At 40.9% G+C, this 72,089-nt stretch overlaps 1 protein-coding gene and 1 pseudogene across 2 annotated transcripts; one reads left to right on the top strand and one right to left on the bottom strand.

Annotated features, from left to right (window-relative positions):
• Nucleotides 1–19,939: 19,939 nt before the first annotated feature.
• On the top strand, nucleotides 19,940–20,583 carry LOC143639182 (ras-related protein Rab-5A pseudogene; annotated as a pseudogene).
• A 5,024-nt stretch (nucleotides 20,584–25,607) lies between these two features.
• Nucleotides 25,608–65,001, bottom strand: Lonrf3 (LON peptidase N-terminal domain and ring finger 3). 2 transcript variants are annotated; one of them, XM_077106323.1, is made up of 12 exons: nucleotides 64,038–65,001; nucleotides 61,186–61,304; nucleotides 57,555–57,677; nucleotides 53,109–53,252; nucleotides 50,815–51,079; nucleotides 49,972–50,062; nucleotides 41,188–41,302; nucleotides 38,715–38,836; nucleotides 36,988–37,146; nucleotides 35,588–35,750; nucleotides 34,287–34,436; nucleotides 25,608–31,396 (listed from the first exon to the last, which is right to left on the bottom strand). In XM_077106323.1, the coding sequence occupies exons 1-12, from the start codon at nucleotides 64,852–64,854 to the stop codon at nucleotides 31,241–31,243; spliced, it is 2,424 nt and encodes an 807-aa protein (XP_076962438.1). In that variant the 5' UTR covers nucleotides 64,855–65,001; the 3' UTR covers nucleotides 25,608–31,240. The 2 variants fall into 2 exon arrangements, with proteins under 2 accessions (XP_076962438.1, XP_076962437.1); XM_077106322.1 differs by lacking the exon at nucleotides 53,109–53,252.
• Between the last annotated feature and the right edge of the window lie 7,088 nt (nucleotides 65,002–72,089).

Here is a 72,089-nt window from a genome sequence, read left to right as displayed (position 1 = left end):
AATAGACAAGCAAAATGAAGTCTAGTAGAGGAAGGAGAATGGGAGAGGGGAGGGAGGACAGAAGGGAAAAGTGAGAGGGAAAACTGAAATCTAATTCCATGCATGTATGAATATTTCAGGATGAATCCAATTACTATGTATAACTATAAAGCTCTAATAAAAAAAGAAAGAAACATATAGGCATTAACCATAAAAACCCATTCTCTGGTATCTGCCCTCCCCTACCATCCTCCAATTCTAGCCCTAGGAAATTACTCATCTACTTTCTAGTCTAAGGATTTGTCTATTCTGGACATTTCATGTAATTGAAATCATACAGTATGTGGCATTTTGTTACTGAATTCTTTCTCTCTGGCATAATATTATTAAGGTTCATCATGTTGTAACATGTTTCAGTACTTCATTTCTTCTTATTGCCAAATAATATTCTATTGTACAGATATATTACACTTTATCCATTTATCAGTTGATGGATATATGAGTTGTTTTTATTTTGGAGTATTGTGAATAATGCTGCTACAAACATTTGTACACACGTTTTTGTTTGTTCTTGTATGTTCTTTATATGTTCTTGATTTATTTTGGGTATATACCTAGACATGGAATTGCTGGGTCATATGGTAACTCTTTTTTTGACTTTTTTGAGGAATTGTCAAACTGTTTTCCAAAGAATATTCACCATTTTATATTTTCATCAGCAATGTATGGGAGTTCCAATTTCTCCGCATCCTTGTTAGTACTTTAATCTGTCTTTTTTTTAAAATAATTTTTTAGAGAGATAGAGAGAGAGGGGGGGAGAGAGAGAGAGAGAGAGAGAGAGAGAGAGAGAGAGTTTTTTAATATTTATTTTTTAGTTTTCAGTGGACACAACATCTTTATTTTTTTAAATTTTTATGTGGTGCTGAGGATCAAACCCAGCACCCCACGCGTGCCAGGTGAGCACGCTACCACTTGAGCCACATCCCCAGCCCCATGTCTTTTTTATTATAAGCATCTAGTGGGTGTGAAGTGTCATCTCATGGTGATTTTGATTTCTCTTATATGATTTCTCTTATATGTGGAAACTAGAGTAAAATAAAGGAAACGGGAGAGAAGGATACAATATGGATACAACTAGTGTGATTTTTCAATGATAGCTTATGATATCAAGTATCTTTTTTTGAGAGAGAGAGAGAGAGGATTTTTTAATATTTATTTTTTAGTTTTCGGCAGACAGAACATCTTTGTATGTGATGCTGAGGATCGAACCCGGGCTGCACGCATGCCAGGTGAGTGCGCTTACTGCTTGAGCCACATCCCCAGCCCTGTCAAATATCTTTTAATGTTTGTTGTTCATTTATATATTTTCCTTTTGAAAACTGTTTATGCAAATCCTTTTCCCATTTTAAAATATTGGGTTGTCTTTTTAATTTATGAGTTCTAAGAGCATTTCATATATTCTAAACACAAGTGCCTTATCAGATATATGATTTGCGAAGTATTTTCTTTAATTCTATGGATGGTCTTTCACTTTCTTGATGGTGTCTCTTGAAGCACAAAATGCATTAATCATGATAGTGTTTGGTTAATCACTTCTTTGGTTGCTTGTGCATTTGATGCCAAATCCTTGTATACATTTTTTAAAAATATCTTTATTTTATTTATTTTTATGTGGTACTGAGGATTGAACCCAATGCCTCACATGGTCTAGGCGAGCGCTCTACTGCTGAGCCATAACCCTAGTTCCAAGATCACAAAATTTAATCCTATGTTTTTTGTAAAAGTTTTATAGTTCTAGGCCTTACATTTAGGTCTTGAATTCATTTGGAATTAGTGCTTATACATGGTGTGAGAGAAGTGAGGTTTCAATTTCATTCTTTTCCATGTGGATACAGTTGTCACAGCACCATTTCTTAAAGATAATACTCTTTTTTCCATTGAGTTTTCATAGTATCTTTGTCAAAAACTGATGAACCATATTATTTCTGGACTCAAAATTGTTCCAGTGGCCTGTTCCATTGGCCTATGCTTAAATTTATGCTAGTGCCACATTGTTCAGATGACTGCAGTCTTGTAGTAAGCTTTGAAATCAGGGAATATAATTTTCTAACTATGTTCTCTTTTTAAGGATAGTTTTGGCTATTCAGCATCTCTTGCAATTATGTACATTTTACAATTATATTGTGTACTTCTACAAAAAATCTAGCTTGGATTTTTTATAGGAATTGTATCAAATCTGTAGGTCAATCTGAGGAGTCCACTATTGAACAATAGTAAGTCTTCCAATCTATGAACATGGGATTCTTCTATTTATTAGATCTTCTTTAATTTCTTATAGCCAAATTTTGTACTTTACATTGTATACATCTTGCATTTCTTTAGTTAAATTTACTCCAGTGTTTTATTATTTTCATACTATTGTAAATAGAGTGGTTTATTCATTATACTTTTGAAATGTTCATTTTTTTAGTTTAGATAAACAGAACTGATTTTTATAAAATTTTATTTCTTTCATGGAAGGCTTTTCAATATGGATACAACTGGTGTGATTTTTAATTCAGAAATCATTGTAACAGAGCTTAGTCTGGGTAATATCTAGTTTTTTTTTTTTTTTTTTTTTTTTTTTTTTTTTTTTTAACAAGCCCTGTGCTTTTTGGAGATAATGAGGTCCTGAAATAAGATCAGTTGACATGGAAAAGAAGAAGTGTTTATGAGAGCACTTTGGTCTTTTTTTAAAAGGAATTCCATGTGCATCTTCTTTTCTCTCCTGCAATATATCTGCTTCAGTTCAGACCCATGAGATCTTTCTCTTGAAGTTGTAGTAACAATACAATACAGTTAGAGGATGTCTTCTAACTGGCATCCTCCATCTCCAGTCTAACAACCTCTTGCCTCTCCAAATCCTCTGTTCATTCTGACATTACAGTGATATTTTGGAACACAAATATGGTATATTGAAAAATCTAGTGGCTATTTATCTTTTTCTCTTTTACCTTTTAGCAACATCCACCAGGTTTTATGAAACACTCTCCCCTTTTGACTCCTGGGAAACCAGTCTATTGATTCTCTTCCTATTTCACCAACTTATTTTTCTAAATTTCTTTTGCTAGATCCTACTTCTCTTCTCAATCTTTGAATATTGGAGTGCCTAGGGTTCTGTCCTAGGACTCTTATTCTACATTTACTCCAAGTACATATACACTTTAACAATTTCATCCGGTCCCATGGCATTAAACACAGTCAGTGCTGATGACATCCACATTTTTTAACTTCAGGTTTGGCTTTCTTTCATCAACTTCTATATTCAGCTTTACATTTGTATGACATCTCAATCTTAATATGTCCCAAACAATACTTTTGACTTTCTTCTATCTTCAATTATGGCATTTCTCATTTTAGCAACTAGTTGTTCAAGCCAAAATCCTAAAAGTGACCTTAGTTCTTTCTATTATTTTATCTCCTGACTGAAATCTCTAGCAAATCACATTTTCTCTAGCTCCAAAACATCCGAAATCCATCCTCTTAACCTCCATCTCAACGCCCACCACCTTAGACCAAGCCTAAATTTATCCTATAATTCAAATTTTTTCTATTATTTATTCCCAGATGACTACAATGGCCTCCAAACTAGTTTCTTTGTTTTAATTCTCTATCTCTCCATTCTACTATCTACACTGTGGCCAGAGTAATCATTTAAAAACATAAATAGGGTCTGGTGCAGTGTCATACACCTATAATCTTGACTACTCAGGAGGCTGAGGCAGGAGCATCACAGTTTGAGGCCAGCTTCAGAAACTTAGCAAGACACTGCCTCAAATAAAATAAAATAGATAGATAGATAGATAGATAGATAGATAAGAGCTGATGGTATCTTTCAGTGGTAGAGTACCTCTGGTTCAATTCCTAGTACTGGAAAAAAAAAACATAAATCAGATCATGGTACTTCTTTTTTTTTAAAGAGAGAGAGAGAGAGAATTTTTTAATATTTATTTATTTATTTTGATTTTCGGTGGACACTACATCTTTGTTTGTATGTGGTGCTGAGGATCGAACCCAGGCCGCACTCATGCCAGGCGAGCGCGCTACCGCTTGAGCCACATCCCCAGCCCCCCTCATGGTACTTCTTTACTTAAAACTTGTTAATGGCCTTCTCTGGCACATAAAAGAAACCTAAATCTACCATGCCCCACATACTTTATACATTATGGCTTCTGCTTGTCTCTGTGACCTTATGTTGTACCAATTCCTCTCATTAATTCTGTTACAACCACTGTAATTTATTGCCATTTCTTAAACTCACTAAGCTCATTACAGTCATAGGGTTTTGCTTTAGCTTTTCCTTCTTCCTATTGTTGGCTCTTTCTTCTTATTCAATTATTACTTTAAAAGTCATCTCAGGAAAGCCTAGCCTTCTAATCTAAATTAGCCTCTTCACTCAATCTCATTGCTATCACATTGCTGTTTCATTTTCATCATAGAACTTATCATTATTTAATACAGTCTTGTTTACTTTTTGCTTTGCTTATTTTGTCTCTACATTAGAATGTAAGCTCTCTGTGAGCAGAGGCCTTGTATATCTTATTCAGCACTTAGGACAAGCCTTTAGCAAATATTTATTGAGTGATAACTCAATCTGGAGCACAGTGACAGGTCAGGGCTAAAAGAGCAAGGAAAAAGAGATAGAGGTTAGGAATATCCCAGTTGTGGATGATGGCTACTCACAGCAGGAGTATTACAGAGGTGGAAGACCTAGTATAGGCTGACTCACACCTTCACAGGACCAATTGTGTATGCATATGTGTGTGTGTGTGTGTGTGTGTGTGTGTGTGTAAGAGAGTGGTTATGAATAATTTGCTCATATGATTATGTACAATTTGTACTTGTAACTTTTCAAAGAATCACCACACATTTTCTCACACTGTCTTTCTAGTCACTCTTTATGTTGGAAAGGTAGGTATTAACCCAGGGGAAACAATTTCTGGGGGGATAACTGAGACTAAAATCCTAGCTGGCTAGATTACCAACTCTATCCATTGTTTCACACTGTACCTTCAGGAAACAGTGGAATGGGGGCCAGAGTTGTGGCTCAGTGGTACATCACTTGCCTAGCATGCACAAGGCACTGGGTTTGATCCCCAGCACCACATTAAAAAAATAAATAAATAAAATAAAGGTACTGTGTTCATCTACAACTAAAAAAAATTTAAAAAAGAAACAGTGAAATGTCTAGACAATCTCATAAAAATAACATGAAATGTGAAGTATATTGTTATCTATAGTCATCCTACTGCACAATAACATACCAAAGCTTCTTGCTCTTATCTAATTATAATTGAGTACCCTTTGATCAACATTTTCCCAACCCACTCTATACCCTCCTTAGACTATGGTAACCACTATTCTACTCTCAGAAAAAGATGTAGACATTGGACTAGATAATTTCTAAGGGCCCTTCCAATTTTAAGTATCATTCCACAACAATTCCATAACTCTTTTATTATAGATAAATCCACTCTGCCTCCTACTGTTATGTAGATGAGAAAACAGAAATGTCTTCTGTTACCAGATTATAAAAGAAGTCCCTGAGCTCTGAGATTAGCAGAGGAGACAAAGTGTGCCCCCTAGGGCTGCAGTACACTTCTCCCTATGGCTGTAGTCTGCTGTGAGAGGTAGAGTATAGCAGGAGATCTGCAGTAACCTGTTGGAGATGGTGGCACAGCCAATGGGTAAGTCGTTAGTATGCCCAATGAGGTCACTCAGCTCACACCTTGTCATCAATATTTATATATGTTTACTCTTTGCAATTGCAGCATAGCACACAAGTGTGCTTCAAAGGTGCCAACACAATAGTTCTTGGATGACTGTGTCTGAAACAATTAAAACATCCACACTGATCTTGCCTTTGGCTTTGTGTATATGAACCATTACTGAAACTTTGTTCTGCTTATGGTGCCTAGAAGCCTGGTGATTTCCTATGACTGCAATCTAGAATTGAAAGGCTATGTGATAAATCGGTCCTTACTGACTTCAAGGGATATTAACAGCACACTCTACCTTGAAATTGGCTCTCTGAATCTGTTGTAGAAAAGACTTAGTAACACTTCATAGAAGCTCCCTTACAGACAGACTTTCTTTTCTCTGAAAGATAAAAATAATTAATTATACATAAAGAAATAAAGAAACCTTACTGTGCTGTTTCCAGAGAAAGAAACAAACAAAATAGCCTTTAATTAGAGATCTATAAGGTCAAGTGTGCAGGGAACCAGGTGGCATTTAGGTAGCCAAAGGATAGGTTCTACTGACTGTGAGAAACAATTTTGTCTTTCTATACTAGTAGGACAAACCATTCTATTAGGACTGAAAGACAGAACCCTGAGATACCTTCAGCTCTTAGCAGAAGCCTAATAAGAATAAAGTAGTTAATTCATTCATCTACTCCTTCCCAAGTGCTAGAGAAACTCAGAGAGATGCCCATATGCTGTTTCACCCATGGATTTGAGGATATGTGCCCTTTGATATTCACATATGCTTAGGATTGATTCTTAGCTTTTAGAATGCAGAAATTAGACTGGGTCATTGCCTCCTCTTCCAGGATAATGAGGTTCTTGGGAAAAGATCCTCATTAATCAAATTCAAATAAATGGATTTTAAAACCAAAAGACCAATTTAGTAATTTACAGTGAGGCATAACCTTCTACTGACCCCTATACACAATGATTTCCAGATGTTGGGATTTTATCAAGCAATTACATTTACAGAATAATTTAGGAATGATTCACACTTTTTGAGCCCCTACTATGTAACAGAGACTCTAAGATATTCTTTATATGATTTATCTTATTCAAATATCATATCAATCCTATGATATACTATGAAGTACAATTTGACCCTCCCCGCCCCTGCCACCATTGTAGATGAGGAAATTAATCCTCAGACAGAAGAAATAATCTACAGATGGTAAATGACAAACTGTAGAACTCCAAAGCCATAGAATGTCATAATAGAAGGTACAGCTCCTTCCTCAATTAACTAAGAAGAATGGGAGGGGAGGGAAGGAGGAAGGAGTCCTATAAACAGAAAACTCAGACACTTCGCCTGTGACTCAGCTGAAGCTGTGACTCAGAGCAGACTGAAGGTCACTCAGCTAGCTGGAAATGACCCTGGACTTTATATTAGAGCCAATACATGAGCACTGTAGCTCTGGTTGTTATCCCCACCTGATCTTTCACACTGCCACTCCCCCAACATTATACATTCCTCAGTCCTCCACTCCCAGTTTCTCTCTCACAAATGTGATCAAAGGTGACAGATAAACTGCCTGGGTGTGCTGTTTAGGGAATGGGGAGGGCAGGGATGGGTTCTGAAGCACCAGGGAGGGAGTCAGAGAAGTAATTTCCAGGGTCCAGGAATTGGGCAGCATCCCAAACCAGTCTTTTGGAACCTGCACAATTAGTAAGGATGGGAATTCTGACCCCTTGATGGGGCTGATGTTGATCAGACAGTAGAGGTTCCTCCCCCAGGATGCTGAGAAAACAGAATCCTCCTCCTCCTCCTCCTCCTCCTTCTTCCTCTCTCTCTCTCTCTCTCTCTCTCTCTCTCTCTCTCTCTCTTATGGTATGACCCAGGCAGGATACCGTTTTTTTTTTTTCTAAATCTAACCCCATTCTTGCAAAATAAAATAGTTGCTTAGTTGCTTTATATAATGTTCTGTAATTCCCACATTGGATGAAACTGGGTTGATGAGTCTACTTACCTCTGGTTTGCAGAGGTGTCATTGAGATAAAAGAACCTAATGGTGGGTATTCATTTCCAGCAGTTCTTGTATTAATCAACAATTTTTTGCCTGCCCCTTGTAGGCACAGTGAGAATTTATGGTTACTGTAATAGGCTGTGGGATGAAGGAGAATAAGGACTAGAAAGGATGGGTCTCCTAAGGGTTCAGCCTTTTAACCTTGGTAAACCTTCAAATACCTCAGCCGAGGATTTCTGTACATGCCAGCCTGCCCATCCTGGTCTTCCTGACTTTTTTTCTTTCTCACATCACTTTACTCCCTAATGTCTTCCTCCTTTCCCCTCCCTGCAAAATAGGCTGCCCACTTTTACCAGGGTAGCAGGAAAGCAGGAATCAACTAATCTGGGTAGCACCAGAATTTTCTAACTCGAGCCTTGGGCTTTCTGTTTTCTTACGTTCTGTCCTCCCATTCCATGTGCATCATGCCACCTACCATCCCCAAAACACAGATACAACATATATATCTGTACCCTACACCCAAGGTGCAGGCCTCCCTAACAGTAGGGCAGTATGATGCAGCCTCAGGCCTTTGTCAATACCTTCTACCTCCTGGATTAATGGGCTGTGACTTTCACTTATCCCAATTATGTAACCCTTGGTCAACCAATCCCCATAAAGCTTTTCTTTGACCTAGTTGTACTTCTCCATTTAATGATTTCATAAGTTACAAGAGGTGTGGCTGTCAGGTTGCTATATAAACTTTTGCTCTACTGACCTTTTCCCCCCTAATAAAAAGTTAAATAAAAAAGTAAAAGTAATGAGGGCTGGGGTCATAGTGCAGTGGTCGAGTGCTTGCCTAGCATGTATGAGGCACTGGGTTTGATTCTCTGCACTTCATATAAATAAATAAAAATAAAGATTCATTGACAGATAAAAAAATTAAAGTAAAAGTAACTATTCAACAAGGAATTGGGTATATTTTATGTTTAATATGCTTTTGCACACCTGGGAATGCTTGAAAGCCTTCTACCTCAGAAAAATTCAATTTGTCTTCTAGGATTTTTGTTTTGCTTTGTATTTTTACATTTACAACCAAATGTCCTACTGAGTTTTCTCAAAAAAAGAAATAGAAACCTGGTAATTATTCCTCAGTTATATATACTATTGCTAAAAGATATTTGTCATGCCTGAATTCTAAAGGCTGAAATAGAATGGACAAGAAGAATTGACAACACACAGCACAGGAAAATTGGAAGTACTAGAAGACTGGCAAGCCTGAAGTCACTTTAAAAAAAGATCAGCTCTAGGCCCAAGAGATGAGGACACAAAAGCCCCAAATCCTGTGCTTGAGAGAATAGAGACCAAAGAGTTAGGTCTCTGGGCAACTGAAAGTCAGGCCCCAGGCAGGTGGCTGAGGAACAGCATGAATCCCTAACAGCAAAAATTGAACTGGAGGCTCAACAATTGCCTTCTGAAGTAAGGCTGGGAACCCTAGATGCCCCCTGTCCAGGAGTAGGAGCAACAGAAAGTTGTTTGGGAAAGCTGTAGACACCCTTTTATGTCTACCAATCTTCCAAATTCACCCTGAAATAAATGTAAAAATAATTCCTTGATGAGGATAATATATATTTTTAAACATTAGGTAAAAGGTGAGAAAAAAGAGAATCATTAGAGAAACTTTTTAAATTTCTGTTCCTTTACTACATACTGTCTAAATAGAAGTACTATGTAAACTCAGGTTCCAGACAGTCCCCTGGCCACCCTGGTGCCTCCCTCTCCTTGGCACACTTCCCCACCTCCCACTTGGAACCATTTGAGGCTCATATAGATGTTCTAGAGCTGCCAGTGTGCTCCATCCTGACCCTTCATTTTCAAGTAAGAGACTCACAGTTTACACACACACACAAAATGTGGTATTATTATTGTTGAGTCTTCATGGCTGAGTGTAAGAAGAGCCAGGTTAAGAGGGGACCCACTCCAAGGCAACTTTCATTCCCAAAGGAGCTCAGACAGAGCACGGCTCATTTTTTTATTCTCAAGGCCCCCATGTAAGGGTGAACATTGTTTGTGGCACATACTTGCCTAGCCAAACAGGAAAAGCAAAAGAAGAGAACAAAAGGAAAATAGGGAAGGAAAAACAAAACAAAACAAATCCCACCTCAGATTGGGTCAGGTATCCCCCTTGCTAGCATTTCCAATGGGTGGGGTACTGCTCAAATTTCTTGACTACTGAGAACCCTGAGGCCATTACCTATCCAATTCCAAATTCCTTGACACCCAATAATAGGGAATTCCTTGAAATTGCCTTTGCTCCCCCTTCCCTTCTGCCCTTCCACCCCTCCCTAATCCTTTGGCTGTAGAGAAGCCTCTCACCCCCAGATGTTAGATGCTAAAACTGTCTTTAGATTCTCAGGACCCAGATAGGCCTTTTAAACACCTTTCCTTACTAAGTACTCTGTAGGAGGTTGGAACCTACTAAGATGTCCTTGAAAAGACACACCCACTCCACACTTGTAGACCAAGACCCTGCCCAGCCTGCAGCTCACTGCCTCCTCCCCTCCTCATAAAAATCCTTCACACCTCTGAGCCTGAGAATAAGAGACCTTTGAGGAGCTAGCCCCTGTATCCTCTTCCAGGCTGGCCTTGAATAAACCTGATTCCTTCTTACCAACATTTGTCTTTCTAATATTAGTACTTGAGTCAGGACAGCCCAAACAATTGACTTTGGTAATAATGTTTGGAGATGAGTTATTCCCAAGATGTAGATGAAGATCTGCAGCATAGCATTCAGGATTTTTTACCTTAATCCCCAGAAATCATCACTGATGGATTGAGAAGAAAAATGAATTTATTGAAAGCTTCTTGGTAGCTCAGAGTCTTTGGGAGAGCTCGGGAGCCAAGACCAGGTCTATACAAGAGCAATGACCATCACACTGCAAAACTAACCCACTCAGGACACTACTGCAGTCTTTGCCAATGGCATTAAACATAGTAGCCTGGCCCATTAGGATTCTTAGCACTGAACCAGGAACTCCATCTTGATCCAACTATTGTTGCTGCTAGAGAGGCTCTGCCTCCCACCAACACTTATCAGTGAGGACTTCCCCCAATATTGGAAGAGATTTTAGAGTACGGGAAGTCAAAAGAGAGAATGTATTAGTGTGCTAGTTCATCTTAATAAAATGCCACAGACTGGATAGCTTAAACAACAAAAGTTTATTTTCTCATAATTCTAGAAGTACAAGATCAAGGTGTTGACATTTCTGGTTTCTTCTAAGGCCTCTCTCTTTGGCTTGTAGAGGGCTGCCTTCTTGCTGTGCCCTCACATGGCCCTTTCTCTTCTTCTAAGGACACCAGTCAGATTGGATTAAGGCCCACTCTGATGACTTTGTTTAATTTGATAACATCTTTAAAGAATTTACCTTCAAATACACTCACATTAAAAGGTACTGTGGTTAAGGTTTCAATTTTATAAATTTAGGGAGGGGCATTCAATTCAGCCTAGAACAAGGACAAATGTTTCTTTCCCTGAGTTTACCATCCTGCCTTGGGCACTGCTGGCCCACTACTCTATTGTTTCCACTCCTTCAAAAGGCAAACCAGGTTATTCCCTCTCCCACAATCTCATCTAATACCAAATACTTTTTTGTTCTCTATTAATGTCTCAGCATACTTTGTGGCTGCACTTACCTAAATTAAAACATCTGGAGTCCTTAAACCTCCTGATCCGATATTCTTCTTGATGATCTATTGGACTTCAAATTGTTCCACCTAATGGCAGCTAATTGCTGTATGAGTATCAACTCATGACATGAGAGCCAGATGGATGGCAATACCCAGGAACATTTGACTATCATGTTCCTAAAGACAAACTCTGGAGAAAATGATTCAGAGTGTGACCTCATTGTCCTTATATATGTACCACTGTTAATCTAAAAAGGCTAGGTACAGATGTCATGTATTCATTATCAGAAATACATTCTTTTCTTTTTTTCTTTTTCAATGTACTTCTAGGTTACTGAGGAGTATTAATTCAAATATTTCTCTATCTGGCTGTCATTTTGCAAATTTTCATAATCCTGTTTTGTAAATTGATAGTTGTTAATACCCCCCAATAGATATGGCTGTTAGTAGAAGTGACCTAGCTAAAAAATCTGTTTGAATAGAGGGAAATGAGTTTGTTTTGTTTATGAGCCCATATACATATACATCTTCCATGCTCAATCTGATGACCTCTTTTCTTTAGCCAAATAGACAGAATGTTCTATTCTTTAACCCAACAACTAAGGGATGGGAGAGGTGGGGGGAGGTGTAATGCTACTCCTGACAAGGAAGGGGTTGTAACTGAGTGTAGCAAATGCAGGATAGAATAATAATCAAAACTAGACTTCTAAGAAAATTACCAATGTTGCTTCCTGAATTATGTTTTTTTTTGCAAAACAGAAATCTATGGGAATCATAATCAAAATGCAGATGCATATTGTGAAGCTATATGAAACTCTTGGGGAAAAGCCAAAGCTCATTTGAGGGAGATGCTAGCAGCCATTAGCTGGACCAAGCAGGTAATGACTGGGCATGCAATGCTCAGGGATTATTGTGAGGAAAAGGGAACTGAAACCAAAAGGACAGACAGTATAATACAAGTTTCAAGAAAATAAGAGTTTAAGGAGTAAGGGAGAGAAACCACGTAGAAATATGATTATGAATCCAAGATGGGAGAGCCCAAGCGTGGAGAAACAAGAACAGAAACAAACAAAAAGGGAAAAGATAAGAAATGAATGTCTAAACAACTTCGGTCTCTAGAAAGACTATTCCCCAAAAGTCCCCAGATTCCCAGATCAGAAGTTAGAGAGGAAATGGAGAAGAATAATCCATGGATATATGTTAGAGGATCTAAAAGATATATATTAGCAGTTTCTCAAAGTTAGAACAACTTACATATTTTTTTTTGTTTACACAGAATTTCCCCAGAAAGATTTGATGACATTTGTTTGTTGGGTCAATTCAAATAGTCAGCAATGCCTGGGAAACTATGTCAGAATATTTTGCAGGGACAGTCCTCAAACTCGACAAACAGAGAAATTTGGAATTTGAGACAAGTCCAAACATAACATGTTGCCCTGATATGCTGAACTACCAACAAATCACTGTAATATCATGGGGCTCTCATGTTAATACAAGCCAAATAGTCTCCAACAGTTATGTCTTAGAACCTCTTATTAAGGATTATGGACTTCAATGTGTAGAAAGCCTTATATAGGGAGCATATATATGGACTTAGTAATTCAGAGGAACTCTGTAAGCTGCATGCAAAATTGTGAATGCATGTATGACATTTTTCTGGAGAGCAGATGTTGTCACTTAAATACAACAACATAAAAAATGATGAATGAAGGTTAAACTGTCTGCTCAGATAACCAAAAAAGACTAGAAGGAGACTAAAAGGGTGATGACTATCTCTGCCTGGAAGGACTTTTTCTAAATTTTTTTTTTCAGTGCTAGGAACCCAGGGCCTCACACATTGCTAAGTAAGTGCTCTTCCACCAAGCTCCATTCCCAGCCCGCTTCCACTTTTGTGGAAGGTCTCTGAAGCTCGTGCCCCTCTGCAAGCCATAGTGACAGTAAGAACTTTAATGTGAGGGGAGAGACAGTACTCTTGAGAGTCCCTCTATTTCATGAAACCCTGTCAGGGTGAAACATGAAAGTGATGACTAGAAGAGTCATTTGAACAAGGCCTCACATTCATGAAGGGCCTTAATGTTTGAGGTTATTTCCAGAAAGGTTATTTTTCATACATTCACAAAGATTCATGGATGAAACTACAGAAAGACAACATTCATCATACAACTTTAAGCTAGTGTTCCTTTTCCAGACCACACTGCATAGATTGCATTACAAATTAATTTCATATAAACCCTGGATTTATCTTACAAGTAGCAAAATTATAATGTATTACACCATAATTATAGGTGAAAATGTGTCACCACAAATTTTGCAAAGTTATCTTTGGCATTTTCTAATGTGTTTTTTCCCCACATATTCAAAATGCCATTTTAAAAATTGTGGTTAAAAAACACATCACACAAAATTTGCTATCTTAGCCATCTTTAAGTGTACATTTGAGTAGCATTAATTATCTTTACATTGGTATAGAAGAAATCTCTAGAACCTTTTCATGTTGTAAAACTGAAATTTTTCCCATTGAACAACTCCCCACTTTGTCTTGTGAATAGAAAAATCATATTAAATGTGTGAATGTGTGTTACCACAGATTTTGTAACCTTATCTTCGACATTTCCTTGGTTTTTGTTTGTTTCAATACATTGGAAGGATCATAAACTAAAATGATCGGAAACTTTATTAGCTTTTGCAATTTCCTCATTCATCGGGCAAGTTCAACCATTCATATAAACTGCCAGGTATGCTGGCCCAAAATGGACAGGAAGAGGGAATGGGCTGGTCAGAGAGAGCAGTGGTTGAGCTTGGCTGAGCTATGGGGAGACCAGGAGGATGCTTTGATGGAAGAAAGCTATAATGGTGAACACTCTGGAAGAAGACTGCCTATGTCCAGATCCTCTTCCACTATTTGATTGCTCTGTGCCATTGAGCAAATTCCTTGACCTCTTTGAGCCTCAATTTCCTCTTCTATAAACTGGGGTTGACATTTGTATTAACCTTAAAGGACTATTGTGTTAAAGAGCATTTCACCAGGTATATAGTGACCCTCAATATATATTAGCAGCTTCTCAGAACCATTATTTTAATTATTAGTATTTGTCTCTGTGTAATGGTGACCGAAGAAATCCTCTCTAACTGGATGTTCCTGGACCGGGAACCTGAATCTCCATTTTGTTATGACCTTAATGGGAAGAGTAATGAGGGACTCAGACACTTAAATCCATTGAAGTCCTAGGCAGGGAGAATAGTTTCAGTCCTATGGTTAGAAGTGGGAGGGTTGGAGACTGGCTTTAAGCAAAAGCATAGGAGAACATTGTCCCTTATGCATGTTCCTGTAGCCTCTGAAATGGCTGTTCTGGAAATATCTCTCAATTACCCCATCATAATGTCCCCAAAAGATCTCTGTTAAAATGCAAAAACATTATATAAGAACTCAAACCAGAAATCTGGACTTGTAGCACTTCACATGTCCATGTGAATTAGTTTTCAGGATTGCTTTCTCCTGAAAAATGGGCATTAGAGGAAAGTTAAACGCAGAGAAAGGAAAAAGGCCCAGAGCCAATGGTGCTGGTAACCGGCTCTCTGTTGGGGGTGCCCTAATTTCTAATGTGGCCTAGAATCACCTCAGCTACTAACCTAACCTCACTGAACATGGACTTGGGAAGAGATGCTCCATAGCACACCATTCATAGTGTTCCTATCACAGAGATTCAATGGACCTAAATAACTTCAAGAGAATAGATAACATTAAAAGTAGTACAATCAGGGGTTGGGGTTGTGGCTCAGCAGTAGAGTGCTTGCCTAGCACATGCCAGGCACTGGGTTTGATCCTCAGTACCACATAAAAATAAAATAAAGGTAGTGTGTCCAACTACAACTAAAACAAAATATTTTTTAAAAAGTAGTACAATCATTAGAAAGTGATAAGTTTACAGTATTTTTTACTATTTTGAATGTAATTTATTTAGCTATAAGTTTTTCTCACTTGTTTTTTTAAAAATAATGGCTGTTTTTAATAGCAGGCTTGCAAAATTTCTGAAATCTTAAAAACTGGCTGTCATAAGCCACTATGAGCCAGCTGTAGCACACTGCAGCCAGACCTCTGTTCTGTTTGGTTGATCAAGATGGGGAGATTCGGGCTGGGGATGTGGCTCAAGTGGTAGCGCGCTCACCTAGCATGTGTGGGGCACTGGGTTCGATTCTCAGCACCACATAAAAACAAAATGAAGCTGTTGTGTCCACCTAAAACTAAAAAATAAATATCTTTTTAAAAAAGATGGGGAGATTCATCTGGGTTTATGGTCCCAAAGCTTCCAGACTGACACCATTATACAAAGTACATGTATGAAAACTTGAATTGGGTGTCAACATACTTTATATACAAACAGAGATTCAAAAATTGTGGTATATAGGTGTATTAAGAATTGTAATGCAAAAAAAAAAAAAAAAGAATAGCGTTACCTTAGATTAGGTAGAGGGAAGTGAAAGGAGGGGAAGGCAGGGGATGTGGGGATAAGAAAGACAGTAGAATGAAACAGATATTATTACTTTATGTAGGTATGTGACTGACCCATGTGATTCTACAATATGTATAATCAGAAAAATGAGAAACTATATCCCATCTATGTATGATATATCAAAGTATATAAGTGTATAAATTTTTTTTAAAATATTTATTTTTTAGTTTTAGGTGGACTCAATATCTTCATTTTGTTTTTATGTGGTGCTGAGAATCGAACCCAATGCCCCACGCATGCTACTGTCATGTATAACTAATTTGCTGTGCCCCTCCCCTGACTCAGGCAATGGCAAGGCTCTACTGAGGTGGATGGCGTAAGGCGTCCATCCTCCGGAGGAGCGCAGTATGTTTCTGGGAATGGGCTGGTTTGTTTTTGTATTCCTTTAATAAGTATAGTTGTGACTTCTCATATGACCATTAAGTATGAAGGAAAAAACATGACTTTCCCAATTAATGCAACTACTTCTAAAGAATAGATCTGTTTGCTCTAAATGCAATGATTCAGCTGTGGAGCATAAGTTGTTAATGTCTAATGAAAAACTCCCTGTATTCCTGTCAAGGAAGTTTTTGAGAAATTAAATTAAAATCTAGAGAAGAAGAATTAATGTTAAGAAGACAGATTAGCACTTGGTACTGGGCAACTTGTTCTTGTTCCTGTGCACAATGGTTTGTGCTCTTACTCTTGTTTGATTAAAATTAATAGCAAGTTAACCATGGCACCGGTTCCAGTCAGTAAATCAAGAAAGAATAGTCAAGGTATAGGCCAATAGTTTGGGACATTTCTAACTATTATTAAAAGTTAACTAAGCAGGAGCTGGGGATGTGGCTCAAGCGGTAGCGCTCTCGCCTGGCATGCGTGCGGCCCGGGTTCGATCCTCAGCACCACATACAAACAAAGATGTTGTGTCTGCCGAAAACTAAAAAATAAATATTAAAATTCTCTCTTTCTCTCTTAAAAAAAAAGTTAACTAAGCAGAAACAACTCAAAGCAAAACGTGAACTGAAAGGAAAAACGCTTGCTTATGCATAAGCCAAGATACATTCTTCTATTCTAATTGTAGCTACGTAATATTTTGTTTCTTTGAATAATGATTCCTGTTTTGTAACCACAAAGTACTGTGAGCCTGCCAAAATGAAAAGTATATATAATCAACTTCACAAGTAAAGATTGGGATTCAGCACCTTCACTTTGGTGTCTGTGTTGTTTCTCCACCCTCTTTCGTCGATTCCTCACCATCCGTTCGTCTCCTGAGACCCCCTGTTGGAGCTGGTCTCTGACACTAATTAAAACAAATAAAAATTTTTAAAAATCACAGATCTCTATTCCATTCATGCCAACTCCTTTCCCCCCCTCTCCACAACCAGTCTCCCCATTCTGAACAATTCTCAGAAAATGTCCATTTCCCCAATACTGCAAAAAAATATGTACACACCACCAACCCACCAACCCCATTTCTCTTCCTCTGGTCCAAAGCCTTGGGTCCAGCTATAGGCATCCAGATATGCTGAGAGGAATCCCATAGTGATTACCCAGTGAATCTTGACTTGACCAGCAAGCTGGGTTCTCACAAACTGGCCCTTTACCCCTCACCCAGAGTTCTGTTGCCCAAACCCCTCTAGAGACAAGCTGCTGGTTTCAACTGGAAAAAGACAAAAGCCTAAGAAACCGGGCCCTGCTTTTCTGTCAGGAACTGCCATGTCTTTAACCCAGTGTTCTACCAGGTTAACTGTGTACAGTGTTCCACACAACTGGTGAATACTCTTTCTATGGAACAGTAGACTCTCTTCATGTGTTGCTTCTTCTATCTAGAATGTTCCTCAAACCTTCTCGACTTCTTCATCTGGAAAATGTCTCATTCATTTGGATTCAGCTCCTGCAATGCTTCCTCCTTGAAACCTTCCTTGAACACCTCCCCATGCAGGATGAGGTGGCTTTCAGCTCAGGGCCGCCATGTTCTCTGTGGTGGATGGATCTGTGTTTTCTTCCCGAGGTTGTGAGCCTCTTAAGGTCAGGCACAGTGTTAATTCCTCTCTGTGGCCCAATGCCTGATTTATGATGTGTGTCTTGTGAACACCTGTTCCATTATTAAGGGAATGCATCAGAGGGAGGCATTAATGCCTTTGGAGAGCCTGGACTAAGAATTACCACTGTGTCTGAGCCTGTATTTTCCTAGCAGTTCCTATAGGTGGAAATACCTCTGGTGAGCATCTTCACATTTATACCTTGAGGTAGACATGAACACTAGAATTCCTCTTTCCCACCTTAAAAATGCTTTCATCTAGCCAGGTGCGGTGGTGCATGCCTGTAATCCTAGCAGCTCAGGAGGCTGAGACAGAAGTATCATGAGTTCAAAGTCAGCCTCAGCACTTAGCAATATCCTAAGCAACTCAGTGAGACCTTGTTTCTATAAAAAAAAAAAAAGTTGGGGATATGGCTCAGTATTTAAGCACCCCTGAGTTCAATTCCTGGTAACTTCCCCTCCCCACAAGATGCCTTCATCTTCAACAGCTCTGTAGATCTGTTGACCCACAAAACTTCTTCCTTTCAGACATCTGGCATCCTGAAGGGAAGACTGGGTTACCAGCCTTTTCTTCATGATCCTATTTCCTTATGGGACTTTAAACACATTCAGGAAAGATAGAAACAGACCATCCCCTTGATGGGTTTATGGACAAGCCTTGATATTTCTTGCTTCTTGGCTTCTATTTAAAAAATCATGCATGTCTATTTGGGGGAGGGGATTATAGTTAAAATCTGTATAATCTCACATTTGAAAACCAAATCCCAATATATTTTTGTTAAACTGCCAAGAGTCATGTTTGCTCAAATCAAAATGATGAGAGAAAAATTGGGATATACTGGGTAGTTAATGACTATATGTAGGCTAGTGCTTTGTTGAGTTCTGTGAGCTGGAATTCACTAAGCACCACCGCATTTCATCCTCACAACAACCTTATGAGATAGATGCTATTACTACCATCATTTTATAGATGTGAAAACTGAAACACAGAGATGTTAAGTGACTTAAGATCACATGGGTAGCAAGCAATGGAGGCAAGATTCTATCCTATACAATCTAATTCTAGAGTCTGTTTTCTATACTGCTACACTTTACTTATTGATATTAGATGCATTTATGAATGAATTCATATAGTAGAAAAGCATTGTGGGTCACAGGACCATCTGTTTTGAATAAGGGCCCCCAAATCTAATTTTGTTCCTAGCTGGGATGGTGATTCCAATTCCTTCCATGATTAGAAGAAGGACTGGGAGTGGAAGGGTGTCTCAATTGACAGAGATAGTGATTAAGGGCTTCTCTTTCCCAGCTAAAACAGCCTGCCTCAGATCTGTCAACCTGGATTTCCATGCATAGTGGTAGAGATTTTCCCCAAGCAGCAGGTTTTGAGGAAGAAAACTCCCAGAATAAAAAAAGTGATGTAAAGAAAAGTGGGTGGGGAGATGTCAGAAGGAACAGTCCCTGATACATGCTTTCTAGATAAGCTATAGCTGCTTTAAAACAATTATGTGGGAGAAGGGGGCCACCAGACTACAAATCCCTTGTTCTTCCCAATTGCTATGGTTTAGATATCAGGTGTCTCCCTAAAGCATATGTGAAATGATGCAAGAAAGTTTAGAGGTGGAATGATTGAGTTATGAGAATCTTAACCTTATCAGTGCATTAATCCTCTTATAGGGATTAACTGGGTGGTAGCTGTAGACAGGTAGGCTAGGGTGTGGATAGAGAAGGTGAGTGGCTGGCAGTGTGCTTTTGGGTTTTATACTTTGTCTGGGTCAAAGGAAATATCTTGCAGTGTGAGGGGAGTAGCATGAGGAGGAGATGCCACTGTAGCTACAACTGCATTTGTCCTTTAGGCCTCACCTAGGCCTTACTACCAGGGAGCTGTGGCCCCGAGACTCTGCATAGCACAATCTCAGATTTCTTTACCTCCAGGAAGAAAAAAATTTGCATCCTGGAAGTACATTTAGAAATCTGAAATTAGAAACTTTTTTTTTTTTTTCAAATTTGGACATGGCTAATCAAGGAGTAACTAGCTGGAATGGGCCAAACACTGGAAATAAAATATGCCAGTTCAAACTAGTACTTCTGGGAGAATATGTGGTTGGCAAATCAAGCCTAGTGCTTCATTTCGTGAAAGGCCAATGTCATGAATTTCAAGAGAGTAGTATTTGGGTTGCTTTTCTGATCCAAACTGTGTATCTTGATGACACAACAGTAATATGGGATACAGTTGATCAAGAATGATACCACAACCTAGCACCAGTGTACTACAGAGGAACACAAGCAGCCATAGTTGTATAAGATATCACTGAAGAGGAATCCTTTGCAAGAGCCAAAAACTGGGTTAAAGAACTTCAGAGGCAAGCAAGTCCTAACACTGTAATAATTTTATCAGGAAACAAGGCTGATCTAGCAAATAAAAGAACTGTAGATTTCCAGGAAGCACAGTCCTATGCAAATGACAACAGTTTATTATTCATGGAGACATCAGCTAAAATGTCAATGAATGTAAATGAAATATTCATGGCAATAGCTAAAAAGTTGCCAAAAAAATGAACCACAGAATACCGGAGCGAGCAAATTCTGCTAGAGGAGGAGGAGTAGACTTTGCTGAACCTACACAACCAACAAGGAGTCAGTGTTGTACTAACTAAACCTCCAGTTTGAACTAGCTGGAATATTCTGCTTCCTAAATGTTGTTAACTTCAGAATTGGAGCATTTAACCAGCTCAGTATAACTTCCAAAAAGAAGAAACTTATTATAGAGGCAAGTTTCTAATACAGAATTATATGTTTTGAACTTAATTTTTAATAACATGCATGTATCCCTCCAACTAATGTTACAGCAATAGAAAGGGAAGATGAGAACTATGTGTATACTTGTTTCATTGGAAAGTTATGAGGGAGTCATCTCTCATCATTAGGGATTAAAGACAAATGACTGGATCCATAACTAGTCATCTAGTTTCTCCAAACTGGAACAGTAGTCATCTATGGAAAAGATTTAGACATGATTAATGTGGGCTTTTGAAAAACATTTTTAGGATTCTCCAGATGTTTATACTTAGCTGAAATATTCAGGCAAAAAAGAATTTCTTTTATATAAAGTCTACATTCCACATTTTGATAATAAATTAAACACAGGAAAACTATCCCATGTCTCCAGGAAGAGAAAAGAAATTAGTGGCATAAAAATTATAGCCAGTCCCATTTTTTTCATATTTTATTGTTTTTAGTTGTAGTTGAACACAATATCTTTATTTATTTATTTATTTTTATGTGGTGCTGGGAATGGAACCCAGGGCCTTGCCAGTGCAAGAGGAGCACTCTATAATCCCACCCCATTATTTTTTAAAATAGAGTAAAAAATCAAATAAAACTCCATCTTGTTTTAAGAGTATAAAAACTGATAAATGCAGGGGGAACTGGGGATATAGCTCAGTTGGTACAGTGCTTGCCTCTGCATGCACAAGGCCCTGGGTTCAATCCCCAGCACCAAAAAAAAAATAATAATAATAAATGAAATTTAATAATGTTCCCTTCATGTGAGCTCTTCGACAAAAATGAAACAAACCAGGTGTCTGTGACTTCTACTTAGTTACTGCTGATCCGTATATAGGTCTTGTTTGGGGGTAGCAAGGGGGCTTTTGTTCTCTTTGGACATAAATATATTCAGTGCACTAACAATTCTGTACATTCAAACTTGATTACTTTAAATTTGATTTCCAGTTGTACTGTAAATAGGGTCTTTCATTGTCCATATGTTTATTATTTTTCTCTAATATTTAAGAATTTCTTGAAAAGTATTCAAAACATACAGTTGCTAAAACAGATAATTATTTCTTCCTCCTTTGAAAGGAAGGTGCTTCAGTTGTTCCTCAGAGCTAGATCCATAATAAACAATGTACTTGCAATTTGTAACATAAACATTGCAATGTTAGTAACAATCTTGCAACCTTGTTTTTCAACGTCCATTTTATTTTGATCAGTTCAGAATATTGCACTAATTATTTTAGATCTTTTCATTATATAAAATCTACCATGTGTCAGAGATGATTTAATCTATTTAAGTGCTGACCTGCTAGCAGAACTTGTACATTTTATAGAAATTCAGAATTAGTAAGGAAAACAGTTCACCAGTGTTTAGTTTTATATTGAAGTGCTCAGATTGGAATAGAGTGATATAAAAAGGGAAAAAAAGAAAAGAAAAAAAGAAAATCTCTGTTTCCTGGTGGCTTTCCTCCACCACACACACACCTTTGCTATCATGTCCTGCCTTACTTCCTGGCCAGAGGAATGGAGTCAGCCATCTATAAACTAAGACCTCTGAAACTGTGAGCCCCAAATAAACTTTTCCTCCTCTAAAAATTGTTCTTGTCAGGTCTTGTGGTCACAGCAGCAAAAAAGCTGACTAAAACACCAATGAAATTTCCATCTCCAAGAAGGCCCATGAGACCTCTGATGGAGTGAAGAGAGACATCTGAGATCTTCCTCTAGTGTGTTGAAGATTTGAAGCTCTTGTCTCATTTTAGCTACTAACTCATGAAATGACCATGAACACTGTGTTGTGTAATCATAGTTCTCTTATATACAGAATGGGCAAAACTAGTGGTTGTAAGCAGGAAGCCAGGCTAAATGACTTCTTATGGCCCCTTCCAGCTCTGGGATGTATGACTCTGGAAAAAATGAAGTTGTAGTATTTGACTTTTGTCCTTTATTTTGCCTTTTTAAAGTTTCACTTTACTTTTAATTGACACATAATAGTTGTATATATTTACAGGGTACAGCATGATGTTTCAATACATGTATATATTGTATAATTTAAATCAGGGTAACTAGCACATCTATCACCTCAAACATTTCTTTCAAATGTCCAAAACTAGGGCTGGGGCTGTGGTTCAATGGAGAGTGCTTGCCTAGCATGTGTGGGGCACTGGGTTCGATTTTCAGCACCACATATAAACAAATAAATTAATAAAAGTTCATCAATAACTAATAAAAATTTTAAAACAAAAAAATGTCTAAAACTACACGTACATTTTTTTTTTCTGTAACAAAAGAATCAAAGCAGCCACAGAGGTGTATAGGGTGAAGAATAAGCTGGGAAAACTCTATTGACTATCATGGGGCCCTGAATTTGTAGTCATTAGGGAGAGAGGCCCTCATAAAGAAAGGCCCTAAAGACACAAGAAGGGACAAGTATTTGGAGAACCAGAATTAGAAATAATATGGTAGGAGTCAGTCTGAGAAGTGAGGAGAATAGCCTTCATGGGAGGAAACCTAACTTGTAGTCAAAACAATGGCTGTGAGGTCAGACAATCTGAATTCCAAGCCAACCTCCCTGCTTCCTAGCTACAACCTTGAAAAGGATACTTTATTTTTCTGAGCCACAATGTCCTTTTTTGTCAAGCATGGGTAACACTAGCACCTTCCTCAGGACTAAATAAAATAATGTGTAGCACAGTGGCCAACACGTACTTAGCATTCAGTACATGGTTGCTACCATTTTGCTGTCATCAAGACTTGAAGTTCTCCACAGGTATCCATGAGCTGATTTGTCCTCCTGGGTCTGTGGCACTGCGATGTGTAGCTCTTCTTTTGAAATTAAAATGTCTTCATTTCTGGACTGTGAGTGTGACTAAGTGGTAGAGCACTTTCCAAGCATGTGCAAAGCCCTGGGTTCAATCCCCAGCACAGGAAGGAAGGAAGAAGAAAGAAAGAAAGAAAGAATATGTGGGCTCTGGAATCCATGCAGGATCTGGCCCAGGTTTTAACCAGTAAACTGTAGGCAAGTAACATAACCACCCTGAGCTAGAGTTCACTCACTTATAATGTGGGAATAGAGACCTACTTCATAGATTATGGTGAGGTTCTAATGAGAAGATAAATGCTAAAAAATCCAGAAAAAAACAACCTTGCATGTAGTAAACACTCAATGGGCACCAGCCTTTGGCTGGGTAACCAGCTTAACAAAGGACACTTGGCATACTATTTGTCCTTTATGAGATCAGCCTAAGGGTGTGAGAACATGAATTATATGTCCTGCATACATGACTGCAGTCTTGGTTTGGGAATAAGTGACATCCACAATGGGCATGGAAGATGGAAGTCCACAGTCAATATGGGAAGAAGATGTATGAAGTTCTGCCCAGGAGATGAAGAGATAGTCACTTCAGTTATCACAATTGGCAATTTCCATAACTCTTTTCTCTATTCTTCCTCCTTTTCTTCCCTTCCTTCCTCCTTCCCTCCATACATCCATCTCCCTCTCCAATGGGAGTTCATTGTGGTAGACCATTTAAGAGGAAGTGTGTTAACTCCACTTGTGGACACAATGCTCCTTCAGCCCTAAATACTGGTCCTTTTATGAAATTTCTCATTTGGGCTCATACATAGAAGACAACTATTCTAAGAGTGGCAGTAGATATCCTGATGGGACAAAAGGACTGCAGTCTCCTCTATTCCCATGACTCTGTTAAATATCCCCATAATATACTTCTAAAGTTCAAGATAACATACTGGATGTAGGGAAAGTGGGCTATTTCAAGACTTAATTATGCTGCTTATGGAATCCATAAATTGTTGATGTTGACTTCATGGAAGGTAAATAGTATTACGGAAAGAGGTATAATTTGGGGAACTCTACTTGAATAAATGGAGGAAAATTTTTTTTTCAGGATTTTCTAATGCACCAATGACATTTGGCAACACATGTGTACGAGTAGACAGGAAACAAGAATGGCCAGTTAATGTGCATGTAGGTTGAAATGTGGATATTAACAACCAAAAAAATTGGGAAGGATGGGAGCAGGGGGCTAAGCTCTATGGAGGCAGAGTTGCTTGACTAGGCCATAGCTCTATGTTGAGCTGACCACAGACAATTCTGGCTAGGAAGTTTCTGCATTACCTGGAAGAAGTCAATATGAACGGTATTGACACCAGCCCCTCCCAGGAATGAAAAAATCATTAGTTATGAAGGGGAACTTTCAACTTGGGGAAGCCTATAGGCTTAGGGCATTTTTACTCTCCTTCTGTTGTTCAAATATCATATTGTGACTGAGAGTACATCCTAGAGAGGCATATTTGATTCTGGAAAACTCAAAGGAGCCAGAGTGAATCCCAGAGGACAGGAAGCAGAAAGCACTAGGTTTAGTTCTATTCAACGCCGAAGGAACAACTGCAAATAGGACCTTCTTAGATGGCCCAATCTGGAGAGAAAGTTATGCGGGCATTCTAGAAGGAAGATCTCTCCTGGATGGAAGCTTCTGATTTGGTTTGAGTGGGTTTTATCTCATGAGAACCAGGAAGTGGCAGCCCTGGCACAGAAGGATACAGTTCAACAGCCAAGCATTTCCTCTGGGGCCTAGTTGGGCAGGAGTTCTGATTTTTATTGATAACCCCAAAGATTCTGTTATACAGAACAAGCTCAATTCAAAGTGAAATTCTGTATCATTTTTTGAGATTACATTTTGCATGTTGACCACATTGGCCTCCCACTTAAAATCCTCCTGCCTTGGCCTCCTGAGTAGCTGGGATTACAGGCATGAACCACTGCACCTGGGCTTATTGCTTCATTTTTGTCTAATTTCTATGTCCTTTTTCCTTTAGTCATAAAAGGGAACTTGTATAAGCCAACAAAGACATGAGACAAAAATCAGCACTAATTGGATGTTGCCAAATCTCTTATGGGGGTCAGCTGTGTCAATATTGTTCATCATTTTGATCAATTTTACCACTTTTCCTGTCAAGGTTCATGTTGGGCTGGGGATGCAGTTCAGTGGTAGAGTGCTTGCCTAGCAAGTGAGGTCCTGGATTCATCCCCAGTATGTTGTGGGGGGGACCCTTGACTTTAAATAATTAAAATAAAAACACGTAGCTTGAACTCATAAACATTTTATAACACTAAAGAAAACAGTGGGTAGTGTGCTCTGCTTTAAACAAACACAATATATGTTTGGGTTCACAAATAAACTAAGGGCAAATTATTGAAAAAAATTATTGATAAAAAATACTTCTGGGGCTGGGGTTGTGGCTCAGTGGTAGAGCACTCAACTAGCATGTGCGAGACCCTGGGTTCGATCCTTAAACAAACAAAAAAAAGGTATTGTGTACAATTAAAAAAATAAAATATTAAAAATACTTCAACATAATTCTTCATATGACAAGCTTTTTTTAAAAAAAAACAATTTATGGCCAATGTTTCATAATACAAGTAACATTAATCTGTTAATATCTACTTCACTGCCACATACAAAAGAGCTTATCTGAATGCAGGTCTGTTTCCTTAAAGGCTCTTTTTTATTGAAGTTCTGGGACTAGAATCTAGGGCTCATGCAGGCCAAGTACTGTACCACCAAGCTATACCCACAGCTCCTTAAAGGATCTTCCAGTGAAATGTATTACACCCAATAGGAACAAGAACAAAATGGACATTCCCATAGCTTTCCTCTCTATTCAGCTTCCAAGAAAATGACAGTGAAGCTAATTGGATAATTCTTTTCCTAAGGTGTGAGCACAATTTTGTTAGATACAAAGTGAGACAATAGGAAACCTTTTTTAATGAATAAACAACTTTCACAGAGACTATCTATGTCACATTTCTATTACAACACAAATGAGCTGAAACTTTTTTGTACAGATTTGGAAGAAGGGAACCCCTAAAAAGAAATCAAGCATATAGAGGTAGTTGAATAGCAATGAGGGGGAGGATCATTGTCTTAATTTCCCTTCAATTTATTACAGTGCAAGAGTAAAACGGCTGTTTAACAAACAGATGGAAATCAAACACACATACACATTTGCCACTATTTTAATCCTGGCATTACTGAGAACTGCACACAACAATGGATCTACTTAATCTAAGATAAGCCAACGGTGCCACACTGAACTTTTTACTCTCCATTAATTTTGTTGTGGTTTATTGTCATTGCAACAACAAATGAATGTTAATTGACTTTTAAAATGACGCATACGCTACAGTGTTGCTTTGTAAACTTCTGTTCATCACATTTGCTGCAAAAAGTTTTTAAAGGACTACAGAGTCATAAAGCAAAAGCTTTAAAGTGATACCAGGAACAGAGATCACAGGCACTTCTCTCTGGAGGTTAATTTAGCATGTTCGGAAATGCCCACTTGTAAGTGAAAATTTCTTCATTTTACCTCTGGATGTGCATAATCCAGATTATTAACCAGTTAAACGTGGAACAAGATGAGTATCATTCTGAAATGAACTGAATGTGTGCATTTTACATGGCTCCTTTTCCTTCCCTCTCTCTGCATTCAGAAAGGGGCATAAAGTGAAGTTCATGCAGCTGGCTGCTTTTCACAACTGTCTTCAATCATGAATCAAAACCTCATTCCTCAGGCCCAAAGATGGGCTGAAAACCTGCCCTTTTCCAGTACTCGGGCTGCCTTTCATTCACATCTTTGTCACACACCTCTGCTATGACTCTGCCTTGGTGAGTGGAAATGGATGTGAAGTCAAGGTCAACAATTGGGGACTCAAGCAAGGAGTCCCTGAATAAAACTCTTACCTTGGAAATGGAAGTGGCATGAGGAACACAGTCCCCGGTGGATTATAGTCCATCAACAGTATGCAATCTGTTGATGGCAAGAGACCTCTGGGTGCTGTGAACCAGCCTCAGGAGTTTTACCACTCCAAAGGCCAGTCACAGGGGATTATCTGAGCCTAGGCCAGCTTCATAGTTAGAGCTGGAATCGCCACAGGCGCAGTGACGTGACTTGACCCTGCTATTAAAGCAGCATTGGCCTAGAGCAGTCAGCTGTCAGAAAAGGCAAGCTGTTGAAATAGTCAATTCTCCGCTCCCCTAAGTCAGGGGAAAGCACTCTTCTCTAGTTGTCTACAAAAAATTAGTTTCTTCCTTTTTCATTTTCTACATTTTGCTGGTTATTAGCTAGCAGCAGTATTATGGTACAAAGCAGAAAGGCATGGTGTCTGCTTGCTACCTAGTATATATATATATGTGTGTATGTGTGCATAGGTACACACAGAGACAGACAGAAAGACATAAAATAACCTACTAGGAAAAGACTGGGTCAGTCAAGACAGACAGAAAAACTAACCCAACAAGTGGCACTATCTACCAAGGGGGAACTCCTTATCCTTCTGGCCTAGATTTAGCCTTATGTCTTTTCTATATATACTCCTCATTCTCTGGCTTGGCAGCAAAACCAATTTACAAAAAGTAAAAATGGTCAAGTCTAACTGATTACCCTGTTCAAGTATGTCTCAAATAAAGCCAAGGACTATGTTTCACTAGCATTATGAAACATAAGCTTACTGTGGAACAACTTAACTGTGTATCTACAACTACTGAAAGTAAAGTGCAATTCTACCTAGCCAAGATCTTCATGTGCTGGAGTTGGGTACTCCCTTATCAAGAGGCATTCTAAGGTATGGAATTTCATGTTCTATGATATGGAATAATAAGAAATCCACTTCCTTCTTGACTTAGATTAATCAGCGATGTTTTGGGTAACTTCATTTTACTGGCAACCTCCCATTGTGAGCTTTTAGGGTGCTTTTGTGATGTGCCTGCCATGCCTGTTAAATAATATTATGTATAACACAAACTATTAAATATGTTTGTCTGCAAAGTTCAAAATCAAGAATGGTTACTTGCTGGATGACCATATTATCTGGGCAAAGTATTTAATATTGCTGAGCCTCAGTTTTCTCATCCATAATATGGAGATAATAACTGCTCTGAGAAAAAAAAATGATATAATGAGCTAATATAAGTGACATCACCTGGGTTAGTACCCAGTACATCATAGGCTTTCAATGCATTTTTGTTGAATCTGTTATTTTGGACGGCATAAAAAAATACCATGAACTAAGTACACAAGTCATAGATTGTAAAATCCAATCACCCTGTAATGGCTGAGTTTCTGGAGAACAAGGAGTGATGACTTGGTTATTATAATGGAGCTACAACTTAAGGCTTCCGTCCCATCCAAAATTCTAGACCTTCAAGCAACATTAATTTTTAGCTCTTATGGAAATAAGAAAATGTTTGCTGGTCTATGTTAGTCCCTGTCTCTGACCCTCATTTGTTCTCCAGTCTTCACTTTCCGAAACAGACTTAACACCGGAAGAAATTAGCTGCAAACCATCAAGTTATGGTGCAAAAATCAGTAGTGCAAATTCCACCAAGTTTATAGGTATTGCAAGTGGGTAGTGCATGTAAAGGCAGTGTTCTATGCAAATATAGGCCTTCGATGATATTTTGTAACTATAACTTATCTAATAAAGCTATGACTTGTTGAATGTCCCCCCCTTGTGAAGGCACTGTGCTGTATGACTTTTGAAATATCACATTTAATGTTTATAACAACTGTTCATAACTGTATTTATCATCACCATTTCATAGATGAGGAAACTGGGGCTCAGTCAAAGTTAAATCAGTTGCCAAAGTAACATATCTAGTATGTGGGGAACCATATGTCCTTTTTCTTTATTGTGTTTACACTAGATAATAGGAAACTACAGTACTAGGACCATGTTATGACCACTTGGTTGGGCATCAGATGGGAGGGAAGAGCCTCTAATTTCTTGCTGCCTAAGACTTAAAGAATCTGATTGAGCAATTAACTATGCCTTTATTCCATTCTATCTATACATTCTTCACCAGCCCAGTCTACCCCAAACTTCAAATCTGGTAACATAATGCTCTGACAACTCCATTAATCAAGTGCAGAAAAACATTTGGTCTCTGCTTACACAAGTCTCTGGATCACTTCATTCTCCCTTTCCTATTTATGGCCATGGGTGGTGATAGAAGTCCTAGTGTCTTGAGCATGACCTTCTAACCTTAACAGAGTAGGCAGACATGGCTCCTTTTCCTTCCCTCTCTCTACACCAGGAAGAGGCACGAAGTGAAGCTAATGCAGGTGGCTGCTTTTCACAACTGTGAATAATGCACCACAGCTATCCAAAAATCACATAGATGAGACAACTTGCCTGTTAAAGAAGCTAAACAATGCTTACTCCTACCTCCTCAACCCTTCTTCCCCCACCCACCCTGATTGAAAACTGTGGCCCACTGTAAGTAGGAAAAATGACAGTGTTTAGACAATGACATCATGGATTGTCTGGCTCTTTAGGATTCTACCCTATCTGGTTTCTTTACACTTTTAATATTGAATAGTCCTTCATCAAGTATTTCAGCACATTCTAGCCCATTGTCTTGATTCTCAGAACCTTGAAAAGGGGTGGGGTATGTAGGATAGTGGGGGATGGCTGTAATATGTCAAACTGAATGTCATTTCCTCTAAAGAGTTAAATATTATCTTGCCTAAAATCCCATTCCTGACTGCACTGGGGAAAAATATACTTCTAATCAGATTGCTGAAAAAAATGCCCATAATAGATTATCATAAAAGACATTCCTGTGATTCATGTCTTCATTCTGGAACAATAATTCTTTCAGCCCTGTTCTGTATGACACATAGAAATTGGATTTTTAACTATACCCTGGCATCTACCATAATCTTTGCTAAATCACTTAGCTATTTTATGTTGTTTATTTCAAACTGGAAAAATGGATTCTATGAAAATAGATGACCTTAGCATCATTTGGAAATTCTTTTAAACATTCACCAGATAGTTAGAAAGTCCCCAAATTGGGATCAATGTAGTAAAAACTGATTAAAGGAAAAAAATGTGCATTTCTAGTATTGTTATTCCCCCAAGGTACATGGTAAACCACATCAATAAATAAAGCAATGGACTTTTCAGTAATGTACACTTAAATAGTTACAAACACACATGTAGAAAAAAGGATACAGTAGTGCAAAAAATAAATTATTAAAACAGATAGAAGTATGAACATTATTTTACACAATGCTCTATAAAACCTGAACCATTTGGAATGAGACCTCAAGTCAGTGAGATAATGCAGCAACGTGATTCATTATTAGTATCTTTGCTTCACATTTCAGCCACATAGTTATTCATCTATGAAAGACAAATTAAAGCAAAATTGTCTTAAACTTTCAGGAAAAAAATTTTGTTAAAATCAATTTTTCCTGGGTTCTTAAACACCTCTGCTATTTATGTAGTTATGCAGCATATCAAGAAGCATCTTAAGACAGAAAGTTCCAAACAGGTCACATTCTTTTGGTCTTTCTACTTGATTTAATTGTCTGTGTGATCAAAAGCAGAGTAATGCCTCTGTTTGCTTGATACCCCCCTTCTGTTAAGATGTTATTGCAATGAGAAATATTTACAAGAAGACTTCCCCAAGGCAATGGGGAGGGTGGGAGCTCCTCTTCAATGATCCAATCTTGCTAGTTTTGGTTTCGGGATATAAAGGCCAGGACTCGCCGAATACCGTTCAATCTATCCTTTAAAGACCTCATTGCTAGGAATGGGAGCTGAGCGCGGCTTTCCAAGGGAAGAACAGCTAATGTCCACCAACACCAGGCAGGACCATTTGGGTTGATCTGCAACAGAGAAACACAATGGGATCATCTTATTCCCTGCAAGCCATATGGGTCTACAGATTTTCAAATGCCCAAAATAAACAATCCAGGTAGAACTGCTTCTGTGTGTGTGGTAGAGACTGGTAACTGCCTCCATATTTATTTCCTCTGTATTTTAGCTGAATATATAGCTGTAGTGGAGAGGCACTGCATTTCTCAGCCTCCCTTGTAGCTAGGTGAGGCCATAAGACAAAGTTCTGGCTAATGGGGTATAAAGGGAAGTGTTATATATAGTGTTTGGGTCATACTCTAAGGAAAGAAGCATGTGCCCTCTGCTTCCCTCTTTCTCCTGGCTTTCCTCTAGCTACACAATGAACATGATGATGTTTTTTTTTTAATTTTCTCAATCAAAAAGACAAAAACAACATTCTAAGGATGGTAGGCCTTTGTGATAGAGTCTGGACCCTGAATGGTCTCATGGAATAGAGCTACCCTAGCCCTCCAAGAGTCAGACCCTCTATTCCATTGGAGCTAGATTTATTTTGAGTACTTGTTAAAGCAGACAAGCCAACACCCAGTGTTCTAGCCAGTGTGATGTCATGAGCTGGAATATCCCTATTTAGGCCCTTCTACTTTTAAGATCCTGTTTAGGTCCTTTGGACTTTGTAGGTCTTTAATTCCCATGACTCCACAGGCTTTATAGGTGTCCTAACTCCTTCCATTTTCTTATTCTGGCTGAAGGCAATAGTCTAGCTATGCCAAGTCACTATACAGGGCCACAGCTATCTTCTCCCCTAAAACCAAGGGCATGATTTACAGTTTCAAAGAACAGCAATCCCATTTTGCAAAAATTCCAATTAAAAATACATTCATATTAACCTTCATATTTCTCCATGTTTCTCTTAAATAAAGAGCTTTCTTGTCCCATCTATATTCTTCACCAAAATTCTGTCTGTAATCAGTTTCCCCAGTACATTTTAAACATTGGCAACTTATTTCTTATGAAACTCAAAATGAGTTCTTTCCAGAACTTTCATGAAATTGGTTTAGTAACTAACTATGGAGAACCACATTCTAGCCAAACTCCTTACACCTGGAATTATTTAGCTCCAAATTGGATCAACTGATTCTCCCCAAATCTCACTGCCCTCTTTACTTCTCTGTCTCTAGCTTCACCTGGATTCTTTTTTTGTCCCTCACTGCAGTCTGCAACATGATCTCCCTCCTATAATCATTTTGCATATTAGATTGACATTCTGAATTCTTTCCCAGGATCATCAACAAAGATATTGAAGCTGATGCTAATCTTTGTGGCAGTTTCTAGGAAACCTCCTCCCAGAGCTAAGAACAATCATTCATAGGACTGCTGGGCTGCAGCACTGGCTAGCAAACTGGATGGCCTTTGATTTTTGCTGGTGCTGCCACTGACGAAGCAACATGATAACAAAACTAAAAAGAAAAGAAACAAAACCCAAAATTATAGCTTTCTGTGTCATTAAGTTCTTATAAATAATACTGTAGCATCTGTATTTTTTCCTGTGGAAGATGCAGTAAGCACTGCTGATCTCTATCTTCTGCCTGACTCGGGGAGAATGTGTCCCAGAAGATGAAGGGGAGCGTCAAGATTGATCATGGAGCTTGCTCAGAGCTCTGCTGTAATCCTGAGTCACCATGGCCCAGAGCCAGGAGCTGGGTCACTGGGAAGCACTTTCTGGCCTTTCTCCCTTCAAACTCACAATGCCTTCGTATGAAGGAAAGGAGCCATCTTTGTGGTCTGAGGACAGCAAAATATATCAGCCCATAAGGAAGCAAGACAGATGTCTTAGAGCCTCAAAATGCAAGAGGAAGAGGAGACTTTAGAGACCTCCTCATATAACTCTCTCACTTCAGAGAAAAGCTGAGAAAGGGGAAGGGATTTAACCAAGGCACACTGCTAGAAAGGTAAACAGGATCAGTCATTTGGCAGAGAAACCAGAATGTAGATATTCAAAATATTCATATTTTTATGCTGTGTCAAGAATGAACCTAAGTAATGAATCAAAGAAGTTATAGGAGTGAAAAGATGGTGGTAAGGAAATATAAGGTTAGGATATCTCCAGCCTTGTCCTAGGAAGGAAGCATTCCTAGAACTGGAGTTCTCTGAAAGTACTCCTTGATTTATACCAGGCAAGCAAAGAAACTACTTTCTCCTCTTTCCTAGTGGGCTTTCGATCTTCAGCTTGATCTTGTAAATGGACCTGTCTCTCAAGGTAGAAGACTGATACAATAGGACCTAATCAACTATTTTCTGGTATGACTCAAACAAGGATAACTTTAACGATGGGGTCTGTTTTCTTAGGACCTGTTTGCTCTGATGAGGACAACAGTGAATGTCTAGATTTGCAGGACTAAGTATGGATCAGCAAGGGCATGAAAAGTTCTTGTGGCCTTGCAATTAGAATCTTGTAGGGTAACTGGCCCTATCTCCAAGCTCCTGCATTAACAGAGGAGAAGTTCTAGAGCTCTCTGGAAGTGGCAGCCTTTGATTTTAGCTCCCACAATACTTTTCTCTTAAATCCTGGCCTTTGCATATATCTTGTGACCCTAAACTTACCAAGTTATAAGTCTGAACTCCATTGAACATTCTTTTGTTGATGGTATCTATATTACCATTCACTCACCTCACTTCTCTCTCAATGTCTATCTTAGATTCAAGTTCCAATGCTTTACTTCAGTTACCCCAATTCTGATTTAAAATCCTTTTGGTCTTACCCATGATGCTCACTGTCTAGCCAAATAATACCAAATTGTATCCATTTTCCCCCTTTACACTTAGGATTTGCTGAATGACCACTACACACCTATCTAATCACAAGCCTCAAGCACTCCCATCTGATGGAGCAACCCATTATATGAAGACATTTTTATATACCTGGGGATCAGCATCTTTTTCTGGCATTGGACCAAAGTGACTGAGTATCCGATTCTTCAGAGATGATTTGAGTGAGTGAAACCATGATGCCGCTTGCTCATAGACACAGTTATGCAATCCCATAAGTTCAGCACAATCCTCTCCCTGAACCTGAAAGTATCAAGGTGGAAGTGAGACATTCTGTACCCTCTCCATTCCTCCCAGAGTTGCTTTTGATGTTGACCCTCTTTAAGCATCCCTTCTGCCTTCCTGTGGCAAGGCTCACCCACACATCTTTCTCCTGTATGTGGTATGACACACTCCACAGCCAGGTGCATACAACGGTTGGGGGTGGGAAGCAGGAAAGTTCAGCTGTGGAGACTAGCCAAAAGAGCAAGATGCTCAGAAAGCCAAACGGTGGAACAGGCCTGAGCGGACACAGATTATGCTGGTGTAGACCTCTGTCCTTTTTGTTTTTACACTTATTTTCCCACTGCTCTCTGGGAACAGAGATATAAATGTGTCTCAATGTGTAACTATCTCCGAAGTCAAATACATTTATTTGCTGATCAAATATTCATTAATCTACTACATAGTGAAGTAAATATAAATTAACATGGGATGACTGACTTCTTCCACCCATTTGCTAAAAAAACTCAGGATTAACTGGACAGGTCATCTTTCTGCTTTAGGGGATGATCAGTGATTCTGCTTTCAGGGAAGGGCTCTTAGCCATGTTGTACATTTAAAAATCCAAATGCATATGTGAATTTACAGTGATCACAAAAAAAAAAATAAATTGATCAATAAATACTTATGTATAGGCCCCACTCCAGATCTATCCCCTGCTTTCCCTGGTAGAGACCTAACTGGTAGGCTGAAAGGGCCCCAGGGTTGGTCTGAGGTAGTGTATAGTGTGTGTGTGTGTGTGTGTGTGTGTGTGTGTGTGTGTGTGTGTATATATATATATATATATAGTTGTTGTTGATGCACCTTTATCTTATTATTTATTTTATGTGGTGCTGAGACTCGAACCCAGTGCCTCACACATGTTAGGCAAGTGCTCTGCCACTGAGCCACAACCCCAGCCCCCTGAGGTAGCATTTCTTATGCATAGCTGCAACTCAGCAGCTAAACAGGGAGAGCCAGGACAATGAGTGCTGTCACTACAAATCTGCAATTGGACAGCAATCCAGCAGCATTTAGCATTGCTGTAGCAATCTGGTGACAAATCACACGGTCCCAAGACAGTTCTGAGAAATCCTTTTGCAATCATCTTTGTATGCCAAGTTACAGGGATTCTTGGCACTAGACACCCTCACCTTTTGATCTTCAATATATTCAATGTCAGCTGTGTTGTAGCCATCTCGTTGACCCTGATGGAGCACCTTGAAGCGCCTCTTGCCTATGCTGTCAACCACAGAGCGACCATCGGCAAAAAATTGAACATTTCTGATCTCTAGGATACAGCCATATTCTGCAAACCTGTTTATTAAGAATGAAGTCAAGAAGGTAGATCCTTGAGTTTTATTTCACTGGCCTGGACCCCAATCATTTCTATAACCTTGTGCTGTGCCTTAAGGAACATCCGCCTATTTACCTGCCCCTGGGTTTCAACTGCAACTGTACAATAGTTGGATGGAGCTAAAATATGAACCTGGACAGTTTAAGTCCAGGGCCCACGTTCTTATAAAACAAGTTTTATAATAAATACCACCTGCTTAACAAAGACCAATTTGGGGTTTTTTAAAATAAGCAGCCTCTCACACAGTAACAGGCAGTGTTTATATGAAAAAAAAAAACCTTAACATAGCAGTATAACTACTACCATTTATTGAGCACATACTGTGTACCAGTGCTATGGTTTGAATGTCTGCTCCCTACAGAACTCATGCTGAAATTAATTAAGATAAGGAAACTTTAAGAGGTGATTAGGCCAAAGGGGTTCTGTCCTCATGAATGGATTGATAGAGTTAAGAACAGCTTGGTATCACCCCCTTTCTCTCCACCCCCCAGCCTCTCTTTACCCTTCTGCCATGTTATGATGTAGCAAGAAGGCCCTTGCCAGACACTGGCACCTTAATTTTGGATCCCAGCCTCCAGAACCATGAGAAATAAATTTCTATTGTTTATAAATGACTCAGTATATGGTATTCTGTCAAAGCATCCCAAAATGGATTCAGACAGCTGGGAACTGCACTTAGTGCTTTATGTGTATTATTAACTCATCAATCCTCCCAACAAATAAACCCAATGAGGTAAGCACTATCATCTTACTCACTTAACAGACAAGGAAACTAGATATAGAGAGGTTTGAATAACTTGCCCAAAATCAAAATTGCTCCAAGGATGAAATTAGAACATAAATCTAGGGAGTTTGACTCCAGAGACCACATCATTTTTTCTTCACAGTGGTCATGCATGCCAGGCAAGTGCTCTACCACTGAGCCAAATGCCCAGCCCCGGCCTACACTCTTATAAAACAAGTTTTACAATATAAACTACCTGCTTTACAAAAGACTGACTCTAGGATTCTTTTAAACAGGCAGCCTCTCACTTAGTAAATGGGGCACCAAAGAGACCATCATCCTTACAAATGCTCCTGTTCTTAAGCTGGCTAAACCTCATGAGATAGGTCTCCCTACCTCTGGGAACCCTCCAGAGTAAAACAAAAACATCTCTCTCTACCAACCTCCCTTTACTCCCAGGGCTTCTCACTTACCCTTTGACAGGATCTCCAAGGCACATGCCAAACTGTCTTGTACCTGTTTCGATACATCTGCGAATCATCAGGCGGTAACAAGGCTCAAAGATGTGTAGGGGACAAGGAACAGTGGGATAGGCCATGGTGCACACGAAAATAGGCACGTTCTTATTTAAGCTGTCAGGAAGAGCAAATTAGATGGATCTCAAAGCAATGGAGTAGAACACAAAAAGGATGGTGAAATATCACCATGTAATTCCCCAGAGAGAAGTCAAGGAGCCATCAAATTTTGATGACTGATTAAAAAAAATACTAATGTTGTGATCTGAGTCCCACAATGTGGTGCAAAGGTTAACCTAAGGTCTAAAAGATTAAAATTGGATTGCTCATGTTCTAATGTGGCTTCAGAAGTTCTCTAGTACCTTAAGATTGTGAGTTATGGCTATGTTGTGTATTTTTTCTTTCTATGATTCATCTCTTCACTCAAAATGGTCCCTCTTTAGGTGTTTTGCTGACAAATTCTGAAGGCATAAGTGCATCAAGAGGTGATGGGAAATTCTTTGCAAGGTCCTTGTGACATCTCAAATTTGTAACACCTTCCCCGCCAGAAATGTGCATGGAAAGACCAACTAGGAAGAGGAGCAAGCAAGAGACAGAGAAGAGTAATTTAACCCACTGATGCTCAGATACTCTTGTGCATCAGAGATACCAGGGACCCTTAAATCCAGATGACTAGGCCACCATACTCCCAAGGATACTGATGGGATTAGCTATGGAACTAGGATCCAGGGATTTGTGTTTCAACAGTACCCCCCAAAGATTCAGACATATGACCCACTGCAGAATCCCCAGCTGGGCCAGCTCCTTGTTATCCTCTTATTTGATAAACAATCCATTGCAGGAACATTGAACCTAAACCTACAGAGATATAAGACTATCTGCACAAATCCCAAAATGGTTAGGTTTAGAATTCCTTCAAATAGAAAGCCCCAAAGTATGTTCCCATGTTTACTAATAACACCTTACGTGATATTTGAGAATATGGCTCAGAGAGACTCAAGGTTAACTTTAGAATGAGGGGGAAAAGAAAATGATGTTCTGAGTAGTTTCAGTATAAGTCAATATAAAAACATTTCTAGTTTCAGAGGAAAACATTATTTAAATTGAGAGAAACATTCAAACAAACTGATGGCACAGTTTAGAAATATTCTCCACAGGGTGGACATAAAACCAGAAGAGTTTTTTCTTGTTTAGTTGCTTTTTGGTTTTTGCTAACAGGAAACCATGCCTCACAGAATACTCATAAAATACTGAGAGAACTGCACTATGGATGTGAGGGTGGGGGGCGGTAATAAAAGGAAATTAGTGGTGGCCCCTTACTTCTTCCACTAACTAAGCAGACAGAGCTTGGAGCCTCATTTAGCAGAAGTTCTCCTGATTATGCTATTCCAGTTTACTCCTCCCAGCAAGACCCGTTATAAGTGCCAAGATGCATATCAGTTTGTGTGTTTGGCTTATGCATCTTTAGTGGTGTGTTGGTAAATGCTTAACAACTGGCTTTGGGGTAGAGGGAATCCTACTTTATAGCATTTGCTGATTTCCATGGTATGAATGTTTTCACCATGGCCAGTTTAAAGTTGCCACCAAGATATCTCTGAATAAGGAGCTGGGGAAAAAAATCTGCACATTCAACTCTCATGAGCTGGTAGGAATGAAACTGAAAACAGAAACATGCATATACATACTTAGACAGTTCTTCCATTTCTTCTTCATGAAGCCTTCTTCGTTCCTTTAGTTCCTCTGGAAGGAACTTAGCTATTAGCTCTTCCATTATTACATTTTTGCTGTATTTTCTTGATACCAAGCACTATATGGGGGAACAAAGCAATTTGATATTATTCAATCATCAAAATAAAAAAAAACACAATCAGCAGAACAGCCAAGTGACTCATATATTGGAGTAATTTGGACCCACAATTTAGCAGCTAACACTCTAATATATGTATTCTCCAGATATCAGAATTTAATTTTTTAAACATGTAAATGATTACCTTCATTTAATATATATATATATATATATATATATATATATATATATATATATATATATATATATATTAAATGGACACAATATATATTAGATGGACACAATACTTTCATTTTATTTATTTATTTTCATGTGGTGCTGAGGATCAAACCCAGTGCCTCACACGTACTAAGCGAGCACTCTACCACTGAGCCACAACCTCAGCCCCAATGATTACCTTTATAATTAGGAAAAAATTAACAGGAATAAGCCTGCATTAAAGTTTTAAAAATCTCATTGCTTTCCCCAAACAGGAACATTAGAATTATGCTCTTGTCCCCAAACAAGGCAAACTCTTCCTCTTTCCTTTTTCTGATTATTGTGTTTATAAGCTCACAGAAATGGACTCTCTCTGGAATGTGCTGAAAGTCAATAGTCAAAAGCAATGTTCACTGAACCTTTCCTTCTCTTTCCTGACCTGCCCCCATTCCAATACAGTGCTTGGCTTCTTGATATTGACAATTCTGTACATTTTGTTCTAACTTTAGTTAAGAAACAAACATACACAAGCAGCTAAATACTGGTGATTTTGTTCATCTATTTGCTTTTTTAGTATGACATCTAGGTATCACTGAAATTATAAGCCATAATTTCAGAACCAAACTCAGGCTCAATTGGAACTATCACTTTCCTTCCAAATACCCTTACCACATACATATCTAGGGATCTGAAAGCAGTGGGTATGTAATGCTGTGACCCAAACAATAGATGTTAAAACATCTAAATTGCTTGCTGTGGAAACTACCCCTACCAACCCAGCAGGGGAGCTCCTGAGTAGACTATTTGTCTACTTAAAAGTAGACAATTTGTCGGCTTAAAAGACAATTTGTTTCTCTCCCTGTATGGGCAGTTGTTTCTCTCCCTGTATTGAACATGATTGGAATACTTATCCCTGTGTAAAATTGTAAAAGTGTAATTCTGTATGACTACACAGAGAAAGATGAGAATATCTCATAGCCCTTGAGTCTGGGACTACACAGCAACTGCCTCCTGGGTGCCTTTTCAGTCACCAACATTGTATGACTACAGGAGAACCAACTGTGTTGCTCAGTGACAGTGGGGGGGGGGGGAGCAGAGACTCAGGAGGTAGCCAATCCAGAGAGAAGACCTCTCTGCTGCTGCTAAAACAAAAACCCAGAAAGGGCACATTCTAAAATGTTAACTGTGGTTTTCTTTAGGTGTTGAGCATTATGGGTAGATTTTCTTCTTTCTGCTTATCTGAACTTTGTAGTGTTATCACAACATACATGTATTGTTTAAGTGTAAGGACCATGGGTTTATCACCTACAATCAGGCCAGAAAATCCCACCCCATTACCTAGGGAACAGCATGACTTTAACCCTCCCCTGATCCTGATACACACCCTCAAAGCTATACTTGATGATTATTTCACTCTGTTCCTTTAGTGTAAATGTTAAAGTTTGGAACAAGCACAATATGGGCCTACATTAACCTAGAGATAATCTTGCATGTCCAGTTTCAACTCAGGAATGACAGGGGTCAAGGAACATCAAAACTGATTATAAAATGTGATTCATAATCCCTGATGGAGGTAAACCAAAACAGATTCCTGGGTCTTCTTTTGATAAAGGAAAATTCCATCAGGTCCATTTGAAAAATGAAGGTAGGGGTTTGTGTGGTTAATTTTAGAGAACTTGGAAGGCCCAGGTCTTTTCAAGTAGCCAAATATCTGCCAATAAGTACAGTGACTCCTAAGAGGTTAGACAAGGACTACAATGATAGTCTAGAGGTTTTTCCAGGAACCTGGGAGATGATCTCTTCAAAGCACAGAATAAACATTGATGACAAGAAGATATCAGAGCTATCTAGTACAAGCCCAGAGAGGACAAAAGATTCATCTAAGATCAAATTGTATCAGGTACCATGATGGGATTAGAACCAGGATCCATGTTCATCATCTATTTAATACTTTAGTTTCCAGCACAAATTACTTGATTTAATTTCCTGAAGGACTTTGTGAAGAGGAAAGTGGTGTCTAGAAGACAGCAGAAACAGATGGTTTGAAAGGGTATTGGGCTCTAGCATAGAGTAGTAGCTTGGGACCCAACTAAACACCAAGTATAACCAATTACAAGCAAGCCAATCCATCCAAGAAAGAAATATTGGTTTACCTGAGCAAGGCCATCTTTGCATAATGGACACTTTGCATTGTGATCTAGGCATCTTTCAAGGCATTTTAAACAGAAGGTGTGCCCACAAGGTGTTGTGACTGGCTCATAGAATAATCTGAAATTTAAGAATCAAAATGTAAGAAAATCAAAATGTGATAGAAGACAGGGTACTCATGGTTCAAGTTTAATTGGGAAAGCCTATGTGGGGAGGATACCTTTTACTTTTAATCACTGCTATTGTTGCACTCCAAGAAAGAATTTGCTTCTGATTTCTGGGACATATTTAAAATAATACATTTGTTAAAGTTTAGAATATAGCTAGATCGTTTTTGAAACATTGATTCTAGTCTATCTCTTCAAAATAGAAAGATTTTTTTACCCTAGTCTGGTCCAAGAAAAATAGAGATTAGTGCCTAGAATGTCTGAATAGATTCCATTCTAAAGATGTTAGCCAACTTATTCATCTGAGTATACATAGACATACACACACACACACACACACACACACACACACATACACATACACACACACATAAGTCTTTTATATGGATGAATAATTTTACTAGAGTTAATACAGTAATATTTAATATTATTAAGTGCACACTGATATAATAGATAAACATGGATATACATTGACATATACCCACATATATCACTTAGATTCTATTTCAATTGCTTTGGGAGGGCAAGATATTTTTGAAGCAATCTGGGGATCCTTTATTAAAGCTATCCTGTACCTTCAGAGGTTCATGGATTTACATCATATAAAGAGAGGCTCACCTTCAGCAGGACCAGGAAGCAGGAGCAGCTGATGATGACAACTAAGAAGTGGGGCTCGCACTCATCAAGAGGATGAGCACAGAAAAGGAGAGAGGATTATAGCTTATTTTGACCTCTCAAGAGTGTTCAATAGAGAGGAAGACACTGACGGCTGCACAGCTCCCTCGTGTGGCCAGGAGGTGCACCAGTAGCCTGGCCTGCACTGCCAGGCTGAGCCCAAGAATCAAAATATAAGAGCTAAATGTACTTGAGAAGAAATGGAACCCACCAACTAGAATAAAACTCAGGTCCACTGGGGATAGAGTCACTTGTCTAAGTATACGCAGTCAACTGTTGACAGATGAAAAGTCTCTCCAACTTTCATTTCCTGTCATGTGCCTTTTCTATTAGATAATGATTCTCAACCACTGATGTGCATCAGAATCACCTGGGGGAACTTTTTCTTTAAACAGCCTTATTGATGCATAATTGACATACATACAATAAAATGAACATGCTTAAAGCATATGATCTGGTAAGTTTTGACGTATGCACACATTTATGAAAACATCACCACAATCCAGATAGTGAATATACCCATTACTTCCAAATGTTTCCTCCTGGCCCTTCCCAAACCAACACCTTCATCATCTTGGAGCTTTCAAAAAGTCCAGAAGCCCAGTACTACATCTAAGAAATCCAGATCGGTAGGCCAAAGTTCAGGCCAGGTACCAGGACTCTTTTACAGCCCCCCTGAGTGGTTTTAATGTGCAACAGAGGTTGAGAATCACTGTGTTACACAATCCTACTACGCTCTGTATAGGTGAACCTTCTGTATTGGTTTTTGAACATAATTATCAGAGTCACTGATAGAGATTTAAAAACATACATGTGGCAAAGCTCTGCTGGTTACAGTTCCAGATTCAGCAGGTCAGGGAGAGGGAGTGATTTGATATTTTTAACAAACCCATGAAAATCTGAAGTAGAGGAGAGACTTCATGTATTTACTTTTTGTACATTTGAATTTTACCATTCTGTTTCAAAAGTAATTAATTTTTCTAACAAAATTAATGTTTTATTAAATTTGCCCAAAAAGTAACATTAAATATAAAAAAGACTGTTTATGATAAGAGTTTCTAACTGGTACACTAAAGTAAGAAGAAAAAGTATGCAAATTAGAAAGGAAGAAAATTAATCTGTCATTACTCACCAATGGTATGATGAATAACAAATTTAGAATACATAAAAGCATGTACAGAATGATTGTTGGAATTAATAGAATTAGTGAGGTTGCTAGGTAAATATACTTATACCCAATTGTATTTCTATATACTCACAATAAACATTAGAAAATAATTTCTTTCTTCTTTTTTTTTAAAGAGAGAGAGAGAGAGAGAGAGAGAGAATTTTTCTTAATATTTATTTTTTAGTTCTTGGCGGACACAACATCTTTATTTGTATGTGGTGCTGAGGATCGAACCCGGGCCGCACGCATTCCAGGCAAGCACGCTACCACTTGAGCCACATCCCCAGCCCCAGAAAATGATTTCTTAAAAGATAACATTTACAACTGCTTAAGAAAAAAAAAAAGAACAAGTACCCAGGAATAAATCTAACAAAAGTTCTGAGTCCTCTTTTGGAAAAAGCTATAAATACCTCATTGAATGAAAGTAAAGAAGACCTAACAAGTTCCAATAAAAATTCTAGTGGGTGGGCTGAGGTTGTGGCTCAGGGGTAGCTCACTTGCCTGGAATGTGTGAGCACTGGGTTCGATCCTCAGCACCATAGATAAATAAATAAATAAATAAATGCTCATTGACAACTACAAAAATATTTTTTAAAAATCCCAATGGGTGATTTCATTTGTTTTGTGGAACTTGACAAGTCAATTTCTAAACTTAATGAGGATATGCAAAGGGCCAAGAGCCAAGACACATCTGAAGACCAACAATGTGGGAAGACTTGCTCTACCAGACATCAGATCTTATTATAAATCTGTGGTGATTAAAACAGTATATGACTAGCACAAGGGCAAATAGACACGTGGGATAGAATAGAAAGCCCAGGAATATACCCAGACATGGATTCTTAACTTATGACAAATGTGACACTTCAAAGCAGGGGGCAGGGGTAGGGATGGGGGCAGGATTATAAATATATAAATTGCATTCTCAATTAATACTACATTGGATATACGTATGTATGTATACACACATATGTGAAAATGAAATTGAACCATCTCTCACATCATATGCAAAAATCAATTACATGTGGGCTATAAAAATAAATATGGAAAGCAAAACAATACATCTTTCAGAATATAAAAAAGAATATGAACCTGAGGTAAAAATGTCTTAAGACACAAAAAAATGAACTATAATGAAAAGACTGATAATTTTTTAAAAATATTTTTATTACTTATTGATGGACCTTTATTTATTTATCTAATTGCTTATATGTGGTGCTGAGAATCGAACCCAGTGCCTCACACATGCTAGGCAAGCACTCTACCACTGAGCCACAACTCCAGCCCAAGACTGACAATTTTGAGTGCATCAAAATTAAGAACTTGGAAGTTCATTCCAAGTTATTGCTAAGAGAGCTAACATGCAAGCTACATAGTAAGTGAAAGTATTTGCAATACATATGACTAAACAAAGACTTGTACCTAGAGTATACCTAGAGATCTTATCAGTCAGTAAGAAAAGAGAAGCATATTAAAAAATATAAGAATACATTGATACATACAAAAACAGTGTTCATAAGTAATGTTGTCCATAATATCTCCCAATTAGAACCAACACCAAGCATTTATCTATAATACAATTAATAAACAAATTGTGGTAGATTCATACAATGGGATACTGTACAGTAATGGGCATGACTGCTTCATGTACATGCAGCAACATGGATAAATCTTAATAGCAAGTAAAAAAAAAGCCAGACTGAAAATATATTCCAGATAATTCCATTTATATAAATGCTTAAAATTAGGCAAAACTAAATTATACCATTTGAAAATGCATACATGGGTGGTAAAACTATAAAGAGAAATGAGATAGAAGTCAAAATTGTAGTCTCAGGGCAGGGAATGAGTGCAGTCCTGATTGGAAAGAGGAATATGGGCAGCTTCTGGGGTCCTGACAATCTTATTTCTTGAACTATGCAGCATCCTCTTTACAATATTTTGTTAAGAAAACACTTTTAATTTTATGCAATTTGTATATTTCACAATCCGAAATGTGTTTTAAAAGTGTGATCTGCACGCTGATTTGGGAACCACAGCTGTGATCAAACTACCAAGCAGCCAAACCAGAATAGCTCATTTCCTCAGTAACTTGAATACTGTGCATCTGAATACTTCTATGCATTATCTGATGATGTTAATGATGGAAATGATTAATGAATCTGTATCTACAACCAATACACATAACTATTTTTTCCCAAGAATTTCACAATTGAGCCTGTTGATCATTTAAGAATGCAATCCACATAAATTGGTAAACACTGACATTTAATGAATAGATGCATGAAACATACACCAAAGGACAAGGTAATTTCTTAGCAAGACTCTTAATTAAAATGCCCTTCAATGAGAAGTAACAAGTACAACTGTGGCCAGGGATGCTGCATAATTATTACTTTGAAATCCATCAAGGTTTAGGTGCTTAGAACCTATCACTTTTCAATACTCAATTCACCTTTATATTCAGTGCACAGCCTGGGAACAGATGGAACAACTTTCTCTTGTTATATTTCTGGGTTTGTGAAAAAATTGTTTTTCATATCAAATCACTTTATATATTAATAGGTGGTAATTATGATTAGATCCATTTTACTACTGAGGAATCTGAAACTCAGGCAGGTTAAATAATTTGCTCAAGGTCACACAGCAAGCTGGTAAGCAGAAAGACTGGGATGTGAAGTCAGACTTGACTGTTCAGCTAATCTTCCTTTTTCACTCTGACAAAGTGAGGACTATATGTATTTCTATATCTCAAATGAACATCACACACCTACGTACACTCATATACACACTTTCCTCCTTCCCTGACTCCCTCCCTCCTGTCTCTACTCTCTAGAAAGAAAAAGAAAGAGAAAGAAAGATCTTTATCTATACAGATAGTGTTGTATACTAGAATTGCTCTCCCATTGACTTACCACTGATTTACAAATGCCTCCCTGCATTCTTCCCACTAAGGACTGCAGTTTTAAGAACCTCAAGATAGAAAATTTGAGGTTTTAAGAATCTCAAGATAGAAAATTTGGCATTTATAAATCAAAGTAGAACCAGATTTTCTCACAAGAAAGCATTTTACATTGTCACAGTGATGGAGTAAACAATAGTAATAATAAATACTTTCAGTTAGATGTCAACCCGGATAAAATGTTTGGCTTGTCTGAAAATAGCTATCTTTTCCCACCAGTTACATCCTTGTATTGTGTTCTTTTGCTATCAAATGAGAGCAAAGAGGGAAGGAGAAGGCGGGGGAGGGAGGCAGAGGGAGAGAAAAAGGAGAATGAACTGACTCCTTAACACCCAGTGACTTGAATAGCTAAAACTAGGTTAAATATAAAGCGTCTTCTTTCAATTGACAAAGAGGTCACTGGGCCATTAGGTAACTGGTTCAAATATCAAACATTCTTGCTTCATATCTCAAAATATCCTTATTACCCCCCCCCAAATGTGCTGCTTCATAGCAGCCCCAGAGTTGGCCCCCAATGGCTGGGGTATTCGTTTCCAGTAATCTCAAAGGAGGCTTTTCAGCTAGTAACAATTGTGGGGCAGAGTTCTGAGACATTGAGTTTGGGTGCAACTGAGCTCAATAGAGCTCTACCAATTCATTAAGGCGAGACTTTAGTATCTCATTAATGTCCCTTCCAGTTACTGTTTCATTCTTTCCACCATTTTCCTGTGAAACTTAAACCTACTCCTGATTCTCTCTCTAGAATCAAAATACACGCATTCGTGATCTAACTTGTCTTTCTACCAATATAACAATCATGGAACTGGATGTCATTCTAGAAACTTGCACAGGTGGTATAAATGTCTAATTTCATGATTGTTTGAGGCTATTTCTAGTATCCTTCTGCAAAAATACAAGGTAATAACAGAAGCTAATAGTAATTGAACAACAGATGAAAAATACTAAAGAGCGTTGGAGACAGGAACTTTTTCAAGATTGAAAGAATCTTAGCTAACTATGCATATGAAATATACCCTCTGTCAACATTTGAGGTCTAACTTAGAGACAATCCTTTAAAGAGGAACTACATGCTACCCATGGAGGGCAGCAGTTTTAAGAACCTCAAGATGGAAAATGACCTCGATTTGACAGGTTTCTTACTACTATAAAACAGTGACAGTCTGCCTATACCTTAGCAGCCAGCACAACAGCTACTCCAGGGAAAGGCTTTGGGGCTGAAGTTTCTACTTAGAACAGAAGAATGTGATAAGGGAAATAATGGCTTTTAAACTCACAGTGTGCAATCTAAAAGTGTTTCTTATCCTTTTGGTATTTAATTCTTGGGCCAGATTTTTCACCCTCCTCCAAAATCCCCTGTTGAGATCAGGGGCAAACAAGATGAAAGGGAGAAAGCAGAGGAAGAGGAACAAAAGAACTTCAAACTTAGATTTCTTAATCCACAGAGAAAACACAAACAGGATGGGTCTGTATATTTGACTTCATATCGCCTGGATATTGGAGTGCGTGTTAAGGAGGGTAAGTACAACAAAGACCTATTCTCTCTGAGTGAGCTAAATCAAGTTAAGTCTACTCCACAGCTCACATCATGGGCTTGGGGTCACAGTGGTGATAGCCACAGGAGCCATTTCTCTGCTTTGGAAGCAGCATTTCTGGATCTCAAACCTTGGCTTTGGCATGATCTACCTGTCACCCTGTTGTGAGGGGTTGGGCGAAGTGGTGAAAGGGAGCTGGCTGTATAGTCCATTAGTCCATCCCATCCTAGCCCACTCCATCTAAATAAATTCCTGACAGTATACACACAGTTTGCTGTGACTGCTTCTACATTCCATCTGCTGAATTGTTCATTATGAAGTCTGCCCAAGATGAGGAGAAATCGTCACTTCTAAAGTTTTATTTATTTCTTTATCCGTTCAGTTGTTTTTTGTTAGTTTTTTTTTTTTTTTTTTTTTTTTTTTTCAGCACTAAGGATTGAACCTGGGGCCTTGTGCATGTGGCCTTATGAATGCTAGGTAGGCACTCTATTCTTCAGCCCCACTTAAAAATTTTTAGGAGAAAGAAAAAGTCTACATTTCAAGTAATGGATGCCTTATTCTTATTCATTCTACAAGAAAAGTTGTTCAGAATGCAAATACATGTTATTGATAGGAGAGGCATATGTGCCTATAAAGGGCAAGAAAACACATGAGGAGTCTCTGCCAGTGAGGGCTCTTCTTGACACCTCTTCTCCTGCATCAGTCCCCTTTAAAAAAGGTTTTTGTAGCCTGGTGCAGTGGCACATGCCTGTAATCCCATTGGCTAGGGAGGATCTTGAGTTCAAAGCCAGCCTCAGCAACAGCGAGGTGCTAAGCAACTCAGTGAGACCCTGTCTCTAAATAAAATACAAAAAAAGGGGCTGGGGGTGTGGTTCAGTGGTTGAGTGTCCCTGAATTCAATTGCTAGTTACCCACCCACCCCCAATAGGTTTTGTCTAAATATCCCCATTCAATGCTAATTTGGAAAACAGACATGTCTCAAACTAGAAGCTGTGGACCTTTGTAATGGAAACATGCACACACACATACACACAAACAAAACTCTTTGTACAACTTTAGTGAATTCATAGATCTGTTAGAATCCATAAACAGAACCTCTCCAGCAATCCGTGGTCCTAATATTAAGAACCTCTGGTCTAGGAGGAAAAAATAGCTAACACATAATGAGTACTTACTATATGCCAAGCACTATTCTAAGTATTAAACAGGTTTTTTCAATTAATCATAACAACTCCATGGGATTGCTACTACTGTTCTCTATTTTACTGATGAGAAAACAGTGACAGAGAATGTCATTCACCCCATGAAAAAGTCTGTTAGGTGGACAAAACTAGGATTCGGGGGCTGGTGTTGTGGCTCAGTGGTGGAGCACTTGCCTAGCATGTGTGAGACCCTGGGATCGATCCTCAGCACCACATATAAAAAAAGGTATTGTGTGCAACTACAACTAAAAAATAAATAAATGTTTTTAAAAAAACAGAATTCAAACCCTGGCTTTGGAGGCCCTTTTCTTAGCCACTAACTTACAGCTGTGAAATAAAATAAATGAAAGTAATTTTCAAAAATCATATGTGATTACATAGACCAGGATCAAAGCATCTTTCTATTTTTTTTGTAGTAGGGGAGGGTAACATGTGGCTAATTTGCCTCTCCAGGGGTCTCAGAAAGTAGAAATGATGTGACACTAATTGGAGGGGAACTGTTTGACCAAGTATTTTACATCTACTAACTATTGTTCATGGTGCAGCATAAAACACAAGCTAGTTAAACCCTCTATTTGGCTTCCAAAAAATAGGCATGTGGCATTGACATTAACCCTTGAGTTTTGAGTTCTTGATCCAATAGTTCTAATTAGCTCCTGGGTCACAAACTTAAACACCACAGGGGCCAGGAAAATAATGCAAATAAGATAGTAGGGGCAGTGAGGACCATGAAACAACTAGAAAGTGTATGTCCTGTCTCAAGACATTCACGTTTAACAAAAACAATCCCCATGAGAGACAAACCAAAGGTATATTCAATGTGCAGGTCATCAGTTTGTGACCTCTGAGTAGGCTATTCCCTTTCCACTCTTCAGATATTTCCAAATCAGGAGTCAAGGATGCAGGGAAAGCAATCTGTAAATAGGGGACACAAGCTGGCCCATATGACAATGCTGTGATTTCTATTTCATTATAACAATTTCTTTATGTGCTAACCAACCAAGCAGTAGATCACTAGCAGAAAGGTCCAGACATCACAGGGGAGGAACAATCAGGCAGTAAGTGATAGTAAACATCACCTACCTCATACACAGGGAGCATTCAAGGTCAGATGCATCAAAAGATACAAGTGGAATATTGAGATCAGGCTTGGTCCCCTGATCAGTGGGAGGATCTATGATGTAGAAAGCAGTAAGTCAGAACTAGACCAAATTTGATTTCACAAACAGTACTTTTGAGCCAAAAAAAATCATTTTTATATTTGCCACTCTCATCACCTCCCTGATGGCTCAGGCCATTGCAAATGGGATGCCTGAAAACAGGTGCTCAGAGGTTGACAGCAGCCCCCATAAAAAGAGAAGTGCAAGTCAGAGACTATCCAGCAGCCCTGGAGATGTCATTCAAACACAATGAGCACCTAACTCAGCTGCAGCAGCAGCAGCAACTCTATGGGCTGAGTCAGGCCTTCAAAGCTGGGGCTGAATATCTTGGCACAGCCAACATCTTATGAAAAGATATCAAGCTGTAGCTGCTGCTTCTCAGACGCTATCTGGGGGAACAAAATTTGGTAAGGCCTGCTCATACTTCTTCCATCCTACATTCTTGGAACAGGGATGGGCGTGGGGAGAGGTTGACCTAGAAGGAATGGCTATGGTCAAGGGCCTGGGCTGTCACTGCTTGATACTTTGCTTGACTTTATGCCTTGAATTTCCATAACTATAATTGAGCACTTAAAGAGTGTACTAGGCCCCATGTGTGATCTCACAGAAATCTCACAACAAGCCCTGAGTTCATACAGCTGGTAAATGTCAGAGTTGGGCCACCTACCCAGAGCCCAGGGAACCCCCAAAATGGATGTTAACTTGCATGTATCAGTGAGCCCAATCATCTCCTCCAATCTATTTTCTTCCAGAGTAGAGTCAGTACCTTGTTTTGAGACTTTATTAGGCACCTCTGCGTCTTCTTGGGGTTCAATTTGGCAATGTTTCCTTTTCTTTTCCTGGCATTTGCCAGTCTTGACAGAGGCAGCATCTGGAGAGGCAGCATTCCACTTCTCCTCCTTTTCTTCCTCGTCTTTCATGTTGTCTTGCTGACTATTCACCTTAACTTGAGCTGCATTCATCAAACTGCTGGCATCTCCCCTGGCTACTGCTTCCTCTTGACTAGAACAATGTGGGAGCTCTAGATTTCCCTAGATGAAGTAAGAGTCAAATATCAGAATCTTTTTAGGACCAATAATGTCCTCTGGTATTTTTACCCAGAGAGGACAAAGAGAAAGCTTTATAAACCCTGATCCTCATACCTGATCACTTAATGGACACATAGCTCAACTGAGGGAGGGAGAGTCATAGGCTTTCCCCATTTCCTATCCATACAGCATCTGTGACAAAGGCATGCCCAGCTGGGGTGGAGTTAGGAACTTCCTTACTGCAAGAGGAAAGGCATGTAGGAGAAGTGGTTCCCTGGATAGTATCGAAGGGAGGGGAATGCCAGGGAAGTCCCACTTCCTTATCCTATCCAAATCTTTCCTTAGTAACCACTTTAGGAAACCAAGGAATGAAGTAAGAGTATATCCTGTCACTCAGTACTTCCTCTCACCCTCACTGCCATTCCAAGCCATCTGCAACCCCCCAAACCCAGCTCCAAAAGGACTTTTGATAAGGCTTTGGCCCAGGTCTGTTCATGCCATGTTCAAAGCTCTTGAGCTCTATGTTATACTGATCAAATGAACAAGGAATTCCCTATTCCTTTTATTAGGTTTTGGGTGAAAGGTCTGAAAGAGACAAAATCATTTAGCAAAATAATCAACCCGATCTTTCAAAATTATTTTTAGTTCAGGAGAGGTATATCTGAAAATGGATCTAGAAATACATCTTATGACAGCATGTTTATGCAGATTTACCTGGAGATCTAAATCCACAGACCACAAGTCAAAATGCCCATTTTCTTATTCCCCTCCAACCCCTATGAAAAAATTGGTAGACACATGAAAAGGGGAGCACATAGTTGAGAGAAAATGAAATGAGGAGGAAAAGGATGTAGGCTTCCTTAGTCTCTAACCTGGGGAGTTTAAGATTTTCTAGCATGATAGCAATTCTACAACCTTGACTTTCCATGAGCCCAAGGCATTGTCCTCATAGGAGTATCCTGCCTTGCACAGCAAAGTCTGGGTGGAAATTCAATCCCTGTTCTTCAGTCAGCTCTTGTTGGAAAGCTAGGGATGCTATTTCTCTTCATTTCAGATTGAGCTGCAAGTACAAGTACCTCTACTTGGGCTCAGTATTAGCATTCCCAATCATGTAATAATGACCCCTGAGGGCTCTATGATTTCAGGAGATACTCTAAGCTCTGGTTTTATATTTTTAAAAAAGTCAGGCACACTTGCATTTTATTCCTTTTCTAGAGCAGGGGCAAAATGGGAAAATGTGAGTAACCAGGGTTGAAATACAGGTGAAGAATATTGGACACAAATGGAGGGGAAAATGATCCCCAAAGTTCCCAGGTATTCAGTACTAAAGTCTGCCTTTGAGTCTGGATGTCTGAACTCCAGCACTGCTCAATTATCCTCTTTTAGGAAAGCTAGTGCCTGAGCCCATCTTTCTGTGTTTTGTTCCCTTATTTTCAAAGGAAGGCACAAATGCCTATCTTCCTCCCAAGATCTTCAACTCAATAGTCTTCCCCAATCTCTTTGTTCTTCTCTGCTACAAATATGTATTGGAAGGCTACTAACATGGTAAGTTATAGTACAGGAAAATATGGAATTACCTTCATTTGGGAATCAAATGGAGTTGTCCTTGCACAAGGATCTCAGCTGGTACTTAAAGGCCAGCAGTTTGAACAAACAAAAAGCAGGCAAAGAAGGGGCAGTGAAGCCCTCTTCCCAGACTCTGCCCCAAAGCTGCAGCTAATATGCCCACCCTGATTGTATGGTTCCAAGGGAAGTGGGCCAATCCTTTTGTAATTGTATCAAATCTCTCTCAGCTGGATCTGACCAAGAACTAAAAAAATAAATGTGATAAGTAAACAAATTTTGGGACCATGACTGAAATTCATAGCTGTATCTTTAAGAAGAAAAATTCTTAATAAAGAACACAGCCACTACTGACTCCATTTCTTTTTTGTCAGGAGCCAAAATAGGAGAGGTAGGGCTCACTCCCCATGTTTGCCCACAAAACAGCCAAATGAAGCATCACGAGCGAGCTGGGCGAATTGAGTTTTACCTGTAGAATATTTCTGGTGCCTTCAGTAGCCATTGACTCTACTTGTTCCTTTAATCTAGGGTGAGGTGCCAACAGCTTCAGGATATCGGGAGAATGTTCCTGAGAATCCCCCGGAAATGATGGTGAAAAGAAACTAAAGAGAAGCTGTGACATAAAACAGAAGACTTCACTACTTAAGTCTCTATAGGTGCTCAGGTGAAGGGGAAAGGAGTAGGGACGGACAGGGGACACAACTTTCAGGGCAAAACTCCTGGGAGGAAGCCCTGGACCCGTATCTGGACACACAAGGACAGGAGTCCTCACTTCATTGTGCATCAGAATCAACTGAGGAGCTTATGAAAAAGTCAGGTTCCTAGTTCTCACTCCTGTCACCCCCAGGTCTGAAGTGTGGCCCAGGAACCCAAATTTTGAGAAGGCACTGCAGATGCCTCTGTTACTTAGCCAAGATTAAGAGCCACTCCTCTGATGCTACTCTTCTGCAGAAATATCTACAGAGTGATTAAAAAAAAAAAAAAACATCTGGGAAGAAAGAAAGACAGGTGAAGTCAGGAGAAATCTCAGTTGGAGAACCTGGAGTCACATCTATAACACCTCCATGGGTAGAAATCTACAACTGTCCCCTAGGTTCTTTGCTGTTTCTTTTCTCTTTCTACCCATCTTGCTTCCTTCTCCCCTCCCTATCACCCCTGGGTCTTTAATTGCTTCAGAGCTGAGGGACTGAGCAGTGAAATGTTAGAAAAGCAGAACCCAAATTTCCTCCTCCTTCTTCCTCCTTCTTCTAGCTACTCCTTCATTCTGGCCTTCACTTTCCAGAAAATGTCATCTTAAGTTCAAGTACACAGGGCAGGCAGGTTCCAATCTATTGATGGTTTTCATTGCAATTGGATACACTGGGAATGTACAGTGAGAAGAACCAGAAAGAACTGGAAACCAAAGATGTTTATTCACATGAAAACTGCACCATTGACCATCCACATTCATATATATATATATATGGTTCATACATACATATTATATTATATGTAACACAAGGAGCACAGGTCACTGGCCTTCTAAAACATACTGAAATGTTTAACATCTTGCTGCCCCTGGAGTGTTTGGAGACCTATTAGAGAACATCCCACACCCTTATTTAGGCTCCATAGGGTATTTTTTTTAGAGAGAGAGAGAGTTTTAATATTTATTTTTCAGTTTTCGGCAGACACAACATCTTTGTTTGTATGTGGTGCTGAGGATCGAACCCGGGCCACACGCATGCCAGGCGAGTGCGCTACCACTTGAGCCACATCCCCAGCCCTCCATAGGGTATTAATAGATAAATGAATTTGAAGAACACCAAAGTTCAATTTATTCTCTTGCTGGTCCCCAGAAGTTTCTTCCTGAAACTGTTCCCTCAGAGACTAGCATGTACCATGAAGCCATATCATGCTCAATCTTCAAAGCTCAGCTCAAATGCTGCCACCCCTCACTACTTCCATTTCTGATCTCTCCCGTCCCTCTCCTGTCCTTTAATGCTCTCTCCTACACCATGATATAATATCTTAAACTCTAACATCTTACGCTGTCCTGGAATTGTATCACAGATATAAGTCTGTTTTTTTTTCTCATGGGAGGAAAAAAAAAGGTCGGCTTCTGGAGGGCACAGAACAGATGTCCACTAAATGCTCATCACACTAGATGGAATTGAATTATGGTGTCTATCCATACCAGTGCCCAAGGAGAAGCCTAGCATGCAGGCCCAAAGTCCTCAGACAGATCCCTATGTTTCCTTCCACCTCTGGAAAACCCACTCTCCAGGTGTAAGTTGGCAAAGGAGTGAGATAGAGGTTCTTGCAGTACCCAGTGCTATAAATGTTAGCTTTCAGAGGCCTCTCCTCCATAGGAGCCAATGTTAGCTCTTGGAAACCCTACTGAGTGGCCCAACAAGACCAACCTACTTTTGAGGCAGTCTCCCTGGAATTCTTCCAAAAGAACATGATGTTCTTCCGTATATGCCACACAGCATCCCAAGGCACAAGGATGAAAGGGCAGAGGGTAGCAAGAGGGAAAGGAAGCCAAGGGAAGAGATCAAAGGAAACAAGAAAAGAAATAACAGTGGCAGTTCCCTTCACTTTACTACCTAATATCTCTCTCTAGGCCTTCTCATTGGCTTTGGAAAACAAAAGTTGTGGTCAACTCTCAGTGAGAATAATATAATAATTCCACAAGTGAAAGTCAATTCCACTCAGTTTTAACTTTAGGAAGGGGGTCAAGAAGGAAAGAAATTAAGAATCTGAGCTACAAAAAATACTAAAAAGAAATGCAGAACTATGAATTCTCAGGCAGCTTTCTAATGTCAAATGAAGAATACCCATTTTTGTCAAATGTTTAGCCTTGAAACTGAGACAATTCAATGAATAAGCACAGCTGATGCCTCTCCCGTGTTTGTAAATGGCTGCCATAGCCTCATCACATTCAGTGGACATTCACCTCTAAATTCTCACACTACCTTCAGAACTATATAGCACTCTCTCAGGCATATGCTCACTTTTGTTGTCTGGCATTCACATTAACAAACATAAGACTAAATTCCTTGAGGACCAATGCTGTGGATTAAAGCCTCTTTGGGTTTCTAGAGCTTTTCTCAGTGCCTTCCCTCTCATCCCATTAAGCATGTGTCAAAATGACACCTAACTGGAGAGAGGTCAGTTCAACTGACAATTCTAGAACCCCTCCTGCCAACACCCAGTTGGACAAGCAGAGATAAAAACAAACAAACAAAAAAGAACTATTCCTTTTGAGTCCAAGACCTGCCTCTTTTTTTACCTTTGCATACTCTGTCCCTAAAGTCAAAGCCTCTTCTAACTACCTTTGTCTATCCCAGAAATGAAGAGTTCCATTGCTACAGTAGGCCCAGCCCCACATATAAGTGCTAAGACTCTGGACATGTACATGTCCTCCCGGTATGGCAAGATGTTGAAGTTGCTAAGAGGGTAGGCTTGGAAACAGACCAAGTTGCTTCTGAATATCTCCCCACCAGTCACTAGCTGGGTGACCTCAGGAAAGAAAACAAGCCTCAGCTTTCAAATCTGTCTCACCATAGGAGGATAAACAACAGTGCCTACCTTCATAGGAAAGCTGTGGAGATTCAATTAAATCTTCTAGATAAGGCACCTAGCATTGCATGATGTATAGCAAATGCTCAAGTAATGTTGGAACTCACATTGTGGACTACAATTAATATTTGAGGAAGGTTCCAAACTTGGAGCAATTTGTCCTGACCCATGCTCCTCTCAAGAAAACCTTGTGCATATATCCAAACCAGGTCAAAGAAACAACCCAGACAGGAATTCCTCCTTTAGTGGCAGAAAATCCAGAACCCAGCTTCTGCCAAGTTTAACATTTTTTGCTAAAACTTTCTTTCTGGAGACTTGAGACACCAGACTTATCTTTTGCTCACTTTCTTCATCCACCGCTCTCCCAAACTACACAGGAATAGAAGTGCTTGTGGCCTTGTGGTAAGTAGTGGGCAGGGCACCAAAGAACAGGGATGGCCACTATTAGTGTCAAACCTCCAGGCCAGTTAGACACCAGAAGAGTAAGTTGCAGAACAATAAACAACAAACTATATGAACTGAGGATGTTTGACCCTTCAATCATGCTTTCAGTATTTCATATAATTATTGGGGAGGGGGTAACCAGGGAATGAACCCAGGGAGACATCACCACTGGGCCACATTCCCAGCCATTTTTTTTTCGAGACAGGGACTCACAAACTTGCTCAGGGCCTCACTAAGTTGCTGAGGCTGGCTTTGAACTTGTGATCTTCTTGCCTCAGCCTTCTGAGTTGCTGAGCTTATATAGGCCTATGCCACCACTCCTGGCTTCATATAAATTTTTATAGCAACCACATTCTCCTAGGACCCAAGAATTGCAATGGCTTTTTGGATCATATTATAATGGTCTTTGACTTGTGTTTGTGAGATGATTTGTTTAATTTCTAACAAAAAGATGACAGTTGGAATTCTCCTTCCCAGGAGCTGGCTTTCCTGCGTGGCTAGTGAAACCACATTCAACCACAGAAAAGTACCACAGCTGCAGGCAGCCCCACACCTCACATCTCTCTTCAACAGCCAGAACATCCTCAGTTAGCCTCCCATGCCAGGTTAACATGCTTGGTTTTAGATCCCACTAACAATCCAGACCCTCAGTTAAAGAAACATTTCTCGAAGACTCCAATGAAAATGCAGGAACTGCACATTCTGACCAAACACACAAGGAAAACAGTGTTTCTGACAATCAATTAACACTCGTGTCTCCTTCCTGTCCAATAAACCCAAAGAACCACATCCTTGTCACCCCTGGAGGCAGAGAGGGCAGAACCCTCATTCCCCACCCTAGAGGACACAGAGTAGTGGGGGGTTGACTGGACAGCTGGATCTGATATCCTTCCAACTTCCAACTCACCCTTTGGGCTTCAGCTCTTGCTCTCTTGTTCTTTCCATCTAGTGATACACAGTAGAGAAATTCTCTCAGTGCTTCCTCCACCTTGCCTAAGGTGGCTAAGGCTTGCGCTTTTCTGAAGTGTGCCTGGAAGAATACATAGCATTTATTACCATCCTATTGATATAGGTAGGTACACATTAGCATTCAATACCCCATAGCAGATTGTTACTACTATTCAGATCAGTCACTTAGTACTTACTGAGCAGTTACTATTGTGTTAAGTTCCAAAGGACTTTTTTTTTTTTTAATCATATAACTTGGGCAACTTTTCTGAACCCCATTTTAAAGAAGACAAAACTGAGTCCCAGAAAACTGACTTGCCCAAAGTAACACATCCAGTAAATTGTGGAATTAGGGTTTGAACCTGGAACTGACTATATTCTTAATTGGTATGCCACATTACCTGCTCTCTGTCTCACCACTGTGGAAAGTAAAATCAGACATAGCCAGAACCCTCATTTGACCACATATTAGCCTAGCTTTCAGGGCCCTTTCTGACAAGCCTTCCTTTGAACTAATCTGTCAAGAAGAAACTTAGTTGATAGTAGTGGCTTGAGTGAGCTCCTAGACTTGATGATCATTTTTCAGAAGAGGTTCAAGAGAAGGATCATGACCTTTCCAAGACCTCAAAGTTCATGGGTGGCAACACTGGAACTAAAACTGTGGTCTCTGGTTCCCAGAATGCTTTTCCCCACAAAATGGACTGCTCCCCTCTCCAGAGGCTTAACCAATGTTTTTGCTCGTGGAACTCTGCTGGATTCTACTTCCTCACAACTTCTTTTAAAAATATAAAGAAGTCTTAGGGCTTCTCAAGGTCCAAGCCCAAGTACTCTGGGAGAGACTCTCTAAAGAAAGTAGAGGAACAATCTGGGGAAGAGGGAGGAAGAAGAAAAGAGGAGGGGGGAGAGCTGCCTTTTCTTTGTGCCTTGGGATAGTGAATAAAATGGTCTCCTAGCTTGTCTTCTAACATGCTTCCACATAGCTACAGGAGCTGGCTGGAAGCTACCTTCTTCAGTAGTGGCCCCTACTCCAAATATCTTGGGATATCTCCCCATCTCCCCATCCCCCCACCTCCTTCTGGAAGTCTAACCATGGCTTATTTGGGATGCTTATGTCTTCTCCTGTTGCTCCTCCCCACTGTGCTTACCAGGGACCCTCTAAAGAAAGGATTGTATGACACTGCAGGGCAGCTAGAGTAATAGGTGTTAGGGAATTAGAGAGGCCTCTGGAAATGCACTAATTGACCAAGCAGCAACTCATATACTCTACCTACTCTGAGCAGCCAACTTACCCCACCGTGAACTGTACCACCTGCAGGGTGCAATGAATACTACTGGGCCTGGCTGGATGGGGGGATTAGAATTGCTAGGTGAGCCCTCTCCCCTGGAGCATTTTACATAGAAATGGTGGGAAATAAGCAAATCAGGTTGTGAGCTAGTTTTGAATTATATGCCTCAGCTCTTTCAACCCTCAAGACTATATAAGTTCTCTCATCATTACCCTCCCCCTTATTCCATAACTATAGGAAAATGCATCTACTGCTTAATATTTGCATCAATGATTCCTTCATTAGGGAAATCACTTTTCCCATTTCATCCAAAATGTGCTTCTCCCTCCCCACCACAGAATTTTTTTTTTTTTTTTTTTGGTACCAGGGGCATTTAACCATGAGCCACATCCCCAGCTCTTTTTATATTTTATATTGAGACAGGGTCTCACTAAGTTGTTGAGGCTGGTCTTGAGCTTGCAGTCCTCTTGCCTCAGCCTCAAGTCACTGGGACTATAGGTGTGTGCCACCATGCCTAGCCAAAATGTGCTTCTTGATCCTGCTTCCCACCATGATTATCAAGGCCCTTAACCCTAGGTCCTAGGCTTAGGGTGGGAATGGGAAAAGTTGTTAAGAAAAGTCCTCTTATCCTCAGGCAGCTCCCTGACTTCTACCATTAGGAGGACTGAAACCCCCCCTCCCCCGCCACCGCTGAAGCCTTCTTTCATTTAAACTGCTGACTTGTAATTGTAAATATATTCCTTGGGGAAAGAGAACATATTGACCCATTCATGATATGAACCTGAGATTCATCCTGATACTAACAGCAGTGTATACAGGTCCACAATGTTTCTAGATCCAAAAGCCATTCTGATAATCCAACACTTTCATAAGCTTGACACCAAAAATTCATTAGATGACAAAACTTGACTTGAATAGATATAAAGTGCTTTAAAGTATTTGTCTTACTTAAGTTTGAACTCTCATGCAATTTGCTGAAGAGATAGTATGTTTAATTAGTGTGATTGGGACTCTGTCCAGAGCTCATTGAGGATATTACCTAATGCCTGACCTTTCCACAATCAGAAAGATTCTGGATTCTAAACACATCTTGTCCCATGAGGTTTAGATAAGGCATCATGGCCCCAGACTTGGATAAACTGGTTTCCCAATCCTGGAGTTATTCAGAATGAGCACTACACCAAAAACACAGAAAGCTTTCTAGCTTGCAGAATGTTCTCTTGACCATGGTCACCTTTGATCATTATACAGTGAGGCAATCCAGGCAGATAACAATAGCTCTGTTTCTACAAATAAGGACATTCAGAGAGTGAAGCCACTTCCCCATGGTCACTTAGCTTGCAGTGGTAGAGCCTAAGCTCAAATATAATCTTCTAAACAAAATATTGACACGTAGAGGTTGGTCTGAGGTCAGGCAGAGATATAGAAAGTGACACTTTGTATCCTGACATCCTGAGAGATGCCTAGCCTGTCTTTCTTCCCACCCCTCCCATGTGGGGGAAGCTTGGGGATGCAAGTTGACCTACTATATTAAAGATTCAAAATGGCACAACCAATGTGTGAGTGTATCTCTTCAAAGAAAACTAAACTGCTGAGAAGCCTATCAATAGAAGTTCAGGAGGGCCATTTCAGCAATACTTCTCTCACACTCCTCTTTCTACCGTCCCTAGAAAATGAGGAAGATGATGATAGTGGTGGGGGTGATAGAAAATTTATATAACGCTACACGCCACACATTCTTCTGAGTATCTTCTCTATATAAACTCACATAATCCTCACAACAGCCTTATTTAGTAGGTGCTTTGAATACCTGTGTTTTACAGATGGGGAGATGAGGCACAGAGAAGTTAAGTAATTTGCCCAAAGACACACAGGTAGTAAAATTAACAGAGCTGAGACATAAACCCAGGTAGTCTGGCTCCCAATTGCATATTGTGGAAAGTCTCAAAGCTCAGACTGTTCTGCAGGTCACCAATTGAAGACAGAATGAGAGAAGAATCCAGTTCCCTTGGAGACTTGAATCACCCTTTGCCAAGGGATGCGCCCTCACCCCCAGCTCCTTTGGGAAGCTTTCTCCCTCTTCTGCTTGAGCCCCAGGGAGGCAGCCCTTCCTCACAATTCCTATATACAATTCAACCCTTTTTTAAAAAACTTGTTGATAGATCTTTATTTTTATTTATTTATTTATATGTGGTGCTGAGAATCGAACCCAGTGCCTCACACATGCCAGGCAAGTGTGCTACTGCTGAGCCCTAGCCCCAGCCCCAATTAAACCCTTTTTTATCTTCCCAGTCCCATACTCACCTTAAAACCCATTGGGCGAAGCTTACATGCTATTTCTGCATCATGCAGTGCATCCTCATGAGACTCCAAGGTGAAATAAATTTGAGAACGGTTGCTGTAGAGCAAATGATCATTTGGAGCTGCCAAAATGAGAGAAAAAAAGTCCTCATTAAGAGCCTCCAGCATAAACATAAGTCTTGTAAGAGGGTGGATCTTGAACAAATGACAAGTTATGTAGAATGATTCTACTGGGGATCAAAAGGGTTAAGCTCTATTTTCAGTCCTATTATCTTCCTGGTTTCAACACATTGTTGGCCACTGTGTCAGAGCTTCCCCAACTTCAAAGAAGCAATTTGTCCCCCTCTCTCAAGGTGTTCTTTAGAGGTTTTGTGATGTTTATGTTGCATTAGAAACTTTGACCTAGAGGAAATCCTGTTTCATGGCTACACACAGTGAGTGCCTGACAGCCTCGCTTCTGAGTGAGGTATCATCACCAAGGAATAAAGCCAGGGAGAAAAGGGGGATGTGGCCAGATGTGACCCCTGTCCTGACCTTTGGCAAGACAAGTCCCTGTCGGTCTTCTAGGTGGGATGACTGACATTAGCAGCATCTCTAACTTCAAAGCCCAGTATATATGAAGTTTCCAGGAAAATGGAAATGTGTTTATAAGATCTCTTCCTCCCATTACAGATGTCAAATGTGAATGAACCTAGGCAAGGCTTCTGGAAATAAGGTGAAGCTGTGTCTTACCAATGCTTTGAATCACTAGATGCCAGGGCTGAACAGGCTTTTAGAGATCATCTGGCTCAACTGACCCATTCTTGTGGGAAATCAAGGCCAGAAGGAAAGGCTTCACTCAAGATCATGCACTCAGTTGGACAGAATCATGGCTAACTGACTATACTTCAAAACTTCAAAGCTGGGGTGGGATCGGATTCCTTTTTCTGTAGACAAGTTCAGTATTTAGAATAATAAGACACTGGCCATCTCCAAAACAAAGCTAACCTCTGTAGCTTCCTCTCAGAAGGGTGAAGAGGATATTGATTTTTTTTTCCCCAGACTGCTCTGAGGGAATTAGCAAAGGTATAGGGAAGACCCTCCAAGGGAAAGTGGTAGCAGCAACAGTGGAGCCAGAGAGCTGGAAGGGGCTTTCCCTGCCCCTTAGGGAAAGGTTGAAAGGAATGGAACCTCCCTCCCAGATCTGTACTTAAGTCACCTCCACCTGTTTCATTCACGTTGCCCAATTCTTCCCCAAGCTTTGGACTCCAGCTTCTGCTACCGGCAACAGACTTTATGGATTTTCCCAGAAGTATGCTTGGGTGCCCATTACATGCCCTTATTACATCAGCAAAGAGTTCAGTCTTTTCTGTCCCTCCTGTTGTGCAGCACACGACAGCCCAGTGGCGACTCACAATTTGCCTTGCCTGGACACAAACTTCCTTGTGATGTTGGGGGCGGGGATCTCCCTTTCCATGGACCACCAGCTTTTGCATGTTCAGCCCTTGTTCCTTTCCGTGCTCGAATTACCTGTTGCATGCTTTAGTGGAGATTCAACATGTGGAGACTCCAGCCCACTCCCTCCTCCACCCATCAGAGTCCTGCCCAGGGCATCCTCGGATCCCAGAGCCCTGTCTACCCTGCCTCCTCCCCGACATGCTTCGCCAGGCACCGCGCCCCGCCGGCAGAGCGGCTGGCAGCCTGCCCAAACTAGGCAATACCGGCCAGCAGCTCAGCGGTCACTTCCTGGGTCCAGACTCGTGGAATCAGAATCATTGGAGCAAAGCATGTCCCTGAAAGAACTCGGGTGCCCTAGTCCAGCTCAAGGTGTGGGACTGCCACGTTGCCCTTGAAGCTGCAAAGCCCACCTAACCTCAGGCAGCTCGGGAAAACGGGACAGAGGCGTGCCTCTTCACAACCAGCCCGTTTCCCTGGGGATCACCAAGCAGTAGCCTGGTCCCGTCGCCCTCTGGGCTGGTGTGGTTAAAGGGGTTCGAGGTGCCAGTGCAGGCTGCTGGCTGGCGGCTACCGCGGCCGTGGGGGGTGGGGGGGTGTGCGTCTATTTCAGCCAAGGATCGTGTGATAGGAAGCGGTGACAATGAGTCACAGGGCAGCGGGGCGCGAGCGCTCCCCCTCCCCCCGCACACGCTCGCGGGATGGTTTCCGAGGCGAGCGTGGCCCACTTCGGTTACCTCAGCCGTTACACAATCCCGCCCGCCCGCGCGGAGGAGGGGCTGCCCGGCCTGGGCCGCTCGCCGCCCTTATGCAACCAGTGCTCTCCTGACCTAATTCCAGGCCGGACCCACCCCACAGGGAGCCGCGGCCCCGGAAGGGACAACTCCCAGAGGCGGGAGCCGCAGACGCAGGCGCCGACCTGACTTCTCTGTCTGACAAGAGCCGGGAGGACCTGGCGCAAGTGTGGGAAGGGTGCGAAGTTCCCCTCCTGGCAGGGAAGGTGCGGGCAGGTGTAAGAAAGAGCTCAGGCGTGCAAAGGGAGAGGAAGAAGGCGAGAGAGAAATAGAGATGGTGACATTGAGCAAGACAGAAACCGAATGACAAAGATTCAAAGAGACGGAGGAAAAAAGAACAGGGTGACACAGACAGAAATAGAGACGCAGAAACACAAAAGCATACAGAAGACACAGAAAGAGACAAAAAAGCAACAGACAGAGGCACAGCTAAAGAACGCTAAAAGAATTTTTAAAAGTCCCAGAAATCTCCATCCTGCACACAGGCAGCAGTCCATTCCATTGTCCCCGGCACGCTCCTCTGCCTTGGTCCTTCCCTCATCTCCCTGCTGGGCTCATTCTCCCGCCCCCTCGCGTCGTGACCAAGCCCTCGCCCTCGCCGGGGCCCCAGTGGCGCGGTGGACTCACCCAGCCTAACTGCCTCATTGTACTTCAGCAACGCCGCCTCCACCTGGCGCTCACGGTACAGCCGGTTGCCCTCGTGCCGGAGTTTCGATGCCCGTGCAGGGCCCGGGAACAACTTGCCCAGGAGGCCGCTGAGCACCACGTTGACCCGTAGCGGCGACGGCGCCTGCTGTCCAGCCCTCCGGGCCCCACGCGCCCGTCCAGAGGCCATCATCAACGTGGAAAGCTTGACCCCGCACAGCGCACAGCGGCGATCGGCTGCCCGCCCACGTTCCAGACACAGTTTACAAAAGGTGTGGCCGCACGACAAGGACACGGGGTCTGACAGAAATCCATGACACTTCCGGCACTTAAAGCCGTCCCACACCTCAGTGGCCGCTGCCGCCCCTGCCTCTTCCGCCGCCACAGTGCAGCTTGTCGCGCTACTCGCCGAGGGCGCCGGCACCAGTGCCTCATCTTGCGGGATGCTTTTGGCCAGGCAGCGCGCCAGCTGCTCCAGCTGCTCGGCCACCAGCAGCTGCCGCTCAGAGAGCTGTCTGTACACCTCGAGAGCTTCCCGGAGGCGCCCCCCTGACGCCAAGGCGTCCGCCTGTGTGAGCAGGACTTTGCACTCCTGGAGCGTCGAGTTCCTCGGAGTCTGCTCTTGCTCTGGCTCCCGCATCGCTAGAGGTTCAGGACTCTCTGTAGCCTCCTCCGGTTGGGGACCGGTGTCTACTCCGGCAACTGATGCTGCCCGATCCACCGGCTCCGCCTGCTCTAAGTTGCTGCTGCCCAGCTCGGCGGGCAAGCTCAACATCTGTTCACTCTGAAATGAATCCATACGGAGAAGGACCGCGCGGGGAAGAGGCGTCTAGGGACCAGGAATACGGAGCAAGGAGTCGCGCCTGGAAAGAACTGAGACTGCCACTGCCGCGGTGCCACCATGCACCGGCCCCTGCCGCTTCTCCGCCAGCTCCATGCCGGCCGCCCCGCGCCGCCTAATAACTGTCTTGTCTCAGCAAAGTGTTATATAAAACGGTACCACGTGACTCCTCACCACGCTGCTCATTGGCCGGCAGCGGGGAAATTGTTACAAAACCAGACAGTTTTGTAACAGTGTTGCGCTTGCTTCTTTTGGCTTCGCTTTTCTTGGCTTCTTTTTGAGGTTGTTTGTGTTTACACTCTGCCTAATTTCCCACTTGCAACTTGGCTTCTTTTGGATGGGGGAGAGGAACCCAACTTCGTCTCTCAAGCTTCTCCATCTCCAAACCCCACCCCATCCTACCTCCAAACTGGCCAGCAAACAGGTTCCCTCTGCCAGGCGCTCACTACCGCTCACCCCCGCCCGGTCCCTTCGTGGAGAACAGGTACCTCCAGGCGCGGTCCTCGGGGTCTTCTAGGACGTGGAAAATGCTCCCTACCGGGCCATCCATCGGCTGCTGTCTCTGAAGGGACGTGGGTAGTAGGGAGGCGTATCGGCGAAGCACCCCCACCCCCCACCCTGGGGCCTCTGCCGGAGATCCCTAGAAGACCCACCAGAGCTCCTTGCCTTTCTCAGGGGACTCCCTCAAGGTGGTGAGTGCAGTTTCCCGAGGGCACTGGGTCTTCGGTGCTGGGAGCGACTTGGAGCAGCGTGTCTGGCAGATACAGAAGTTGGGCAGCGCTCGCTGGGCAGTGAGGGACGCGCGGAGATGTGCTTGCTGGCTTGCACCCCAGAAGAGGCACCCCACCAGCCTTTCTCACCTCTTTGTCCCCAAACGCCAGAACCAGCGCTGGGGACGTCGTCGGATGCCTCTCTGGAGAAGCACCGGCCCCCGGAGTTACTGGCCGGATGGGCGCGGCCGCTAGAATGGCCTGCTGAGTTCGGTGGGTACTTTGGGGTCCTGGGAGAACGGCAGGCAGAAGACTCGAGCCCCGAGCGCTAACTCGGGAGAGTGTGAATCCTGGAGCGGCCAAGCGGCCTCCAGGTTCATTGCTCCTGAGCGCTCCTGAGCACGTCACAGTGTCGGGCTGTACAGCAGAGGTAGGGCTGGGCACAAGCCACAGGGCCTGCCTCACAATGCCTAGGGGGCCCCGCAGGTACCAAGCACACCTCCAAAAGTACTGAGTGATAGCCAACTGCACATGCTTTGTCTCCCGACCAACCCCGACATTTCAGACGGGAGCCACACGCACGAATGACAAGATAGGCTTGGAGACCTAAAGGAATAACGCTCCAAGCTGGGAGGCAAGACCTGGGCTTGCCTGTGGCTCAGCCGGCCTTCAGAGCCTGCTGATCCTTGGCAACACCAGGAGCAGGAGTTGGAGCAGAGTGCCGCCTCAGGGGCTCCTGAGGTGTCCATTTCCTATCTGGCTGACCTTGGGCATATCACCTAAACTCTGGGAGCCGTCATTTTCACTTCTGAACAAAAGTTAGGGATGATTTAGTCGAGATTAAATAATATTTCAGAGCTGAGGACAGCAGACTCCGTGGGGCTCTGCACCTCTTTGTGTGATTAATCCCACCATGAGTCAACACCAAGGTTCCAGAGAACAGATACTGCGCAGGGAGCCCTAGAGCCTCTCTCTGGTAAGACAAGAATAGAGGGACAGAAGGGAAAGGGGAAGTAGTGCATAGACAAAAGAAGAGATCAGAGAAAACAGAGGGGCTCAAAATATAGCCAGGAAGACGTGAGGAACATGAGAAATTTTGGCTTGAAGCTCTGGTTTTTTCATAACTTACTATGAGACCTTTGGCAAATCCTCTCAGTCTTAGTTTTTCTTAATCTCCAAGGTACCCTCCAGCCCTAACCTGGAGTGGTTTTGATCCCAAAACCAGATTTCAGGATGCTAACTCAACTTCTTAAGTACAAATGATTAGACCAGAAGCTGTGGGTGGTGCTGGGATTCAGGATTACAGTTAGCAGCAGTTGTGGAAGGGCAGCAGTAGCTGGAAGGCTCTCCTCTTAGCCAGGGTCAAGCTTGAGCTAGATTTTGAGGATAGGGCAATCAGTCAAGGGCCAAGAAAAGGTGGACAAGGTGACTATGCCAGGCAGTCAGGGAAAAGATGGAGCTTCTGGTGACTTGCTGTCTGACTGAGGAGCTCCTTTCACCCCTCAGTTTTCCTTGCTGTCAAATGGGATCCCTAACACTCAGGCACCTGTAGGAGGGACAGTCTGTGGGGCAGATAAAGAGATTTAAATTGAAGGGCCATGAGATAGATAATAATTAAAAAAAAAAAACCTTGAGAGATTTATCCTTTTGACATGTCTTCAAAAACCAATGTTATCCAAACTGTCTTCCAGGTGCAGATCTGGGATATACCTTGCTTTCTGGACCACCTTGACAAGTGAGCACCTCTTGTATTGACCACCCTCCTTGCCCTGTTGATGAATGGGGAAACAAAAAGGACAGGTCAAGCAGAAGGTCACAGTCCCGCAGTCATGGAGAAGAGATGTGTTCTCCAGGCAGCCTCTCTTGGCAGCTATATATGTAAGAGACTGACCATGAACTTGGTCAGGAATGTTAATAGCTGTCAGGGAAATGAAGGGTATGCTGGTGCCAAAGGTAGCACCACCTACTCACTAACCAGATTCCACAGGGAGTTTGATGTTGTATTGTAATCAGGACTGTCTGTAGGGGCACACCAAGTAAGTTTCTATTGAATTCTAGAAAACTTGACCACTTTACTTAAGTTAAACAAACATTACCTTGATAAACATTTGTGACCAACTCTGAAGTGTTATTCAAAAATTCCTCCTTTCTGCTTTTACTAATTGGAACCCCTGGAGGAAGGACAGAGGAGAGATTGGCATCTTTCCTTTAGATGCAAATATTCCTTAGAAGCCCAGATTCCTTAAACTTCCATTTATTTTTGTTAAGATCGTGGGTGGCTAAGGTGAACCTGGAAGAAGGAGCTAGAGATGAGTTACCCCTTATTGCCACTGACTACACAGCAATAATTTTTCAATTGGGCTCTGAGAAACCTCTTTGGTGCCTAGAGGAGAGAGCAGGAAGGACTCAACCTTAACTCTCCTCAACTAGGGCAGTATTGCATTCATTTCATGTAGTGAGCTTCCAGGTACAATTTCATTAAGAAGAGATTTTTCCCTTTGACATAAAAAGTTTGAAAGTCATGGAAATTTTGCCTACTTTCATACATTTGGTGAGCATCATCTATGGACCAGACACTACTCTTGGTACTGGAGACATGTTAAAGCAGCACTTAGCTCCCAGGTCATCCCTCACAGAGGGTAGCATTTCTTTTTCCCACACATTCTTCTACTGGCTTCCCATGTAAACTAGATGCTCCATGAAGGCAAGGACTGGTATGTCTGTCCTTCATCTCCTCCTCAGAGGACAATGTTTGAACTGATCTTACTTTACACGGCAGTGGACATTCTGGCCCTGGCTAGTAGTATGCAGAGAGGAAATCCAGCTAAAATGTACCTTTTTCCCTGGCTCATTCATAGTTGATATAGTGGGTGTGCATATAATAAATGGCTGACAGTCCCATACACTAAACAATTCTGGGATGGAAGAGTCCAGTTAAAACCAGAGACTTGGGGGTGAGGAGTGAGCAATCTCTCTCCCCCCCCCCTCTCTCTTTCTCTCTCCATGGAAACTTTCCCAAAGCATGCACTTGCTCTCTATTTGAGATTCTCATTTCATAAACTGGGATCAATTTGTAGTCCTTACAGGAAAAAAAAAAGGTATCATGGGCATTAAAAAATTCACGTAAGAAAAAAGACTGCCCCTTGCCATAGAGTGTAACCCAAATCCAACACTAACAGAAAGTTTACTCAGTAGCCCAGGTTTCACAGATGAGGCAACTCAGTGGCAGAGAAGGCCAGTGACTTGCTGCATGTTGCAAAGGGAGTTTGTGACATGGCCAGGATTGGAAGCTAGGGCTCATCACTTTGTTTAGTTTTCCCCCCCATGTAATCAAAAGCCTCCAAAGCACGCAGAACATCCCTCCAAATAAGTAAGAAATTATTTTAGATATTGCACCTACACGATTTCCATCAATTCAACAAATGTTCGTTGAACATACACTGTGTACTAATGGAGCTGATATTTGTGGAGCAATAATAGAAAGATATAGCAGTCTTTATCTTCCAGTAGCTCACTGAGTAAACAAGAGGCAAAGATTTGAAACAGATAAAAATAACAGGCACTATGTGATAAGTGCCAAAATTGAAAGAATAGTGTGTCCAAGGAAGTACTCAAAGTCAACAATCTGTGATGCTTCCCAGCTTATAGCAAAGGTGACTTTAAGTTAGGTGAGAGGGTATTTAAGTAGCTGCTGCTCAATTCAAGGGGATTTCCTAATACATTGGGAGCTAGGTGGCTTGGAGAAAGGAGGAGAATTTCAAGCAAGTAAGCTAGTTCTTAGCCTCAGAATTTTTTTTTTTTTCAGTGTTTGCAATCAAACCCAGGCTTTGTACTATATCACCAAGCTACCTTCTCAGCCATGGAATTTGTACTGTTAATGGATCCTCACATGATCATGGTGCTTAGCTAGGTGTGGTGTCCACTTGTATAAAAGATGATGCAGAGTAGATTAGAGTGCTATACACCAATCCATCTTTTCCTTCTTTATCCTCAGTTTCTCTAGGGGAGGGACATCAATAATTCTTCTCTCAATTTTGCTGAAAAGCAAGTTGAGAGTCCAGAGACTTTCACAGATGTGCCCAAGGTCACTCTTCAACTGGAGGTCACTCTGGTCTCCTACCAACCAGTAGAAACAGAAAGATGGCAAAATATCATCCCAAGGAATATTTGCTTCACTTCTCTGCAAGACAAGTCTGACCCACTTGGTTAGGTAGGGAGTCTGTTGCCCAAAGTACAAAAAGGAGCAAATCTGTGGAACTGCCAGATATGTAGAACAGAGCCCAAGGTGAGGTTAGTCCCTGGGAGTGAAGTGGCACCCCCTTTCTCCACAGAAAAGCCCTCTTCACCATGGCTGATTTTAGGACTGTCAGCAAAAGAGTCCATTGTAGATAAACTTCCTATTTTAATGTCGCCCTGTATACTTGGCCACTGGCCGAGAAGATACCAGCACTCCAGGTGCTGGACACCCCCTTACTAGTTTTTCATAAATGTATCCAGTATAGTACTTTGAAGAAATGTGCAAACAAGGCCTCTGGCCTTGAGCTGGGGCTTCACAGAGATGTCTACATTTTTAAATAAGTTACAAATGGGCTCCATGGTAATAGCTGGCAGGGGGAGGCTAGAAAGAAGAGAAGAAGCTCTCCCCTTCTCAGGTGTTGTCCTTGAAGGGTTAACATGCCCAGAACAGTGAAAGAAAAAGTTGCTTTTATGTGAACTTCTGCAGACTGTGAACTTCTGAGCCCCTCCCCTTACATGCTGGGTATAAAACTCTGAAACTCCCTAAACTCGGAGTTCAGGGGATTGGTTGATTACAGCAAAGGTTGTACCCTCTGAACCTGGCTGCAGCCAAATAAAACTGTTTCCTGCTATCTTTGGTGCCTTGCCTCGTTTGTCCCTATAACAGGAGCTTGGAGTTCTAACTTTGTGATGTGATTCAACCCAAGCCACTTGACTTCTCTATGTCTGTTCTTTACCTATTAATAACAATGCACAGCATCTTTGTTAGGATTAGCTACAGTAATGGAAAATGCATAGTGCCATTAGTCCTGATGTGATTCCTAGGAACAGAAGGGATCCACAGCCATCTGCCAATAGTTATGAGTAAAATATGTGCTAGCTGCCCTCAAAATAAGCATTTGCTTCTGAAAAACAAGCCTCTACCTCAAAGCAAAGCCTGTCCAAGGAAGGGACATCACCTTTGTCCTTGAAAAGACCCACAGAGCACTCCTAGGTACATTCCCACCCTGCTAAGTTGTTTATATACAAATAACAGGAGAGATCTGCTGCACCAGGTGTCCCTGACTCAGTCAGGCTAGGTGGGGACCCATAGCAACCCCCTAGCAGCCATCAATCATCATGAGACAGGGAAATACCTGGGATGCCAGATGACCCTCCCAGTAGTTTATGGTGGTTGATAACGGGAAACCATATAGTTCAGCACGAACACCCCTTTTGGCTTAAACCAATCAGTTCAAACGAGTCCCCCTCTTGTAGTAACTAATCACTCCTACCCAACTTGTTCCTGCCAGTGAATGTGCTAATCATGTTTTAGAGTTGTTATTTGATTTTCCCGCAGTGTGTGATGATTTGCTAAGAGATGCTAGGATGTATGTGGGGGTCCCTGCCTTCTCCAAAGAATGTATAAAACTGCTGCTAACCCTGGGCTCGGGGCCTCTCAGCGTCACCAGTTGCTGTGTGCGCGCGGAGGACCGAGCTAGCTCGCAATAAACACCTCTTTGCTGCTTACATCGATCTTGGTCTCTGGTGGTCTTTTGGGGGTCCCGAATTCGAGCATAACACTTCTAAGTAAGAGTGAGCTGGAGGCCTGAGGCTGGACTTTGACCTCTTCAGAAACACTGACTTCAGAAGCTCTAGAGACCCTGGCAGAGAGCAGTATGGTCTTAAGAGGAAAAAGAAATAAAATGCACAAACATTTATCAGGAGTGAATTTTCTGAAGACTTGGGGCTGGGAAATGGTTAAAATCAGGGCTTAGTTTTTTAAATTGTGCTAAAATATACATAACACAAAAATTTCCATTTTAAATACATGGTTCAATGGCATTAAGTACATTCACGTTGTGCAACCATCACCACCATCCATCTCCAGCAATTTTTTAATCTTGCAAAGTCAAAATACTATACATCCAGGGCTGGGTTGTGGCTCAGTGGTAGAGTGCTTGCCTAGCATGTGTGAGCTACTGGGTTCAATTCTCAGCACTACATAAAAATAAACAAAATAAAGGTCCATTGACAACCAAAACAAAAATAAAAAAAAAAGAAAAGAAAAAAAAATACTACATATCCGCATCCAACACTATTCTCCATTGGCCCTTCCTCCAAGCCCCCGTCAACTACTGTTAGAATCTGTAAACAAGTCAGGATGGCGCCTGGCATTTTGTTAGAGAAATGTTAGGGTCTGTAAACAAGTCTGGATGGCACCTGGCAAAATGCCAGGGGGAGTGGTTTGTGAAGTAATGCCCATCG

Source organism: Callospermophilus lateralis, chromosome X, assembly GCF_048772815.1.
Source record: "Callospermophilus lateralis isolate mCalLat2 chromosome X, mCalLat2.hap1, whole genome shotgun sequence".
NCBI lineage: Eukaryota > Metazoa > Chordata > Mammalia > Rodentia > Sciuridae > Callospermophilus > Callospermophilus lateralis.
Note: the sequence above shows the minus strand (reverse complement) of the source record. Positions and strands in the feature narration are given on the sequence as shown.

Excerpts from the sequence above, each read along its gene's own strand:
- Lonrf3 (XM_077106323.1), bottom strand. The coding sequence starts at position 64,854 with ATGGATTCATTTCAGAGTGAACAGATGTTGAGCTTGCCCGCCGAGCTG. Across the intron at positions 57,678-61,185 it reads TTCGCCCAATGGGTTTTAAG|GCACACTTCAGAAAAGCGCA; the intron begins GTGAGTATGGGA and ends GTATTCTTCCAG. Across the intron at positions 53,253-57,554 it reads CAAGAGCTGAAGCCCAAAGG|CTTCTCTTTAGTTTCTTTTC; the intron begins GTGAGTTGGAAG and ends TTTATGTCACAG.